Source organism: Coregonus lavaretus (genome assembly GCF_964263955.1).
Source record: "Coregonus lavaretus genome assembly, contig: HAP1_SCAFFOLD_407, whole genome shotgun sequence".
NCBI lineage: Eukaryota > Metazoa > Chordata > Actinopteri > Salmoniformes > Salmonidae > Coregonus > Coregonus lavaretus.
Genome location: NW_028159120.1, coordinates 39,300 through 111,388, shown reverse-complemented (window position 1 = coordinate 111,388; position 72,089 = coordinate 39,300). Strand labels below are relative to the sequence as shown.

At 46.6% G+C, this 72,089-nt stretch overlaps 4 protein-coding genes across 5 annotated transcripts in view; 2 read left to right on the top strand and 2 right to left on the bottom strand.

The window, feature by feature from the left end:
* The window catches only part of LOC311123265 (complement C1q subcomponent subunit C-like), a 7,827-nt gene extending 1,539 nt beyond the window's left edge, over positions 1-6,288 (top strand). For both annotated transcript variants that reach the window (XM_084197521.1, XM_084197522.1), the window contains exons 4-5: positions 2,066-2,198; positions 4,989-6,288. In XM_084197521.1, the coding sequence (XP_084053647.1) occupies positions 2,066-2,198; positions 4,989-5,123 (268 nt within the window). In that variant the 3' untranslated portion in view covers positions 5,124-6,288. The remainder of the gene's footprint in view (positions 1-2,065; positions 2,199-4,988) is intronic.
* An 11,115-nt stretch (positions 6,289-17,403) lies between these two features.
* On the top strand, positions 17,404-34,609 carry LOC311123264 (uncharacterized protein). The gene is made up of 5 exons (XM_084197520.1): positions 17,404-17,631; positions 17,907-18,093; positions 18,287-18,468; positions 21,845-22,048; positions 33,728-34,609. Exons 1-5 carry the CDS (start codon positions 17,629-17,631, stop codon positions 33,899-33,901), a joined length of 750 nt encoding a protein of 249 aa, XP_084053646.1. The 5' UTR covers positions 17,404-17,628; the 3' UTR covers positions 33,902-34,609.
* Positions 34,610-38,598: 3,989 nt separating this feature from the next.
* On the bottom strand, positions 38,599-48,260 carry LOC311123263 (uncharacterized protein). The gene is made up of 10 exons (XM_084197519.1): positions 48,115-48,260; positions 47,757-47,847; positions 47,499-47,583; positions 47,165-47,413; positions 45,876-46,186; positions 45,498-45,606; positions 43,570-43,708; positions 39,863-40,053; positions 39,508-39,589; positions 38,599-39,255 (listed from the first exon to the last, which is right to left on the bottom strand). Exons 1-10 carry the CDS (start codon positions 48,255-48,257, stop codon positions 39,162-39,164), a joined length of 1,494 nt encoding a protein of 497 aa, XP_084053645.1. The 5' UTR covers positions 48,258-48,260; the 3' UTR covers positions 38,599-39,161.
* Positions 48,261-56,448: 8,188 nt separating this feature from the next.
* Positions 56,449-60,394, bottom strand: LOC311123267 (maternal B9.15 protein-like; the record flags this gene model as incomplete). The annotated part of the gene is made up of 6 exons (XM_084197526.1): positions 56,449-56,685; positions 57,583-57,743; positions 58,381-58,502; positions 59,304-59,441; positions 59,542-59,576; positions 60,257-60,394. 6 exons carry the CDS (start codon positions 60,392-60,394, stop codon positions 56,449-56,451), a joined length of 831 nt encoding a protein of 276 aa, XP_084053652.1.
* Between the last annotated feature and the right edge of the window lie 11,695 nt (positions 60,395-72,089).

Sequence of the window (72,089 nt, the reverse complement as noted above, 5' to 3'; positions counted from 1 at the left end):
CTCCAGAGGGAATACCAGGTAGTCATGGCTCCTGCTCCAGAGGGAATACCAGGTAGTCATGGCTCCTGCTCCAGAGGGAATACCAAGGTAGTCATGGCTCCTGCTCCAGAGGGAATACCAAGGTAGTCATGGCTCCTGCTCCAGAGGGAATACCAAGGTAGTCATGGCTCCTGCTCCAGAGGGAATACCAAGGTAGTCATGGCTCCTGCTCCAGAGTCTCCACGTTCTGGGTGATGGGAAACAACGGCATCATCTCACTGGCTTCTTCTCTGAGCTCTCGTTGGCTATTGCTGGTCGCTGTTCTCAAAACTTGTCATTGCATATTTCACACTACAAAAGCATTGCAGATTTTATGCCGATAAAATCAAACGTTTGAAAAAAATCGGGACGTCTGGGACTGCTCAAAGAGAGGATTGGGAGCCTCAGATTGCGTGTCTGACCCGCTCGGTGATGTCCGCATGCCCGAGTAGGCAACAACATTGGGATTTTGTCTCTGATCTTAAAAACGTGTCTAGGAAAGCTAAATCGGGGCCAAAATCATGTGGTGTACGCCCGGCTTACCTTGTCTGTCTGTCTGAGATATCCTTACAATGCTGCGAGCCCATACTGCAGCATTTAATGTCAGCAGAATGAACCCCGATGACTCGGTGGCACGTGACGTGAACAAGGCTAGCAGGTACGAGCAAAAAGACAATAGACTCAAACTTGAATGGATGTTCGACAACTCAGACTCGCGACGCATGTAGACTACAGACTATCACAGACTACAAAGGCAAATCCAGCTGTGCGGAGCCCACTGAAGCCTCCCTCCCAGACGAGCTTAACACATTCTGTGCTCGCTTCCAGGCAGACAATACTGAGCCATCCAGGAAGACTCTTGCTGCTCCGGACGACCAGGTGCTTTCGCTCTCCGTGGCTGACGTGAGGAAAACTCTCAAAAGAGTGAATACCGACAAAGCTGCCGGCTCAGATGGCATCCCTGGCCAAGTCCTCAGATTGCTGACTAGCTGGCTGGCGTCTTCTTGGACATCTTCAACCTGTCCCTGTCCCAGGCTGTAGTCCCCATCTGCTTCAGGGAGACCACCATCATCCCAGTGCCCAAGAAAAACAAGATGACATGTCCAAATGACTATCGCCCCGTCACGCTGACCTCGTCATCATGAAGTGCTTGGAGAGACTGGTCATGGCCCACATCAAGGCCCTGTACCCGCTCCAACAGATCCATCAGATCCAACAGATCCAACAGATCCATCAGATCCATCAGATCCATCAGATCCATCAGATCCAACAGATCCATCAGATCCATCAGATCCAACAGATCCATCAGATCCATCAGATCCAACAAATCCAACAGATCCATCAGATCCATCAGTTCAATCAGATCCAACAGATCCATCAGATCCAACAGATCCATCAGATCCAACAGATCCATCAGATCCATCAGATCCATCAGATCCAACAGATCCATCAGATCCATCAGATCCATCAGATCCAACAGATCCATCAGAACCAACAGATCCATCAGATCCATCAGATCCATCAGATCCAACAGATCCATCAGATCCAACAGATCCATCAGATCCAACAGATCCATCAGATCCATCAGATCCATCAGATCCAACAGATCCAACAGATTGTTGACTTCAGGAAGCAGAGGAGGGAACATTTCTGTCAGCCAGTCAGTCAGCCAGCCAGCCAGCCAGCCAGTCAGCCAGCCAGCCAGTCAGTCAGCCAGCCAGCCAGTCAGTCAGCCAGCCAGCCAGTCAGTCAGTCAGTGTCAGCCAGCCAGCCAGCCAGCCAGTCAGTGTCAGCCAGTCAGTCAGTCAGTCTGTCAGCCAGCCAGCCAGTCAGTCAGTCAGTCAGCCAGTCAGTGTCAGCCAGCCAGCCAGCCAGCCAGTCAGTGTCAGCCAGTCAGTCAGTCAGTCAGTCAGCCAGCCAGCCAGCCAGCCAGCCAGTCAGTCAGTCAGTGTCAGCCAGCCAGCCAGCCAGCCAGCCAGCCAGCCAGTCAGTCTGTCTGTCAGTGTCAGCTAGTCAGTCTGTCCATCCATCCTCTCTTTCGCTGTAGATGCCGTGTGTCGGGGACGTACTACTTTGTGTACCACGCGTCGTCTGAGGAGAGACTCTGTCTGCTGTTCAAATTGGATGGAACCAGTCTGGCCTCCTTCTGTGACCTGATGTATGGGGTTAAAAACCGACAGGTACACACATACACATGCATAACACACCCACAAACACACATACACATGCATAACACACCCACAAACACACATACACATGCATAACACACCCACAAACACACATACACATGCATAACACACCCACAAACACACATACACATGCATAACACACGCACAAACACACATACACATGCATAACACACCCACAAACACACATACACATGCATAACACACGCACAAACACACATACACATGCATGACACACCCACAAACACACATACACATGCATAACACACGCACAAACACACATACACATGCATAACACACCCACAAACACACATACACATGCATAACACACCCACAAACACACATACACATGCATAACACACCCACAAACACACATACACATGCATAACACACCCACAAACACACATACACATGCATAACACACCCACAAACACACATACACATGCATAACACACCCACAGACACACATACACATGCATAACACACCCACAAACACACATACACATGCATAACACACCCACAAACACACATACACATGCATAACACACCCACAAACACACATACACATGCATAACACACATGGAAACACACATACACATGCATAACACACCCACAAACACACATACACATGCATAACACACATGGAAACACACATACACATGCATAACACACCCACAAACACACATACACATGCATAACACACCCACAAACACACATACACATGCATAACACACATGGAAACACACATACACATGCATAACACACCCACAAACACACATACACATGCATAACACACCCACAAACACACATACACATGCATAACACACCCACAAACACACATACACATGCATAACACACCCACAAACACACATACACATGCATAACACACCCACAAACACACATACACATGCATAACACACCCACAAACACACATACACATGCATAACACACGCACAAACACACATACACATGCATAACACACCCACAAACACACATACACATGCATAACACACGCACAAACACACATACACATGCATGACACACCCACAAACACACATACACATGCATAACACACGCACAAACACACATACACATGCATAACACACCCACAAACACACATACACATGCATAACACACCCACAAACACACATACACATGCATAACACACCCACAAACACACATACACATGCATAACACACCCACAAACACACATACACATGCATAACACACCCACAGACACACATACACATGCATAACACACCCACAAACACACATACACATGCATAACACACCCACAAACACACATACACATGCATAACACACCCACAAACACACATACACATGCATAACACACATGGAAACACACATACACATGCATAACACACCCACAAACACACATACACATGCATAACACACATGGAAACACACATACACATGCATAACACACCCACAAACACACATACACATGCATAACACACCCACAAACACACATACACATGCATAACACACCCACAAACACACATACACATGCATAACACACCCACAGACACACATACACATGCATAACACACCCACAGACACACATACACATGCATAACACACCCACAAACACACATACACATGCATAACACACCCACAGACACACATACACATGCATAACACACCCACAAACACACATACACATGCATAACACACCCACAAACACACATACACATGCATAACACACCCACAAACACACATACACATGCATAACACACCCACAAACACACATACACATGCATAACACACCCACAAACACACATACACATGCATAACACACCCACAAACACACATACACATGCATAACACACATGGAAACACACATACACATGCATAACACACCCACAAACACACATACACATGCATAACACACCCACAAACACACATACACATGCATAACACACCCACAAACACACATACACACCCACAGACACACATACACATGCATAACACACGCACAAACACACATACACATGCATAACACACCCACAGACACACATACACATGCATAACACACCCACAGACACACATACACATGCATAACACACCCACAAACACACATACACATGCATAACACACCCACAAACACACATACACATGCATAACACACCCACAGACACACATACACATGCATAACACACCCACAAACACACATACACATGCATAACACACCCACAAACACACATACACATGCATAACACACCCACAGACACACATACACATGCATAACACACCCACAAACACACATACACATGCATAACACACCCACAAACACACATACACATGCATAACACACATGGAAACACACATACACATGCATAACACACCCACAAACACACATACACATGCATAACACACCCACAGACACACATACACATGCATAACACACATGGAAACACACATACACATGCATAACACACCCACAAACACACATACACATGCATAACACACCCACAAACACACATACACATGCATAACACACCCACAAACACACATACACATGCATAACACACCCACAAACACACATACACATGCATAACACACCCACAAACACACATACACATGCATAACACACCCACAAACACACATACACATGCATAACACACCCACAGACACACATACACATGCATAACACACCCACAAACACACATACACATGCATAACACACCCACAAACACACATACACATGCATAACACACATGGAAACACACATTGTTAACCCTCCCCTCTCCTCCCCCTCTCCAGGTGAGTTCGGGGGGTCTGGCTGCGTACCTGAGGAAGGATCAGGAGGTGTGGCTGGAGACCAACGACTACAACGGCATGACGGGAAAACCTGAAGGGAACAGTGTCTTCTCTGGCTTCCTGCTCTACCCTCACTAACCTGAAGGGAACAGTGTCTTCTCTGGCTTCCTGCTCTACCCTCACTAACCTGAAGGGAACAGTGTCTTCTCTGGCTTCCTGCTCTACCCTCACTAACCTGAAGGGAACAGTGTCTTCTCTGGCTTCCTGCTCTACCCTCACTAACCTGAAGGGAACAGTGTCTTCTCTGGCTTCCTGCTCTACCCTCACTAACCTGAAGGGAACAGTGTCTTCTCTGGGTTCCTGCTCTACCCTCACTAACCTGAAGGGAACAGTGTCTTCTCTGGGTTCCTGCTCTACCCTCACTAACCTGAAGGGAACAGTGTCTTCTCTGGGTTCCTGCTCTACCCTCACTAACCTGAAGGGAACAGTGTCTTCTCTGGCTTCCTGCTCTACCCTCACTAACCTGAAGGGAACAGTGTCTTCTCTGGGTTCCTGCTCTACCCTCACTAACCTGAAGGGAACAGTGTCTTCTCTGGGTTCCTGTTCTACCCTCACTAACCTGAAGGGAACAGTGTCTTCTCTGGGTTCCTGCTCTACCCTCACTATCTCTCTCTCTCTCTCTCTCTCTCTCTCTCTCTCTCTCTCTCTCTCTCTCTCTCTATCTCTCTCTCTCCATCCATCCATCCATCCATCCATCCATCTATCCATCATCCATCAATCCATCATCCATCCATCCATCCATCATCCAGCCATCCATCACCCATCATCCATCATCCATCATCCATCCATCCATCATCCATCATACATCCATCATCCATCCATCATCCATCCTCCATCCATCCATCCTCCATCCATCCATCATCCATCATCCATCCATCCATCATCCATCAATCCATCATCCATCCATCCATCCATCCATCATCCAGCCATCCATCATCCATCATCCATCATCCATCATCCATCCATCCATCATCCATCATACATCCATCATCCATCCATCATCCATCCATCCATCCATCCATCCATCCATCCATCCATCATCCATCCATCCATCCATCCATCCATCCATCCATCCATCCATCCATCCATCCATCCATCCATCCATCCATCCATCCATCCATCATCCATCCATCCATCCTCCATCCTCCATCCATCATCCATCCATCCATCCAATTAATTAATTAATAAATAATGTTCTTCTTCTATGATTGTTGTTTTGATCAATAAAGGCGTTTTAACTTCATGAGTTTTGGTGCTGTTATTATCCATCGCTTTAAAGGCATTTTTATTAAATGAATCAAGGTCAACTGTGTTTTTATGCTGAACAGTAACCATCTCCATGGTGACTGTTGTTATCTTCACTGTAAACACCCAAGCCATGTCAATCCATCAGGGTTGGGGTCAATTCCATTTCAATTCCAGTCAATTCAGAAAGTTAACCAAATGTGAAGCTTTCCTCATTGAAAACCATTGAAGAGAATTGGTGTTGTAATTTCAGTGTACTTCCTGAATTGACTGGAATTTAAATAGAATTGACCCGAACCCTGCAATCCATGATTCTGCATTTCAAATAGCACCCTCCCTATGTAGTGCACTAATTTAGACCAGAGAATAGCACCCTCCCTATGTAGTGCACTAATTTAGACCAGAGAATAGCACCCTCCCTATGTAGTGCACTAATTTAGACCAGAGAATAGCACCCTCCCTATGTAGTGCACTAATTTAGACCAGAGAATAGCACCCTCCCTATGTAGTGCACTAATTTAGACCAGAGAATAGCACCCTCCCTATGTAGTGCACTAATTTAGACCAGAGAATAGCACCCTCCCTATGTAGTGCACTAATTTAGACCAGAGAATAGCACCCTCCCTATGTAGTGCACTAATTTAGACCAGAGAATAGCACCCTCCCTATGTAGTGCACTAATTTAGACCAGAGAATAGCACCCTCCCTATGTAGTGCACTAATTTCCTCCCTATGTAGTGCACTAATTTCCTCCCTATGTAGTGCACTAATTTCCTCCCTATGTAGTGCACTAATTTAGACCAGAGAATAGCACCCTCCCTATGTAGTGCACTAATTTCCTCCCTATGTAGTGCACTAATTTCCTCCCTATGTAGTGCACTAATTTCCTCCCTATGTAGTGCACTAATTTCCTCCCTATGTAGTGCACTAATTTCCTCCCTATGTAGTGCACTAATTTCCTCCCTATGTAGTGCACTAATTTAGACCAGAGAATAGCACCCTCCCTATGTAGTGCACTAATTTAGACCAGAGAATAGCACCCTCCCTATGTAGTGCACTAATTTAGACCAGAGAATAGCACCCTCCCTATGTAGTGCACTAATTTAGACCAGAGAATAGCACCCTCCCTATGTAGTGCACTAATTTAGACCAGAGAATAGCACCCTCCCTATGTAGTGCACTAATTTAGACCAGAGAATAGCACCCTCCCTATGTAGTGCACTAATTTAGACCAGAGAATAGCACCCTCCCTATGTAGTGCACTAATTTCCTCCCTATGTAGTGCACTAATTTCCTCCCTATGTAGTGCACTAATTTCCTCCCTATGTAGTGCACTAATTTAGACCAGAGAATAGCACCCTCCCTATGTAGTGCACTAATTTAGACCAGAGAATAGCACCCTCCCTATGTAGTGCACTAATTTCCTCCCTATGTAGTGCACTAATTTCCTCCCTATGTAGTGCACTAATTTAGACCAGAGAATAGCACCCTCCCTATGTAGTGCACTAATTTAGACCAGAGAATAGCACCCTCCCTATGTAGTGCACTAATTTCCTCCCTATGTAGTGCACTAATTTCCTCCCTATGTAGTGCACTAATTTCCTCCCTATGTAGTGCACTAATTTCCTCCCTATGTAGTGCACTAATTTCCTCCCTATGTAGTGCACTAATTTCCTCCCTATGTAGTGCACTAATTTCCTCCCTATGTAGTGCACTAATTTCGAAGTCAGCAAAACGAGAGATGCTGCTGATGGTGTGTTTAGGAGATGCCGAATAAAAATAAAATAAAATACGACTCTCAGAGAATGAGTGCACGACTGGTAAATAGTCGCTTATAGATATGTCAGTCAGTCAGGTGGCTAGCTGCCGGCAGAGACTTCTATTGCAATAACGTTGAAGGGTACATGCTATTTGGAATCCTTGGGAAGTCCCATTGAAGTAGAAATGTAAAATTGTAAGGGTTAGGTAAGGTTTATGGTTAGGGTGAAGGTGAAGGTAGGGGTTAGGTTTAGGGTAGGGACATCCCAAGGATCCCAGACAGCACTAACCAACGTTGAAGGCCTCTGGCTAGTATCACTTAACCAGCTAGAAGGATGAAGTTAGAAGCTAACGTTAAACAGAGTCTATTTTAGCAGGAGCAAAATATACGCTGCTAATTTCTCTTAATAACTTTGTTTTACAGACAGTAGACTACAGAGACAGACAGTAGACTACAGAGACGGACAGTAGACTACAGAGACAGACAGTAGGCTACAGAGACAGACAGTAGACTACAGAGACGGACAGTAGACTACAGAGACAGACAGTAGGCTACAGAGACAGACAGACAGTAGGCTACTGAGACAGACAGTAGACTACAGAGACAGACAGTAGGCTACAGAGACAGACAGTAGGCTTACAGACAGTAGACTACAGAGACAGACAAAAGACTACAGAGACAGACAGTAGGCTACAGAGACAGACAGTAGGCTACAGAGACAGACAGTAGACTACAGAGACAGACAGTAGGCTACAGAGACAGACAGTAGGCTACAGAGACAGACAGTAGGCTACAGAGACAGACAGTAGGCTACAGAGACAGACAGTAGGCTACAGAGACAGACAGTAGGCTACAGAGACAGACAGTAGGCTACAGAGACAGACAGTAGGCTACAGAGACAGACAGTAGGCTACAGAGACAGACAGTAGACTACAGAGACAGACAGTAGGCTACAGAGACAGACAGTAGGCTACAGAGACAGACAGTAGGCTACAGAGACAGACAGTAGGCTACAGAGACAGTCAGTAGGCTACGGAGACAGACAGTAGGCTACAGAGACAGACAGTAGGCTACAGAGACAGACAGTAGGCTACGGAGACAGACAGTAGGCTACGGAGACAGACAGTAGGCTACAGAGACAGACAGTAGACTACAGAGACAGACAGTAGGCTAGACAGACAGTAGACTACAGAGACAGACAGTAGGCTACAGAGACAGACAGTAGGCTACAGAGACAGACAGTAGGCTACAGAGACAGACAGTAGGCTACAGAGACAGACAGTAGGCTACAGAGACAGACAGTAGGCTACAGAGACAGACAGTAGACTACAGAGACAGACAGTAGGCTACAGAGACAGACAGTAGGCTACAGAGACAGACAGTAGGCTACTGAGACAGACAGTAGGCTACAGAGACAGACAGACAGTAGGCTACGGAGACAGACAGTAGACTACAGAGACAGACAGACAGTAGACTACAGAGACAGACAGTAGACTACAGAGACAGACAGTAGGCTACTGAGACAGACAGACAGTAGACTACAGAGACAGACAGTAGACTACAGAGACAGACAGACAGTAGACTACAGAGACAGACAGTAGACTACAGAGACAGACAGTAGGCTACTGAGACAGACAGACAGTAGGCTACAGAGACAGACAGTAGACTACAGAGACAGACAGACAGTAGGCTACAGAGACAGACAGTAGACTACAGAGACAGACAGACAGTAGGCTACAGAGACAGACAGTAGACTACAGAGACAGACAGACAGTAGACTACAGAGACAGACAGTAGACTACAGAGACAGACAGTAGACTACAGAGACAGACAGACAGTAGGCTACAGAGACAGACAGTAGACTACAGAGACAGACAGTAGACTACAGAGACAGACAGACAGTAGACTACAGAGACAGACAGTAGGCTACTGAGACAGACAGACAGTAGACTACAGAGACAGACAGTAGACTACAGAGACAGACAGACAGTAGACTACAGAGACAGACAGTAGACTACAGAGACAGACAGTAGGCTACTGAGACAGACAGACAGTAGGCTACAGAGACAGACAGTAGACTACAGAGACAGACAGACAGTAGGCTACAGAGACAGACAGTAGACTACTGAGACAGACAGTAGGCTACTGAGACAGACAGACAGTAGGCTACTGAGACAGACAGTAGACTACAGAGACAGACAGTAGGCTACAGAGACAGACAGACAGTAGGCTACAGAGACAGACAGTAGACTACAGAGACAGACAGTAGGCTACAGAGACAGACAGACAGTAGGCTACAGAGACAGACAGTAGACTACAGAGACAGACAGTAGACTACAGAGACAGACAGTAGGCTACGGAGACAGACAGTAGGCTACTGAGACAGACAGTAGACTACAGAGACAGACAGTAGGCTACGGAGACAGACAGTAGACTACAGAGACAGACAGTAGGCTACGGAGACAGACAGTAGGCTACAGAGACAGACAGTAGACTACAGAGACAGACAGTAGACTACAGAGACAGACAGTAGGCTACAGAGACAGACAGTAGGCTACAGAGACAGACAGTAGGCTACAGAGACAGACAGTAGACTACAGAGACAGACAGACAGTAGGCTACAGAGACAGACAGTAGGCTACAGAGACAGACAGTAGGCTTACAGACAGTAGACTACAGAGACAGACAGTAGACTACAGAGACAGACAGTAGGCTACAGAGACAGACAGTAGGCTACTGAGACAGACAGTAGGCTACAGAGACAGACAGTAGACTACAGAGACAGACAGTAGGCTACAGAGACAGACAGTAGGCTACGGAGACAGACAGTAGGCTACGGAGACAGACAGTAGGCTTACAGACAGTAGACTACAGAGACAGACAGTAGACTACAGAGACAGACAGTAGGCGACAGAGACAGACAGTAGGCTACTGAGACAGACAGTAGGCTACAGAGACAGACAGTAGGCTACGGAGACAGACAGTAGGCTACAGAGACAGACAGTAGACTACAGAGACAGACAGTAGACTACAGAGACAGACAGTAGACTACAGAGACAGACAGTAGACTACAGAGACAGACAGTAGACTACAGAGACAGACAGTAGGCGACAGAGACAGACAGTAGGCTACAGAGACAGACAGTAGACTACAGAGACAGACAGTAGACTACAGAGACAGACAGTAGACTACAGAGACAGACAGTAGACTACAGAGACAGACAGTAGGCGACAGAGACAGACAGTAGGCTACAGAGACAGACAGTAGACTACAGAGACAGACAGTAGGCGACAGAGACAGACAGTAGACTACAGAGACAGACAGTAGGCGACAGAGACAGACAGTAGGCTACAGAGACAGACAGTAGGCTACAGAGACAGACAGTAGACTACAGAGACAGACAGTAGACTACAGAGACAGACAGTAGACTACAGAGACAGACAGTAGACTACAGAGACAGACAGTAGGCGACAGAGACAGACAGTAGGCGACAGAGACAGACAGTAGGCTACTGAGACAGACAGTAGGCTACAGAGACAGACAGTAGACTACAGAGACAGACAGTAGGCTACAGAGACAGACAGTAGGCTACAGAGACAGACAGTAGACTACAGAGACAGACAGTAGGCTTACAGACAGTAGACTACAGAGACAGACAGACAGTAGGCTACGGAGACAGACAGTAGGCTACAGAGACAGACAGTAGGCTACAGAGACAGACAGTAGGCTACAGAGACAGACAGTAGGCTACAGAGACAGACAGTAGGCTTACAGACAGTAGACTACAGAGACGGACAGTAGGCTAGACAGACAGTAGACTACAGAGACAGACAGTAGGCTTACAGACAGTAGACTACAGAGACAGACAGACAGTAGGCTACGGAGACAGACAGTAGGCTACAGAGACAGACAGTAGGCTACAGAGACAGACAGTAGGCTACAGAGACAGACAGTAGACTACAGAGACAGACAGTAGGCTTACAGACAGTAGGCTACAGAGACAGACAGTAGGCTTACAGACAGTAGGCTACAGAGACAGACAGTAGACTACAGAGACAGACAGTAGACTACAGAGACAGACAGTAGACTACAGAGACAGACAGTAGGCTACAGAGACAGACAGTAGGCTACGGAGACAGACAGTAGGCTACAGAGACAGACAGTAGGCTACAGAGACAGACAGTAGGCTACTGAGACAGACAGTAGGCTACAGAGACAGACAGTAGACTACAGAGACAGACAGTAGACTACAGAGACAGACAGACAGTAGGCTACAGAGACAGACAGTAGACTACAGAGACAGACAGTAGGCTACAGAGACAGACAGTAGACTACAGAGACAGACAGTAGACTACAGAGACAGACAGACAGTAGGCTACAGAGACAGACAGTAGACTACAGAGACAGACAGTAGGCTACAGAGACAGACAGTAGACTACAGAGACAGACAGACAGTAGGCTACAGAGACAGACAGTAGACTACAGAGACAGACAGTAGGCTACAGAGACAGACAGTAGACTACAGAGACAGACAGACAGTAGGCTACAGAGACAGACAGTAGACTACAGAGACAGACAGTAGGCTACAGAGACAGACAGTAGACTACAGAGACAGACAGTAGACTACAGAGACAGACAGTAGGCTACAGAGACAGACAGTAGGCTACGGAGACAGACAGTAGGCTACGGAGACAGACAGTAGACTACAGAGACAGACAGTAGGCTACAGAGACAGACAGTAGACTACAGAGACAGACAGTAGACTACAGAGACAGACAGTAGGCTACAGAGACAGACAGTAGGCTACAGAGACAGACAGTAGGCTACAGAGACAGACAGTAGGCTACAGAGACAGACAGTAGGCTACAGAGACAGACAGTAGGCTACAGAGACAGACAGACAGTAGACTACAGAGACAGACAGTAGGCTACAGAGACAGACAGACAGTAGGCTACAGAGACAGACAGTAGGCTACGGAGACAGACAGTAGGCTACGGAGACAGACAGTAGGCTACAGAGACAGACAGTAGACTACAGAGACAGACAGTAGGCGACAGAGACAGACAGTAGGCTACTGAGACAGACAGTAGACTACAGAGACAGACAGTAGACTACAGAGACAGACAGTAGGCTACAGAGACAGACAGTAGGCTACAGAGACAGACAGTAGGCTACAGAGACAGACAGTAGACTACAGAGACAGACAGACAGTAGACTACAGAGACAGACAGTAGGCTACAGAGACAGACAGTAGGCTACAGAGACAGACAGTAGGCTACAGAGACAGACAGACAGTAGGCTACAGAGACAGACAGTAGGCGACAGAGACAGACAGTAGACTACAGAGACAGACAGACAGTAGACTACTGAGACAGACAGTAGGCTACTGAGACAGACAGTAGGCTACAGAGACAGACAGTAGACTACAGAGACAGACAGTAGACTACAGAGACAGACAGACAGTAGACTACAGAGACAGACAGTAGGCTACAGAGACAGACAGACAGTAGGCTACTGAGACAGACAGTAGACTACAGAGACAGACAGTAGACTACAGAGACAGACAGTAGACTACAGAGACAGACAGACAGTAGGCTACAGAGACAGACAGACAGTAGACTACAGAGACAGACAGTAGACTACAGAGACAGACAGTAGACTACAGAGACAGACAGTAGGCTACAGAGACAGACAGTAGACTACAGAGACAGACAGACAGTAGGCTACAGAGACAGACAGTAGGCTACAGAGACAGACAGTAGGCTACAGAGACAGACAGTAGGCTACAGAGACAGACAGTAGGCTACAGAGACAGACAGTAGGCTACAGAGACAGACAGTAGGCTACAGAGACAGACAGTAGACTACAGAGACAGACAGTAGGCTACAGAGACAGACAGTAGACTACAGAGACAGACAGTAGACTACTGAGACAGACAGTGATGTGGTGCTCAGTGGTGAGGCTGAGGCAGGAGGAATCAGAGGAGACACAGAGAGAGAGATGTTAGTACAGTGGTTCCCTAACTTGGTGTCGGGGCTCCAAATGGGGTCGCCTGAGAAAATCTTGAATAATCTTATCAAACAAGTTAGGAACTTAAACAAAATAAGATATGTCCGACATTAAAATGCAATCAACATGCAAAAAAAATACAATTCTAAAAATGTCCTACGTTTTCATTTATATCAGTGGTTGTTCGTCTTATCCATGACCAACCTTCTCACCACTACATCACTGATATTAATACAGAATCATAAGTAATATTCAAATAATTCATGTGAATGTGATAATACGATCATCTGTGTTCTTCATTGATGTCTGTTTGTGGTTCGGAGCTTGATTAGTAATGCCTAGGAATGCAAACGCTATGTAATTTGAGAAAATATATACACTACCAGTCAAAAGTTTGGACACCTACTCATTCAAGGGTTTTTCTTTATTTTGACTATTTTCTACATTGTAGAATAATAGTGAAGACATCAACACTATGAAATAACACATATGGAATCATGTAGTAACCCAAAAAGTGTTAAACAAATCAAAATATATTTTATATTTTAGATTCTTCAAATATACACCCTTTGCCTTGATGACAGCTTTGCACACTCTTGGCATTCTCTCAACCAGATTCACCTGGAATGATTTTCCAACAGTCTTGAAGGAGTTCCCACATATGCTGAGCACTTGTTGGCTGCTTTTCCTTCACTCTGCGGTCCAACTCATCTCAAACCATCTCAATTGGGTCGAGGTCGGGGGATTGTGGAGGCCAGGTCATCTGATGCAGCACTCCATCACTCTCCTTATTGGTCAAATAGCCCTTACACAGCCTGGAGGTGTGTTGGGTCATTGTCCTGTTGAAAAACAAATGATAGTCCCACTAAGCCCAAACCAGATGGGATGGCGTATCGCTGCAGAATGCTGTGGTAGCCATGCTGGTTAAGTATTCTCCAAATAGCATTTGAAAGTTTTTTAATTGTATAGAAATTCAGTAAATGTGCTTCAACTAAATAAATAAAAATCTGAAATCTGACCTCACTAAAACTCAAACCCTAAATCTACTTTGGTTTAGATACAATCATCATGAAACCTCTAACACAATAAATTCATTTGACTTGGTGAAAATCTGTTTTTTGGACTCCATGTGGTTTCTTCCTTCACAGACTCCATGAAATGATGACCTCTTCCTAAATATCAACACTATTATCCCAGAAACCCTAGACTTCTTCCTTCCATGAAATGATGACCTCTTCCTTAATATTTGGTCAAATTAATAATTTTGTTTATGTCCTAGAAAATAGGGGTGGCTCAACTAACCCTTAGACTCAACTAACCCTTAGGCTCAACTAACCCTTAGACTCAACTAACCCTTAGACTCAACTAACCCTTAGACTCAACTAACCCTTAGACTCAACTAACCCTTAGACTCAACTAACCCTTAGGCTCAACTAACCCTTAGGCTCAACTAACCCTTAGACTCAACTAACCCTTAGACTCAACTAACCCCACTCTCCCCTAAACTCTGCTTTTCACTTGGACTGGAACAGGAAGCCGGTTAAACTCATTTTGGGTGCCGGTATTGTTTATATTTAGGTGTTGGAACTTTTGAAAGTAATATTCTATTAAAGGTGCAGGAAGTCAAGCAGTAGAGAATTGAAGGTGTTCTCTTTCACGGTTCTCCACTGGGTTCAGAGGATCTGGAAATGTCTTGGACTCCTGGCTGAACAATAGACTTCCCTGAAGGACTATAACGTTTGAATTGAGGAGGAGGAAGAGGGTGAGGAGGAGCAGGAGGAAGAGGAGGAAGAGGAGGAGGAGGGACCAGGAGGAGGAGGAGGGTGAGGAGGAAGAGGAGGAGGATCAGGAGGAAGAGGAGGATGATCAGGAGGAAGACGAGGAAGAGGAGGATGATCAGGAGAAGAGGAGGAAGAGGAGGAGGGACCAGGAGGAAGAGGAGGGTGAGCAGGAGGAAGAGGAGGAAGAGGAGGAGGAGGGACCAGGAGGAAGAGGAGGGTGAGCAGGAGGAAGAGGAGGAAGAGGAGGACTAGGGTTAGGGTTAGGAGGACTAGGGGGGTAACTTTGAGTCTTGACGAAGGTGACTCTGATCCAAAGGGTCAGTCTGAGACAGCAGGTCAGAGTTCCTGTCTTCAGAGGGTCAGTCGGAGACGGCAGGTCAGAGTTTCTGTCTTCAGAGGGTCAGTCGGAGACGGCAGGTCAGAGTTCCTGTCTTCAGAGGGTCAGTCAGAGACGGCAGGTCAGAGTTCCTGTCTTCAGAGGGTCAGTCGGAGACGGCAGGTCAGAGTTCCTGTCTTCAGAGGGTCAGTCGGAGACGGCAGGTCAGAGTTCCTGTCTTCAGAGGGTCAGTCAGAGACGGCAGGTCAGAGTTCCTGTCTTCAGAGGGTCAGTCGGAGACGGCAGGTCAGAGTTCTTGTCTTCAGAGGGTCAGTCAGAGACGGCAGGTCAGAGTTCCTGTCTTCAGAGGGTCAATCAGAGACGGCAGGTCAGAGTTTCTGTCTTCAGAGGGTCAGTCTGAGACGGCAGGTCAGAGTTCCTGTCTTCAGAGGGTCAGTCGGAGACGGCAGGTCAGAGTTTCTGTCTTCAGAGGGTCAGTCGGAGACGGCAGGTCAGAGTTTCTGTCTTCAGAGGGTCAGTCGGAGACGGCAGGTCAGAGTTTCTGTCTTCAGAGGGTCAGTCGGAGACGGCAGGTCAGAGTTTCTGTCTTCAGAGGGTCAGTCGGAGACGGCAGGTCAGAGTTCCTGTCTTCAGAGGGTCAGTCGGAGACGACAGGTCAGAGTTTCTGTCTTCAGAGGGTCAGTCGGAGACGGCAGGTCAGAGTTCCTGTCTTCAGAGGGTCAGTCGGAGACGGCAGGTCAGAGTTCCTGTCTTCAGAGGGTCAGTCGGAGACGACAGGTCAGAGTTCCTGTCTTCAGAGGGTCAGTCGGAGACGGCAGGTCAGAGTTCCTGTCTTCAGAGGGTCAGTCGGAGACGACAGGTCAGAGGGTTCTTTGTCACAACAGCAGCAGCATTACAAGAGGAAGCAGGTAATAGTGAAACTATAAACAACATCTCCATAACAGCACAGTAGTCAGAACACAAAGTGTGTGTTCCCAATGGCACCCTATTCCCTAGAGCTCTATGGGCCCTGGTCTAAAGTAGTGCACTCAATACGGAATGGGGTGCCATTTTGGACCTATAAACACTCTGACCTCAGGAGCTCTTCCCTGTTCTCAGTCCAGTAAGAGGGAAGAGGAACCAGGAAGTCAGAGAGTGCTGAGAGAGACAGAACGACTGGGGGGAGGGGTGTTAATTATGGGAAAGCTTTGTTGTGATCATTTAGTGTTCTATGTGACTCTCCTCTTCCTCTTTCAGCTGAGCTTCTCTCAGTGTCTCTCTCTCTCTCTCCCTCCATCAGTCTATCTGTTTATCAGTCTCACCGGTCATCTCTCTCTCTCTCCGTTCATCAGTCTGTCTGTCTGTCTGTCGTTGTCTTGAGAAAGACTGACACTCTTGGAGCCTCTAAGAAGCCCACAGACATCTGAAAACTACAGACCCTCCCAGAGGCTGCCAGACGACGGCACATATCAGATGGTATGTTAATGAGAAGGATAACTATCAAGCTAACAGTAATGACTTGTATTCATGAAGCACAGGGTGGCCAACTGCACACTGTATGTAATCTGATAGCCCAGCAATTCTAACAGTAGTAGTGTTGTTCTGATCTGTTCTGGTTCCAACTGGGGCTGAGTCTGACACAACATAATGCAGTGTGTGTGTGTGTGTGTGTGTGTGTGTGTGTGTGTGTGTGTGTGTGTGTGTGTGTGTGTGTGTGTGTGTGTGTGTGTGTGTGTGTGTGTGTGTGTAAGGCCACCTGGTGGTTGAGGTGGGGTACTGCTGCTGTGATGGTGTGCAGCATCCTGACCTCCCTTGCAACCTTTGTTGCCATGGAGCCCAGCTGTAACGCACACCTTGGTTACCCCGGATTACCTGGGATACCAGGGGCTCACGGAGCCAACGGTAAAGACGGACTCAAGGGAGGGAAGGGAGACCCAGGTAACACACACTAAGCTATGCTGTTATGGCCTGTGTAACATAGTCACTAAGCTATCCTGTTATGGCCTGTAATAATTCTCTCTGAGTGATCTGTGTAACATAGACACTAAGCTATGCTGTTATGGCCTGTGTAACATAGACACTAAGCTATCCTGTTATGGCCTGTAATGAGCAGTCTGTGTTGCCTGTGCAGGTGAGTCTGTTTGGGGAGGGAAGGGCCTGAAGGGGGAGCCAGGTGAATCAGGTCCTCCAGGACGGTCAGGTCTTCAGGGGGACCCCGGTCAGCTTGGACCCAAAGGACCCGCTGGCCTCCCCGGGGAGAAAGGCAGTCCCTCTGGGGTCAACAGCGCTGTCACCTCCTTCTTCTCCTACAAGGTAAACAACACCTCTTCCTCCTATAATACTAGGTAAACAACAACACCTCTTCATCCTATAATACAAGGTAAACAACAACACCTCTTCATCCTATAATACAAGGTAAACAACAACACCTCTTCCTCCTATAATACTAGGTAAACAACACCTCTTCCTCCTATAATACTAGGTAAACAACAACACCTCTTCCTCCTATAATACTAGGTAAACAACACCTCTTCATCCTATAATACTAGGTAAACAACAACACCTCTTCCTCCTATAATACTAGGTAAACAACACCTCTTCCTCCTATAATACTAGGTAAACAACAACACCTCTTCATCCTATAATACAAGGTAAACAACAACACCTCTTCATCCTATAATACAAGGTAAACAACAACACCTCTTCCTCCTATAATACTAGGTAAACAACACCTCTTCCTCCTATAATACAAGGTAAACAACAACACCTCTTCCTCCTATAATACTAGGTAAACAACAACACCTCTTCATCCTATAATACAAGGTAAACAACAACACCTCTTCATCCTATAATACAAGGTAAACAACAACACCTCTTCATCCTATAATACAAGGTAAACAACAACACCTCTTACTCCTATAATACAAGGTAAACAACACCTCTTCCTCCTATAATACAAGGTAAACAACACCACCTCTTCCTCCTATAATACTAGGTAAACAACAACACCTCTTCCTCCTATAATACTAGGTAAACAACAACACCTCTTCATCCTATAATACAAGGTAAACAACAACACCTCTTCATCCCATAATACAAGGTAAACAACAACACCTCTTCCTCCTATAATAAAAGGTAAACAACAACACCTCTTCCTCCTATAATACTAGGTAAACAACACCTCTTCCTCCTATAATACAAGGTAAACAACAACACCTCTTCCTCCTATAATACAAGGTAAACAACAACACCTCTTCATCCCATAATACAAGGTAAACAACAACACCTCTTTATCCTATAATACAAGGTAAACAACAACACCTCTTCCTCCTATAATACAAGGTAAACAACAACACCTCTTCCTCCTATAATACTAGGTAAACAACAACACCTCTTCCTCCTATAATACTAGGTAAACAACAACACCTCTTCATCCTATAATACAAGGTAAACAACAACACCTCTTCATCCCATAATACAAGGTAAACAACAACACCTCTTCCTCCTATAATACAAGGTAAACAACAACACCTCTTCATCCTATAATACAAGGTAAACAACAACACCTCTTCCTCCTATAATACTAGGTAAACAACACCTCTTCCTCCTATAATACAAGGTAAACAACAACACCTCTTCCTCCTATAATACTAGGTAAACAACAACACCTCTTCATCCTATAATACAAGGTAAACAACAACACCTCTTCATCCTATAATACTAGGTAAACAACAACACCTCTTCCTCCTATAATACTAGGTAAACAACAACACCTCTTCCTCCTATAATACTAGGTAAACAACACCTCTTCCTCCTATAATACTAGGTAAACAACAACACCTCTTCCTCCTATAATACAAGGTAAACAACAACACCTCTTCATCCTATAATACTAGGTAAACAACAACACCTCTTCCTCCTATAATACAAGGTAAACAACAACACCTCTTCATCCTATAATACAAGGTAAACAACAACACCTCTTCATCCTATAATACAAGGTAAACAACACCTCTTCCTCCTATAATACTAGGTAAACAACACCTCTTCCTCCTATAATACAAGGTAAACAACAACACCTCTTCCTCCTATAATACTAGGTAAACAACAACACCTCTTCATCCTATAATACAAGGTAAACAACAACACCTCTTCATCCTATAATACAAGGTAAACAACAACACCTCTTCATCCTATAATACTAGGTAAACAACAACACCTCTTCCTCCTATAATACTAGGTAAACAACAACACCTCTTCCTCCTATAATACTAGGTAAACAACAACACCTCTTCATCATATAATACAAGGTAAACAACAACACCTCTTCCTCCTATAATAATAGGTAAACAACACCACTTCCTCCTATAATACTAGGTAAACAACAACACCTCTTCCTCCTATAATACTAGGTAAACAACAACACCTCTTCCTCCTATAATACAACGTAAACAACAACACCTCTTCCTCCTATAATACTAGGTAAACAACAACACCTCTTCCTCCTATAATACTAGGTAAACAACAACACCTCTTCCTCCTATAATACTAGGTAAACAACACCTCTTCCTCCTATAATACAAGGTAAACAACAACACCTCTTCCTCCTATAATACAAGGTAAACAACAACACCTCTTCATCCTATAATACAAGGTAAACAACAACACCTCTTCCTCCTATAATACAAGGTAAACAACAACACCTCTTCCTCCTATAATACAAGGTAAACAACAACACCTCTTCCTCCTATAATACAAGGTAAACAACAACACCTCTTCCTCCTATAATACAAGGTAAACAACAACACCTCTTCCTCCTATAATACAAGGTAAACAACAACACCTCTTCATCCTATAATACAAGGTAAACAACAACACCTCTTCCTCCTATAATACAAGGTAAACAACAACACCTCTTCATCCTATAATACAAGGTAAACAACAACACCTCTTCCTCCTATAATACAAGGTAAACAACAACACCTCTTCATCCAGCGGTCAAACAGGGAAATGGTTACAATCGTTTTTCCACCATTCATTTTTCCCATAAGGGATTTTAGAAACACTTCAAATAAGGGCTGTGTTTCATGTAGGTTTGCCCTGGCGTGACGTTTTGATAACCGTGTAAATCTCTTTAGGACAAGGTGACTTTTATCAATATATTCGACTCTATTTACTCTCAGATTCAAAAATGCTAATTAGCATCAAAGTAGACATCATGCAAAACTACAAATCCCTGCAAGCTCCTGCACGTCATCTCTAGCTAACACCTTTGCTAACAGGGATTGTGTCAATAAAAAATTTGCCCAAGATAGGTCACAGAATTGTCCATTTAAAGAAATATAGCCTATTTATTCATTACTACATTTAGTTAACATTAGATAGTTAATCCAGAGATTCTTGCCTCGATTCGGCAGTCTCGTCTTCTCGTCCAGATCATCATGGCATGTAGTTCTTTATTAGCAGCTAATTAGCATTTCATTTCTGGGGGGTAAATACAGGCGAATATATTGATACAAGTCACCTTGTCCGAGAGAGATTTACATGGTTATCAAAAATCCCCTATGGGAAAAAACGATTGGAACCATCTCCCTGTTTGACCGCTAGGTTTTATGGGTATTATGACTCATACTGTGGTGCTCTATGAATGTTTCTCCTCTCTCTCGCTGTCCCTCCCTCTCTCCATCAGAGGAACACCATTCAGCCGCCTCCCAAGAACACGCCCATGCGTTTCGACGGACCAATCGTGTCGGGCCTTAACCCTAGCCTGCAAGGCGTTTCGCTGAGTGAAGGGGTGTTCAAGTGTTCCATTCCTGGCATGTACTTCTTTACCTACCATGTGTCGGCTAAGAGCCTGGTCTGTCTCAGCCTGAAGAAGGGGACAGAGACTAAGGTTCGTTTGATTATTTCATCTAACAGGAGACATAAACTGTGTTCAAATACCATACTAACATACTGTAGACTACATACTTAATGAGTCTATACTACATACTATATACTATTAGTTCATTTTAGTATACTGTAAACGAACGGTATCCTTTCAGTTGAGCGTACTAGCGCTTCGCCTGTCTACCGGAAGTTGATGCTGTTGCTATGCAACCTCTTTCTATATTGTTAGCGTAACAAATGACTAGCTAGACGTTTTACGATTTTCGGGTGTGTTCGTAAAGTCAATCTGGAGTGCCAGAGTGCGCAAATTCAGAGCGTTGTCAGATTGTCTGTTCGTAAATTCAGAGCGTTGTCAGATTGTCTGTTCGTAAATTCAGAGCGTTGTCAGATTGTCTGTTCGTAAATTCAGAGCGTTGTCAGATTGTCTGTTCGTAAATTCAGAGCGTTGTCAGATTGTCTGTTCGTAAATTCAGAGCGTTGTCAGATTATCTGTTTGTAAATTCAGAGCGTTGTCAGATTGTCTGTTCGTAAATTCAGAGCGTTGTCAGATTGTCTGTTCGTAAATTCAGAGCGTTGTCAGATTGTCTGTTCGTAAATTCAGAGCGTTGTCAGATTATCTGTTTGTAAATTCAGAGCGTTGTCAGATTATCTGTTCGTAAATTCAGAGCGTTGTCAGATTATCTGTTCGTAAATTCAGAGCGTTGTCAGATTATCTGTTCGTAAATTCAGAGCGTTGTCAGATTATCTGTTCGTAAATTCAGAGCGTTTCACTCTCAGAGCGTCCACTGTGAGGTCAGAAGGCTGGTTTGATCCGGCCTTCTGACCTCACAACGGCCGTCAAGCACCCAAGCTAATTGGCTAAATTTGGCTAGCTTGCTAGCTAGCTACTTCCAGACACAAATGAGAGAACACCTCACTCTGACCATTTTACTCGCCCTAGCAGAGCTGGTTAGGCTGTTTTCATGTTATCCAGAGCGTTGGTGACTGTAACTGTGCTGCTGGAAACAATTGAATTACGCTTGTTTTTGCTGACGTTTACTGACACCGGCCACATATTCAACGGGTGTTGAGCGTTAGTAAATCCATCAGTTATACTGCGCTCTGGAACACTCAGAAGTCGGAGTAGATAGACAGAATGAACAATGTCCATTGAGAACTCACAACGATTATACCACTTAGCTAAGAATGACGTGAATAATCAAATCAATAAACGTTGGGTAGTTAGATAGATAGCATATAGTTAATATACTGCCTGGTAAATTCGATGTATTAGTAGCCAACTAACGTTAGGACGGTAACTAGCTAACATACCGGTACATACTGCTGTAATGCTATGCGGTTCGTAAGGATAGCGTAGCTAACAAATTGTCAGCCAACATAACGTGTGACCTAATTTATTTGAAAAGTCATTACTTTATTACATTGCTGCCTATATAGCTGATGTTGTCACGCCCTGGCTCTGGGGACTCTTATACGTTGAGCCAGGGTGTTAGTTTCTATGTGTAGTGTCTATGTTTTGTGTTCTATGTTCAGTCTCTAGTTCATGTGTTTTCTATGTTGGCCGGGGTGGTTCTCAATCAGAGGCAACGTGAATCAGCTGTTGCTTGTTGTCTCTGATTGGGAACCATACTTAGGCAGCCTATTGTGCACTTGTCTTTTGTGGGATCTTGTTCCGTGTTGGTTTGTGTTATTGACCGAGGACTTCACGTATCGTTTTGTTCGTTTTGTTGTATTGTGCAAAGTACACATTAAAAGAGATGTACGCATATCACTCTGCGCCTTGGTCCACTCCTTTCGACGATCGTGACAGATGTCCACTCTAGTGTTGTCCACTCTGATGTCTATGTAGCTGCTGTCCACTCTGATGTCTATGTAGCTGCTGTCCACTCTGATGTCTATGTAGCTGCTGTCCACTCTGATGTCTATGTAGCTGCTGTCCACTCTGATGTCTATGTAGCTGCTGTCCACTCTGATGTCTATGTAGCTGCTGTCCACTCTGATGTCTATGTAGCTGCTGTCCACTCTGATGTCTATGTAGCTGCTGTCCACTCTGATGTCTATGTAGCTGCTGTCCACTCTGATGATGTCTATGTAGCTGCTGTCCACTCTGATGTCTATGTAGCTGCTGTCCTCTCTGATGATGTCTATGTAGCTGCTGTCCACTCTGATGTCTATGTAGCTGCTGTCCACTCTGATGATGTCTATGTAGCTGCTGTCCACTCTGATGTCTATGTAGCTGCTGTCCACTCTGATGATGTCTATGTAGCTGCTGTCTACTCTGATGTCTATGTAGCTGCTGTCCACTCTGATGTCTATGTAGCTGCTGTCCACTCTGATGTCTATGTAGCTGCTGTCCACTCTGATGATGTCTATGTAGCTGCTGTCCACTCTGATGTCTATGTAGATGCTGTCCACTCTGATGTCTATGTAGCTGCTGTCCACTCTGATGATGTCTATGTAGCTGCTGTCCACTCTGATGTCTATGTAGCTGCTGTCCACTCTGATGTCTATGTAGCTGCTGTCCACTCTGATGTCTATGTAGCTGCTGTCCACTCTGATGTCTATGTAGCTGCTGTCCACTCTGATGTCTATGTAGCTGCTGTCCACTCTGATGATGTCTATGTAGCTGCTGTCCACTCTGATGATGTCTATGTAGCTGCTGTCCACTCTGATGATGTCTATGTAGCTGCTGTCCACTCTGATGTCTATGTAGCTGCTGTCCACTCTGATGTCTATGTAGCTGCTGTCCACTCTGATGTCTATGTAGCTGCTGTCCTCTCTGATGATGTCTATGTAGCTGCTGTCCACTCTGATGTCTATGTAGCTGCTGTCCACTCTGATGTCTATGTAGCTGCTGTCCACTCTGATGTCTATGTAGCTGCTGTCCACTCTGATGTGTATCCCTGGAAATAATCATAATTCATGTAAACATTACAGTTTTGAAAACATAGTTAGTTCCCCCCAAAAAAGTGGTCTCTTGGCACAACTTACCCCAGGTATGAGCTGAGGGACAGGGTAAGTTGAGCTGAGGGACAGGGTAAGTTGAGTTGAGGGACAGGGTAAGTTGAGCTGAGGGACAGGGTAAGTTGAGCTGTGGGACAGGGTAAGTTGAGCTGTGGGACAGGGTAAGTTGAGCTGTGGGACAGGGTAAGTTGAGCTGTGGGACAGGGTAAGTTGAGCTGAGGGACAGGGTAAGTTGAGTTGAGGGACAGGGTAAGTTGAGCTGTGGGACAGGGTAAGTTGAGCTGAGGGACAGGGTAAGTTGAGTTGAGGGACAGGGTAAGTTGAGCTGAGGGACAGGGTAAGTTGAGCTGTGGGACAGGGTAAGTTGAGCTGTGGGACAGGGTAAGTTGAGCTGTGGGACAGGGTAAGTTGAGCTGTGGGACAGGGTAAGTTGAGCTGTGGGACAGGGTAAGTTGAGCTGAGGGACAGGGTAAGTTGAGCTGTGGGACAGGGTAAGTTGAGCTGTGGGACAGGGTAAGTTGAGCTGTGGGACAGGGTAAGTTGAGCTGAGGGACAGGGTAAGTTGAGCTGAGGGACAGGGTAAGTTGAGCTGTGGGACAGGGTAAGTTGAGCTGTGGGACAGGGTAAGTTGAGCTGTGGGACAGGGTAAGTTGAGCTGTGGGACAGGGTAAGTTGAGCTGTGGGACAGGGTAAGTTGAGCTGAGGGACAGGGTAAGTTGAGCTGTGGGACAGGGTAAGTTGAGCTGTGGGACAGGGTAAGTTGAGCTGTGGGACAGGGTAAGTTGAGCTGAGGGACAGGGTAAGTTGAGCTGAGGGACAGGGTAAGTTGAGCTGTGGGACAGGGTAAGTTGAGCTGTGGGACAGGGTAAGTTGAGCTGTGGGACAGGGTAAGTTGAGTTGAGGGACAGGGTAAATTGAGCTGTGGGACAGGGTAAGTTGAGCTGAGGGACAGGGTAAGTTGAGCTGTGGGACAGGGTAAGTTGAGTTGAGGGACAGGGTAAGTTGAGTTGAGGGACAGGGTAAGTTGAGCTGTGGGACAGGGTAAGTTGAGCTGTGGGACAGGGTAAGTTGAGCTGTGGGACAGGGTAAGTTGAGCTGAGGGACAGGGTAAATTGAGCTGTGGGACAGGGTAAGTTGAGCTGTGGGACAGGGTAAGTTGAGCTGAGGGACAGGGTAAGTTGAGCTGTGGGACAGGGTAAATTGAGCTGTGGGACAGGGTAAGTTGAGCTGAGGGACAGGGTAAGTTGAGCTGTGGGACAGGGTAAGTTGAGCTGTGGGACAGGGTAAGTTGAGCTGTGGGACAGGGTAAATTGAGCTGTGGGACAGGGTAAGTTGAGCTGAGGGACAGGGTAAGTTGAGCTGTGGGACAGGGTAAGTTGAGCTGTGGGACAGGGTAAATTGAGCTGTGGGACAGGGTAAGTTGAGCTGTGGGACAGGGTAAGTTGAGCTGTGGGACAGGGTAAATTGAGCTGTGGGACAGGGTAAGTTGAGCTGTGGGACAGGGTAAATTGAGCTGAGGGACAGGGTAAGTTGAGCTGAGGGACAGGGTAAGTTGAGCTGAGGGACAGGGTAAGTTGAGCTGTGGGACAGGGTAAGTTGAGCTGTGGGACAGGGTAAGTTGAGCTGAGGGACAGGGTAAGTTGAGTTGAGGGACAGGGTAAGTTGAGCTGTGGGACAGGGTAAGTTGAGCTGTGGGACAGGGTAAGTTGAGCTGTGGGACAGGGTAAATTGAGCTGTGGGACAGGGTAAGTTGAGCTGTGGGACAGGGTAAGTTGAGCTGTGGGACAGGGTAAGTTGAGCTGTGGGACAGGGTAAGTTGAGCTGTGGGACAGGGTAAGTTGAGCTGTGGGACAGGGTAAGTTAAGCTGTGGGACAGGGTAAATTGAGCTGAGGGACAGGGTAAGTTGAGCTGTGGGACAGGGTAAGTTGAGCTGTGGGACAGGGTAAGTTGAGCTGTGGGACAGGGTAAGTTGAGCTGTGGGACAGGGTAAGTTGAGCTGAGGGACAGGGTAAGTTGAGCTGTGGGACAGGGTAAGTTGAGCTGTGGGACAGGGTAAGTTGAGCTGTGGGACAGGGTAAGTTAAGCTGTGGGACAGGGTAAATTGAGCTGAGGGACAGGGTAAGTTGAGCTGAGGGACAGGGTAAGTTGAGCTGAGGGACAGGGTAAGTTGAGCTGTGGGACAGGGTAAGTTGAGCTGTGGGACAGGGTAAGTTGAGCTGAGGGACAGGGTAAGTTGAGTTGAGGGACAGGGTAAGTTGAGCTGTGGGACAGGGTAAGTTGAGCTGTGGGACAGGGTAAGTTGAGCTGTGGGACAGGGTAAGTTGAGCTGAGGGACAGGGTAAGTTGAGCTGAGGGACAGGGTAAGTTGAGCTGAGGGACAGGGTAAGTTGAGCTGAGGGACAGGGTAAGTTGAGCTGTGGGACAGGGTAAGTTGAGCTGAGGGACAGGGTAAGTTGAGCTGTGGGACAGGGTAAGTTGAGCTGAGGGACAGGGTAAGTTGAGCTGAGGGACAGGGTAAGTTGAGCTGTGGGACAGGGTAAGTTGAGCTGTGGGACAGGGTAAGTTGAGCTGTGGGACAGGGTAAGTTGAGCTGTGGGACAGGGTAAGTTGAGCTGAGGGACAGGGTAAGTTGAGCTGTGGGACAGGGTAAGTTGAGCTGAGGGACAGGGTAAGTTGAGCTGTGGGACAGGGTAAGTTGAGCTGTGGGACAGGGTAAGTTGAGCTGAGGGACAGGGTAAGTTGAGCTGTGGGACAGGGTAAATTGAGCTGTGGGACAGGGTAAGTTGAGCTGTGGGACAGGGTAAGTTGAGCTGAGGGACAGGGTAAGTTGAGCTGAGGGACAGGGTAAGTTGAGTTGAGGGACAGGGTAAGTTGAGCTGTGGGACAGGGTAAGTTGAGCTGTGGGACAGGGTAAGTTGAGCTGTGGGACAGGGTAAGTTGAGCTGAGGGACAGGGTAAGTTGAGCTGAGGGACAGGGTAAGTTGAGCTGAGGGACAGGGTAAGTTGAGCTGAGGGACAGGGTAAGTTGAGCTGTGGGACAGGGTAAGTTGAGCTGAGGGACAGGGTAAGTTGAGCTGTGGGACAGGGTAAGTTGAGCTGAGGGACAGGGTAAGTTGAGCTGAGGGACAGGGTAAGTTGAGCTGTGGGACAGGGTAAGTTGAGCTGTGGGACAGGGTAAGTTGAGCTGTGGGACAGGGTAAGTTGAGCTGTGGGACAGGGTAAGTTGAGCTGAGGGACAGGGTAAGTTGAGCTGTGGGACAGGGTAAGTTGAGCTGAGGGACAGGGTAAGTTGAGCTGTGGGACAGGGTAAGTTGAGCTGTGGGACAGGGTAAGTTGAGCTGAGGGACAGGGTAAGTTGAGCTGTGGGACAGGGTAAATTGAGCTGTGGGACAGGGTAAGTTGAGCTGTGGGACAGGGTAAGTTGAGCTGAGGGACAGGGTAAGTTGAGCTGTGGGACAGGGTAAGTTGAGCTGAGGGACAGGGTAAGTTGAGCTGAGGGACAGGGTAAGTTGAGCTGAGGGACAGGGTAAGTTGAGCTGAGGGACAGGGTAAATTGAGCTGAGGGACAGGGTAAGTTGAGCTGTGGGACAGGGTAAATTGAGCTGTGGGACAGGGTAAATTGAGCTGAGGGACAGGGTAAGTTGAGCTGAGGGACAGGGTAAATTGAGCTGAGGAACAGGGTAAGTTAAGCCGCCTACAAAATTCTGTACTGAATGAAATATTACCACTACCTTTTAAAACCATGTCTATCTTTATTTCCCAAACACAATCACAATCACTTTTTGTCTTTTCATCATTTTTAACACAGGCTTAACACCTAACAAACACTTTTAACATAGTCCCTGGTGTTACCTCATAGCAACGCTTTGCATTACACCTGGTAAGAAAACACTTCAATTTGCTCAACTTGCCATTGGCTCAACCATTGGCTCAACCATTGGCTCAATTTACCCCAAGGGAAACATTTAGACTATATTAGCCCACACAGCTAAAAGGATGCACTTTCATGCTAGGTTTACAACATCATATTGACGCTTATAGAGACCCCAACTGATGTATAGAACAAGCATCATGAAATCTCCAACATAATAAAGTCATTTGACTTTGGTGAAAATCTTTTTTTTGGACCTAACGTGCTTACCACTTTTTCCATGTGGTTTCTTCCTTCACAGACTCCATGAAGTCTCCTAAATATTTGGTCAAATTATTATTTTTGTGTTTTGCTTCCTAGAAACAAGGTTGGCTCAACTTACCCCAGGCTCCTCTAAGCGCCATTTCCTACAAATGTCATGTTTTATACAAAACTGCTCAAACTTTTGCATTTCATGCCTCAGCATTTCGCTACACCCGCAATAACATCTGCTAAACATGTTCTTCTTAACTGCCGAGTTACATGCAGCTATTTCCTCTCTCCACGATATAGCAGCATAACTATGGCGTCACTATGGCACTCTTTTTACCGGTCCAGATACAAGCTCGGCTGCATATGCGAAATGTTACGTGAAGTGTTCCAAAAACACATTTTCACATGATTTCACATGTGAAATTTCACATTACACATGTGAAATCATGTGGTTCAACATGTGATAACATGAAAACTACACTGTTAGCCATTGCTGTTCATTTTGTGGTTAATTTTAGTCATTATACGGTACATTTCTAATAATAGGATACTGTATTAGTGTTTCGCTATATATCTAATGTTGAACTCTGAAGTTTACATACACTTAGGTTGGAGTCATTAAAACTCGTTTTTCAACCACTCCACAAATTTCTTGTTAACAAACTATCGTTTTGGCAAGTCGGTTAGGACATCTACTTTGTGCATGACACAAGTAATTTTTCCAACAATTGTTTACAGACAGATTATTTCACTTATAATTCACTGTATCACAATTCCAGTGGGTCAGAAGTTTACATACACTAAGTTGACTGTGCCTTTGACGCTTGGAAAATTCCAGAAAACAGCTTGGAAAATTCCAGAAAACAGCTTGGAAAACAGCTTGGAAAATTCCAGAAAATGATGTCATGGCTTTAGAAGCTTCTGATAGGCTAATTGACATCATTTGAGTCAATTTGAGGTGTACCTGTGGATTTATTTCAAGGCCTCCCTTCAAACTCAGTGCCTCTTTGCTTGACATCATGGGAAAATCAAAAGAAATCAGCCAAGACCTCAGAAAAGAAATTGTAGACCTCCACAAGTCTGGTTCATCCTTGGGAGCAATTTCCAAACGCCTGAGTTTCACATTCATCTGTACAAACAATAGTACGCAAGTATAAACACCATTGGACCACGCAGCCATCATACCGCTCAGGAAGGAGACGCGTTCTGTCTCCTAGAAATGAACATACTTTGGTGCGAAAAGTGCAAATCAATCCCAGAACAACAGCAAAGGACCTTGTGAAGATGCTGGAGGAAAAGGGTACAAAAGTATCTATATCCACAGTAAAACAAGTCCTATATCGACATAACCTGAAAGGCCGCTCAGCAAGGAAGAAGCCACTGCTCCAAAACCGCCATAAAACCGCCAGACTACGGTTTGCAACTGGTACAATCATTACTGCACTTTGAAATGTAGGTGGGGGCAATGTGCTGGTGGAGTATTTGTGCCAACCGTCAGTGGAAATGTTGTACCAGTTTAAGTGGTTTTTATTGTTATGTGGATGAAGGTTGAGCACCCATTTTGACATTTGTCAGTTCTGCAATCTTTGTCAGAACATGTGACAATCAAGAGCTGCACTGTTAAGAGGTTACTGTGCATCTTCCATTAGCTTAATGGCAGCTGGTTCACAGGAAGTTGGTTTAATTTTAAATAATTTACTGTCAACTAGTTACAAATGGGTTATTGTAAAATTTTGCAACTAATCCATCACAAGTACTGACATGATGGACTGGTAGGAAAGTTAGTATTACAAATACATGGTGACTAGATATAAATGAAAGACTTTATGGTTCTTTGGTATCACATGTATACATGTCAGCCTTCAACAAGGCTGCCAAACTGACCCTGTGAATAGTTGATGTTCATGAACAGACCAGATTAACTGGGATGACATTCCCTCTTATGGGACACCAAAAAGAGCTAGCTGAAAGCCACACCTCCAATAAGCCACACCTCCAATAAGCCACACCTCCAATAAGCCACACCTGCAATCTTCTGATATGCCGCTGCTTTTACAGTATGCTGCCAATCAGCAAGTGACGTGCATGTCAACAGAAGAATCATTGAAGGCACAGTAGGTTACTGGTAGTGACGGGGAAACAGAGGTTACTGGTAGTGACGGGGAAACAGTGGTTACTGGTAGTGACGGGGAAACAGAGGTTACTGGTAGTGACGGGGAAACAGAGGTTACTGGTAGTGACGGGGAAACAGAGGTTACTGGTAGTGACGGGGAAACAGAGGTTACTGGTAGTGACGGGGAAACAGTGGTTACTGGTAGTGACGGGGAAACAGAGGTTACTGGTAGTGACGGGGAAACAGAGGTTACTGGTAGTGACGGGGAAACAGAGGTTACTGGTAGTGACGGGGAAACAGAGGTTACTGGTAGTGACGGGGAAACAGAGGTTACTGGTAGTGACGGGGAAACAGAGGTTACTGGTAGTGACGGGGAAACAGAGGTTACTGGTAGTGACCTGTAGGTTACTTACTGACAAGTAGTTTCCAGTTAACAAATTACAAATTCACAGCAACAAGTTGCCATTCAGTTTCTGTAAAACGCACAACAATCTCTTCACAGTGCAGCTCATTACTGACTCATTATCTTACAAAGTTCGCAGAACAGACCGTGTCGAAAGAGGTTGTCTATTTTTCCATTGGCATAACCATCAAACACTTAAACTGGTACAACACTTACACTGACTGACCACACCTCAGAATGTGCTAATGAGTCCCCCCAGTACATTGCCCCCAGTACATCAGTGATGATCGTACCTTATATTCAAAACATTGGACAAATGTCCCATTATACCTACAAGGCACCGAACTGTACCACGTGAGTTCATTTGTGTAACTGTGAATTGTACCCTTTGACCTTTTTGAACTGTACCCTAACCATACCCTTACTGTTAGAGTGTGTTAATACACGTTCCAAGCAATAAGTCTGAACCTGGTGGCACTGCAGGAACATTGATGCACACAACCAAGAGGTTGCAAGTTCAAATCTCAGAAGAACGCATGTATACTCTGCATCAAGTGTCTTTGAGCACTGCTAGTTTGAAGTTGTTGGTGATAATTGGACAATTGTTTACTTGATTCTGGGCAGCTTTTATCGAAATGCATTCTTGCCAATAGGTCTGTGGCCATATCTGTTTCACGTTCACAGACCTGGTGATTTAGCTGTACTGTAGCAGGACATTTCAGGTTGCTGGTGCCCAAGAGGTTCTGAGTTCAAATCCCATTCAAAGTCCCAAGGTTGGTCATAGTACAAAGTTATGATTAAGATTTTTTTTTTTTTTATATACAGTGAGGGAAAAAAGTATTTGATCCCCTGCTGATTTTGTACGTTTGCCCACTGACAAAGAAATGATCAGTCTATAATTTTAATGGTAGGTTTATTTGAATAGTGAGAGACAGAATAACAACAACAAAAATCCAGATAAACGCATGTCAAAAATGTTATAAATTGATTTGCATTTTAATGAGGGAAATAAGTATTTGACCCCTCTGCAAAACATGACTAAGTACTTGGTGGCAAAACCCTTGTTGGCAATCACAGAGGTCAGACGTTTCTTGTAGTTGGCCACCAGGTTTGCACACATCTCAGGAGGGATTTTGTCCCACTCCTCTTTGCAGATCTTCTCCAAGTCATTAAGGTTTCGAGGCTGACATTTGGCAACTCAAACCTTCAGCTCCCTCCACAGATTTTCTATGGGATTAAGGTCTGGAGACTGGCTAGGCCACTCCAGGACCTTAATGTGCTTCTTCTTGAGCCACTCCTTTGTTGCCTTGGCCGTGTGTTTTGGGTCATTGTCATGCTGGAATAACCATCCACGACCCATTTTCAATGCCCTGGCTGAGGGAAGTAGGTTCTCACCCAAGATCTGACGGTACATGGCCCCGTCCATCGTCCCTTTGATGCGGTGAAGTTGTCCTGTCCCCTTAGCAGAAAAACACCCCCAAAGCATAATGTTTCCACCTCCATGTTTGACAGTGGGGGTGGTGTTCTTGGGGTCATAGGCAGCATTCCTCCTCCTCCAAACACGGCGAGTTGAGTTGATGCCAAAGAGCTCCATTTTGGTCTCATCCTACCGATGATATCGTTTACCAAGATTATACATTTTTTAAACATTTTTTGTTATTTTGTATGTTTTTTAAATAATAATAATATGCCATTTAGCAGACGCTTTTATCCAAAGCGACTTACATTCATGTGTGCATACATTTTTGTGTATAGGTGGTCCCGGGGATCGAACCCACTACCCTAGCGTTACAAGCGCCATGCTCTACCAGCTGAGCTACAGAGGACCACAAATCAATTTTTGATTCATTTATCAATGAGTATATTTGAGTTTAACCCCAATATTTTTTGCATTATTTGTTCTGTCATTTCTGGAGGATTAAATTGAAATTGCAACCAACTTTCTATGGCTTGTTTTAGAAAAAGTGATATTTGGGAGATTATTTCCTTTTCAAATAACTGAAAGTGAGAGGTTGTGATCTGAATAAAGGGAAAAAGGCCATTCTTGTGATAAAGATTGTTGTTCTTGTTGTTGTGAAGGTGGAGTTCTGTGATTCGTCGAGTGGTTTCCTGGTGACGTCTGGGTCAGTGGTGCTGGAGCTGAAGGAGGGGGAGGAGGTGTCTCTACAGCCCACTGAAAACAATGCTGTCATCACTAAAGACGATCGAGCTGACAACACCTTCACCGGCCTTCTGCTCTTCCCAACTCATTGAACCACATGAAACCACACAGAACCACATTGAATCTGCTCAAAACAGATTTAACCAGATCTAATCTCGGTTACCCAGAAGTAACATTTTCGCCAAAGTTTGTCACTTCCTGTTTTACTTCAATTTTAACTTTGTAGGTGTGGTATCTAGCGGAAACCATTTATCATCCGCACACAGGTTTGAAATCTCAGCCCCAGTTTAAACACCGCTTTCGAACAATCCTGATTATTTCAAATAATGAATGATGAAAACCCCAAACCAGAAACTACTGCTGCTCCTAATCACATAATTCTACGTGAGCCTGGACAGATTGTCGCCATTTACACGCAGAATCTGTCCACGAGAGATTAAACCAGATCACACCTGCTGAAACCAGCTTCCTGCTCTTCCACACCACATAAAATACATATCATAGCCACATCATTCTGTTCTAGAAGCATCTGCAGAACAACCAACCATCTCTTTATCTGTTTCTGCCTCCCTGTCTATACTGCTGCTGCTTGCTGAGGCAGTTAATCAATCAATCAATCAATTCATTTTCCCAGGTCGTTGTTGTAAATGAGAATGTATTCTCAGTCAACTCACCAGGTAAAATAAGCAATAAATATCAAATAATCAATCATGTATTGTATCTGCTGAGCTGCTTACCAAAACTAAAATATACCATTTTGGAAATGAGTTTTCAATCAATAAAGTGATTTGTTAACAGTTTTTTTTAATCAACAGTATACATTGTTTGTGGAAGACGTTGAGGCTGTCTACACTGTAAACTTACATGTGACTTCTGCTATCAGAATACGAGGATCGCTTTGAAAAGACGGGTCTAGACGCACAGAGGGGTCATTATGGTCAGATTGTGTTCAGATCTGTCTGACCACCACAGATGGCCGGGGGGGGATGGGCTCATAGTAACAGAAAGAATGGTTTCCATGTGTTTGATACCATTCCATTCAGTCCGTTCCAGCCATTATTATGAGCCGTCCTCCCCTCAGCAGCCTCCTGTGCTGGCCACATCAGGTGGTGGTCAGGGATGCATTGTGTGCGGATTTCTCCTCAGTCTGGATGCAATCAGGCTACCGAAAGCACATACAGTGGGCGACGCCATCAGCACTCCTCCCACAAGTCTTCAGAAAACGTGTGTTTTGGGAGCGAGAGGCACCTTTTCATTATAACGTTGTAGGAAATGCGTTCCTAGCGTGTGAGGAACGTGTTTGCTGGCTTCATAAATGCTAGCTAGCTAGCTAGCTTATTTAGAAAACTATTTTTTGTTTGGCTAGAGTTATGCTAACCCGTTTGTAATCCCTTTAGCGTTGCTAGCTACACTACATGACCAAAAGTATGTGGACATCTGCTAGTCGAACATCTCATTCCAAAATCATGGGCATTAATATGGTGTTGGTCCCCCTTTGCTGCTATAACAGCCTCCACTCTTCTGGGAAGGCTTTCCACTAGATGTTGGAACATTGCTGCGGGGACTTGCTTCCATTCAGTCACAAGAGCATTAGTGAGGTCGGGCGCTGATGTTGGGCGATTAGGCCTGGCTCGCAGTCGGCGTTCCAATTCATCCCAAAGGTGTTCGATGGGGTTGAGGTCAGGGCTCTGTGCAGGCCAGTCAAGTTCTTCCCCACCGATCTCGACAAACCATTTCTGTATGGACCTCGCTTTGTGCACGGGGGCATAGTCATGCTGAAACAGGAAACTGTTGCCACAAAGTTGGAAGCACAGAATCGTCTAGAATTTCATTGTATGCTGTAGCGTTAAGATTCTCCTGGCATCCGCCAAACCCAGATTTGTCCGTTGGACTGCCAGATGGTGAAGCGTGATTCATCACTCCAGAGAACATGTTTCCACTGCTCCAGAGTGCAATGGCGGTGAGCTTTACACCACTCCAGCCGACGCTTGGCATTGCTCATGGTGATCTTAGGCTTGTGTGCGGCTGCTTGGCCATGGAAACCCATTTCATGAAGCTCCCGACGAACAGTTCTTGTGCTGACATTGCTTCCAGAGGCAGTTTGGAACTCGGTAGTGAGTGTTGAATCCACTAATATGAAGGGGTGTCCACATACTTCTGTATATATAGTGTATCTCTATTAGAATCCACTAATATGAAGGGGTGTCCACATACTGCTGTATATATAGTGCATCTCTATTAGAATCCACTAATATGAAGGGGTGTCCACATACTGCTGTATATATAGTGTAGCTTTCTGGTTAGCTACAGAGGTTAGCTGGTTAGTTAGCTACAGTAGTAAGCTGCTGTCATCAGGTTGTTGTTGCGTAATCATATTTAGCCTATTCCACCATTAATGCATACTGGCATTTTAATATATCGCTGGAAAAGGGGATTCAGCACGGTAAACACATTTAAATGTAGGTGTAGATGCATGATGTGTTCAGAATTTGCATGATCAGAATACTAAAGCTGTATGAACTGTCAAGTCTAGACAGGGCCTTAGATGAAAAGCTGTCATACTGAACACCAGACCACAAACAGAACCCAGTGGTGACACCAACAGAACCCTGTGGTGACAACTGACACACAAACAGAACCCAACAGAACCATCTGGTGACAACTGACACACATTGGTAATGCTACAGAGCATCAATACCGTGATGTATCGTGGCTAAATTCTGACCGATCTTCAAATAATATTGAGTAGTTAATAGGGCTGTCAATCAATTACAATATTTAAAGAGTTTAAAGGCATTAGTTAATCATGATTAATCACAATCTTTGAATTAGCTCAGATTTGGCCCTAAATAAAGAATTGATCTGTTTTGGTACCATGCTGTAGCAGCTGGTTGAGATGCCCAGGTACAGTTGAAGTCGGAAGTTTACATACACTTAGGTTGGAGTCATTAAAAACTTGTTTTTCAACCACTCCAAAAACTATAGTTTGGGCAAGTCGGTTAGGACATCTACTTTGTGCATGACACAAGTAATTTTTCCAACAATTGTTTACAGACAGATTCTTTCACTTATAATTCACTGTATCACAATTCCAGTGGGTCAGAAGTTTACATACACTAAGTTGACTGTGCCTTTAAACAGCATGGAAAATTCCAGAAAATGATATCATGGCTTTGAAAGCTTCTGATAGGCTAATTGACATAATTTGAGTCAATTGGAGGAGTACCTGTGGATGTATTTCAAGGCCTACCTTCAAACTCAGTGCCTCTTTACTTGACATCATGGGAAAATCAAAAGAAATCAGCCAAGACTTCAGGAAAAAAATTGTAGACCTCCACAAGTCTGGTTGAGCCTTAGGAGCAATTTCCAAACGCCTGAAGGTACCACGTTCATCTGTACAAACAATAGTACGCAAGTATAAACACCATGGGACCACGCAGCTCTCATACCGCTCAGGAAGGAGACGCGTTCTGTCTCCTAGAGATGAACGTACTTTGGTGCGAAAAGTGCAAATCAATCCCAGAACAACAGCAAAGGACCTTGTGAAGATGCTGGAGGAAACAGGTCCAAAAGTATCTATATCCACAGTAAAACGAGTCCTATATCGACATAACTTGAAAGGCCGCTCAGCAAGGAAGAAGCCACTGCTCCAAAACCGCCATAAAAAAGCCAGACTATGGTTTGCAGTAATTTTTGGAGAAATGTCTTCTGGTCTGATGAAACAAAAATAGAACTGTTTAGCCATAATGACCATCGTTATGTTTGGAGGAAAAAGGGGGTGGCTTGCAAGCCGAAGAACACCATCCCAACCGTGAAGCACGGGGGTGGCAGCATCATGCCCCCCTGTAGCGCACTTGCAACGCCAGGGTTGTGGGTTCGTTTCCCAGGGGGCCAGTATGAAAAATGTATGCCCTCACTAACTGTAAGTCGCTCTGTATAAGTTAAGATAAATGTAAATCATGCTGTGGGGGTGCTTTGCTGCAGGAGGGACTGGTGCACTTCTCAAAATAGATGGCATCATGAGGAAGGAAAATTATGTGGATATATTGAAGCAACATCTCAAGACATCAGTCAGGAAGTTAAAGCTTGGTCGCAAATGGGTCTTTCGTTTGCATACTTCCAAAGTTGTAGCAAAATGGCTTAAGGACAACAAAGTCAAGGTATTGGAGTGGCCATCACAAAGCCCTGACCTCAATCCTATAGAAAATGTGTGGGCAGAACTGAAAAAGCGTGTGCGAGCAAGGAGGCCTACAAACCTGACTCAGTTACATCAGCTCTGTCAGGAGGAATGGGCCAAAATTCACCCAACTTATTGTGGGAAGCTTGTGGAAGGCTACCCGAAACGTTTGACCCAAGTTAAACAATTTAAAGGCAATGCTACCAAATACTAATTGAGTGTATGTAAACTTCTGACCCACTGGGAATGTGATTAAATAAATAAAAGCTGAAATAAATCATTCTCTCTACTATTATTCTGACATTTCACATTCTTAAAATAAAGTGGTGATCCTAACTGACCTAAGACAGGGAATTTTTACTAGGATGAAATGTCAGGAATTGTGAAAAACTGAGTTTAAATGTATTTGGCTAAGGTGTATGTAAACTTCCGGCTTCAACTGTACTCTGTGTGACTGTGTAAGGGCCTTTATCTGCGGTGCCGCTGGCTGTCATCTCACAGTCTGCTTTTAACATTCAGTTATATAATGAGGAACCAGAGTTCTGCGGTGCCGCTGGCTGTCATCTCACAGTCTGCTATTAACATTCAGTTATATAATGAGGAACCAGAGTTACAAAACCCAGTGTTTAATAAAGCAGAGAAAACAGGACACATCGTTGACTTCCTTTATACAGGACAGGACAGTCCCCTGTAGCTCAGTGGGTAGAGCATGGCGCTTGCAACGCCAGGGTTGTGGGTTCGTTTCCCATGGGGGGCCAGTATGAAAATGTATGCACTCACTAACTGTAAGTCGCTCTGGATAAGAGCTTCTGGTAAATGACTAAAATGTAAATGTACAGTGTGTGTAGAGTACAGTAGAGCCTGTTGGTTGAAGCAGTCTTATGTTGTAGATGTTCTCTTAACAGCCAGTCAGTCAGCCAGCCAGCCACCCAGCCAGTCAGCCAGCCAGTCACCCAGCCAGCCAGTCAGTCAGCCACCCAGTCAGTCAGTCACCCAGCCAGCCACCCAGCCAGCCAGCCAGCCAGTCAGCCAGCCACCCAGTCAGCCAGCCAGTCACCCAGCCAGCCAGTCAGTCAGCCACCCAGTCAGTCAGTCACCCACCCAGCCAGTCACCCAGCCAGCCAGTCAGTCAGCCAGCCAGCCAGTCAGCCAGCCATCTCTCTCTCTCCTCATCTCTACATATCTTCCACGCTCCACTTGTAGGCCATCTCCTGCACAGCCTTCTTATCAGACATCCTGGTGTAGCGTTTCTGTTCAAAACCATTAGACCTGAAACACGATACAAGCAAAACAACTACAAATTATAGTCATTATATATTATAATGTGCATTCTAATTGTATATTATAATGATAATGTTCACTCTAATTATATATTATAATGATAATGTTGATTCTAATGATATATTATGCTAATTCTAATTCTATATTATAATGATAAAGCTAATTATATATTATAATGATGATGTTAATTATAATGATAATGATATATCAATGTGGTGCTCTACACACAGCGAGATGTACCTGTCCACTCCGTCCCAACGGTAGCCTGGTGGAATGTTGAAGCGGTTTGGGGGCGGAGCCGGGCCTTTGTAGCGAGGCTTCTCTGTAAACAACAACAGGAAGTGTTAAGAGAGATTCATTGTGATTGGAGGGTTGGAACATGTGGTACATCACAAGTACAACCTTAGCATTTGTTTAGAAAACATAACGGATCTACTGTTTACATTTTCAAATAACTGCAGTTCTTCTGGTCTACAAATTGCTTTTGTCTGAAAAAATCTGTCCCCAAAATAAATAAATCTGTGAACTTTGCTGAACGTTGAAATCCCGATGTGACCAACAATATCCCCCCCCCCCCCAAAAGACAGAGACAGACCTTTGACTCCTCGTAGTTTGTTGTCTCGGTCCTTTTTGCGTCTCATCATGGCCAACATGGGGTCTCCCTCTCTCTCCTTCTCTCTCAACATCCTGTCTAGGTCCTGGTCATCACAGGAACGCGCTAGGGGCTTCTGGGATTCCCTCAACGCATCCTCAACGTTCTGCTGCTGCATCTGGCCCTGGGCCACACTACACACACAAACACGATCATGATAGACTGACTGACCAGCTGGCCCTGGGCCACACTACAAACACAAACACGAACACAAACACCACCATGACAGACTGACTGACCAGCTGGAAGGCTATGATCCCTTATTGATGTCACTTGGTTAAATCCACTTCAAATCAGTGTAGATGGAAGGGGAGGAGACCGGTTAAAGAAGGACTTTTAAGCCTTGAGACAATTGAGACATGGATTGTGTATGTGTGCCATTCAGAGGGTGAATGGGCAAGACTAAAGATTTAAAGTGCCTTTGAACGGGGTATGGTAGTAGGTGCCAAAGCGCACCGATTTGTGTCAAGAACTGCAACGCTGCTGGGTTTTTCCCACGCTCAACAGTTTACCGTGTGCATCAAGAATGGTCAAGAATGGTCCCCATCCAACCTGACAGAGCTTGAGAGGATCTGCAGAGAAGAATGGGAGAAACTCCCCAAATGCAGGTGTGCCAAGCTTGTAGCGTCATACCCAAGAAGACTCGAGGCTGTAATCGCTGCCAAAGGTGGTTCAACAAAGTACTGAGTAAAGGGTCTGAATACTTATGTAAATGTGATATTTCCTTATTTTTTTATTTATATAAATTAGCTAACATTTCTAAAAACCAGTTTTTGCTTTGTTATTATGGGCTATAAAAAAAAAAAACGACTTAATTATTTTTAGAATAAGGCTGTAACCTAACAAAATGTGGAAAAGGTCAAGGGGTCTGAATACTTTCCAAAAGCATTGTATGTATACACACACAAACATCCATGTATATACTGTGGGGAGAACAAGTAAATTGATAAATTGCAATGTCCATACTGTGAGACGCCCAAGACAGCGCTACAGGGAGACAGGACGGACAGCTGATCGTCCTCGCAGTGGCAGACCACGTGTAACTACACCTGCACAGGATCGGTACATCTGAACATCACACCTGCGGGACAGGTACAGGATGGCAACAACAACTGCATCTGGAGCGGGATCGATTTGGAGGTGGAGGGTCCATCATGGTCTGTGGTGGTGTGTCACAGCATCATCGGACTGAGCTTGTTGTCATTGCAGGCAATCTCAACGCTGTGCGATACAGGGAAGACATCCTCCTCCCTCATGTGGTACCCTTCCTGCAGGCTCATCCTGACATGACCCTCCAGCATGACAATGCCACCAGCCATACAGCTCGTTCTGTGCGTGATTTCCTGCAAGACAGGAATGTCAGTGTTCTGCCATGGCCAGCGAAGAGCCCGGATCTCAATTGAGCACGTCTGGGACACGTCTGGGACCCGCCCGGATCTCCATTGAGCACGTCTGGGACCCGTTGGATCGGAGGGTGAGGGCTATGGCCATTCCCCCCAGAAATGTCCAGGAACTTGCAGGTGCCTTGGTGGAAGTGTGGAGTAACATCTCACAGCAAGAACTGGCAAATCTGGTGCAGTCCATGAGGAGGAGATGCACTGCAGTACTTAATGCAGCTGGTGGCCACACCAGATACTGACTGTTACTTTTGATTTTGACCCCCCCTTTGTTCAGGGACACATTATTCAATTTCTGTTAGTCACATGTCTGTGGAACTTGTTCAGTTAATGTCTCAGTTGTTGAATCTTATGTTCATACAAATATTTACACATGTTCAGTTTGCTGAAAATAAATGCAGTTGACAGTGAGAGGATGTTTCTTTTTTTGCTGAGTTTACATATCTATCTACAGTGGGGGAAAAGTATTTAGTCAGCCACCAATTGTGCAAGTTCTCCCACTTAAAAAGATAAGAGAGGCCTGTAATTTTCATCATAGGTACACGTCAACTATGACAGACAAATTGAGATTTTTCCCCCCAGAAAATCACATTGTAGGATTTTTAATGAATTTATTTGCAAATTATGGTGGAAAATAAGTATTTGGTCACCTACAAACAAGCAAGATTTCTGGCTCTCACAGACCTGTAACTTATTCTTTAATAGGCTCCTCTGTCCTCCACTCGTTATCTGTATTAATGGCACCTGTTTGAACTCGTTATCAGTATAAAAGACACCTGTCCACAACCTCAAACAGTCACACTCCAAACTCCACTATGGCCAAGACCAAAGAGCTGTCAAAGGACACCAGAAACAAAATTGTAGACCTGCACCAGGCTGGGAAGACTGAATCTTCAATAGATAAGCAGCTTGGTTTGAAGAAATCAACTGTGGGAGCAATTATTAGGAAATGGAAGACATACAAGACCACTGATAATCTCCCTCGATCTGGGGCTCCACGCAAGATCTCACCCAGTGGGGTCAAAATGATCACAAGAACGGTGAGCAGAAATCCCAGAACCACACGGGGGGACCTAGTGAATGACCTGCAGAGAGCTGGGACCAAAGTAACAAAGCCTACCATCAGTAACACACTACGCCGCCATGGACTCAAATCCTGCAGTGCAAGACGTGTCCCCCTGCTTAAGCCAGTACATGTCCAGGCCCGTCTGAAGTTTGCTAGAGTGCATTTGGATGATCCAGAAGAGGATTGGGAGAATGTCATATGGTCAGATGAAACCAAAATAGAACTTTTTGGTAAAAACTCAACTCGTCGTGTTTGGAGGACAAAGAATGCTGAGTTGCATCCAAAGAACACCATACCTACTGTGAAGCATGGGGGTGGAAACATCATGCTTTGGGGCTGTTTTTCTGCAAAGGGACCAGGACGACTGATCTGTGTAAAGGAAAGAATGAATGGGGCCATGTATCGTGAGATTTTGAGTGAAAACTTCCTTCCATCAGCAAGGGCATTGAAGATGAAACGTGGCTGGGTCTTTCAGCATGACAATGATCCCAAACACACCGCCCGGGCAACGAAGGAGTGGCTTCGTAAGAAGCATTTCAAGGTCCTGGAGTGGCCTAGCCAGTCTCCAGATCTCAACCCAATAGAAAATCTTTGGAGGGAGTTGAAAGTCCGTGTTGCCCAGCGACAGCCCCAAAACATCACTGCTCTAGAGGAGATCTGCATGGAGGAATGGGCCAAAATACCAGCAACAGTGTGTGAAAACCTTGTGAAGACTTACAGAAAAAGTTTGACCTGTGTCATTGCCAACAAAGGGTATATAACAAAGTATTGAGAAACTTTTGTTATTGACCAAATACTTATTTTCCACCATAATTTGCAAATAAATTCATTAAAAGTCCTACAATGTGATTTTCTGGATTTTTTCCCCTCATTTTGTCTGTCATAGTTGACGTGTACCTATGATGAAAATGACAGGCCTCTCTCATATTTTTAAGTGGGAGAACTTACACAATTGGTGGCTGACTAAATACTTTTCCCCCCCACTGTATATATATCCACAGTGTCTCTCACCCTTTCCCCCACTGTATCTATCTATCTATATATACACTCATACTATACACACACACACAGAGAGACATGCCATCCACAGTGTCTCTCACCCTTTCCCCCACTGTATCTATCTATCTATATATACACTCATACTATACACATACACACAGAGAGAAATGCCATCCAGTGTCTCTCACCCTTTCCCCCACTGAGCATATTTCAGGTCTTTCTCTGCTTTCTCTCCTGCCTTCCTCCTCTGCTCCTCTCGCTCGGTCTCGATATCTCTCCGTTTCCCACTCTTATCTCTGAACACCGTCTCCGCATTACGAGACGCATCTGGAGGAGAGAGACAGACCAGATATACCATTTAGTATTACATCTAGTGAGTGGAGCAGGTACATCAGACTAGCGCTAGCTAACATTACCTAGTGAGTGGTGCAGGTACATCAGACTAGCGCTAGCTAACACTACCTAGTGAGTGGAGCAGGTACATCAGACTAGCGCTAGCTAACATTACCTAGTGAGTGGTGCAGGTACATCAGACTAGCGCTAGCTAACATTACCTAGTGAGTGGAGCAGGTACATCAGACTAGCGCTAGCTAACAATACCTAGTGAGTGGAGCAGGTACATCAGACTAGCGCTAGCTAACACTACCTAGTGAGTGGAGCAGGTACATCAGACTAGCGCTAGCTAACACTACCTAGTGAGTGGAGCAGGTACATCAGACTAGCGCTAGCTAACACTACCTAGTGAGTGGAGCAGGTACATCAGACTAGCGCTAGCTAACACTACCTAGTGAGTGGTGCAGGTACATCAGACTAGCGCTAGCTAACACTACCTAGTGAGTGGAGCAGGTACATCAGACTAGCGCTAGCTAACATTACCTAGTGAGTGGTGCAGGTACATCAGACTAGCGCTAGCTAACACTACCTAGTGAGTGGTGCAGGTACATCAGACTAGCGCTAGCTAACATTACCTAGTGAGTGGAGCAGGTACATCAGACTAGCGCTAGCTAACACTACCTAGTGAGTGGAGCAGGTACATCAGACTAGCGCTAGCTAACACTACCTAGTGAGTGGTGCAGGTACATCAGACTAGCGCTAGCTAACATTACCTAGTGAGTGGAGCAGGTACATCAGACTAGCGCTAGCTAACACTACCTAGTGAGTGGTGCAGGTACATCAGACTAGCGCTAGCTAACATTACCTAGTGAGTGGAGCAGGTACATCAGACTAGCGCTAGCTAACACTACCTAGTGAGTGGAGCAGGTACATCAGACTAGCGCTAGCTAACACTACCTAGTGAGTGGAGCAGGTACATCAGACTAGCGCTAGCTAACACTACCTAGTGAGTGGAGCAGGTACATCAGACTAGCGCTAGCTAACACTACCTAGTGAGTGGAGCAGGTACATCAGACTAGCGCTAGCTAACATTACCTAGTGAGTGGAGCAGGTACATCAGACTAGCGCTAGCTAACATTACCTAGTGAGTGGAGCAGGTACATCAGACTAGCGCTAGCTAACACTACCTAGTGAGTGGTGCAGGTACATCAGACTAGCGCTAGCTAACACTATCTAGTGAGTGGTGCAGGTACATCAGACTAGCGCTAGCTAACACTACCTAGTGAGTGGAGCAGGTACATCAGACTAGCGCTAGCTAACAATACCTAGTGAGTGTGTGTATACATTTCGATACTTGGGAGTCAAACATTGATATAATGTCGTCCAAAAATAATATCACGATATGTAACTGTATGGATTTTTCCCCCATCACTACTATATACAGTATTATAAACTGGATAGTTAGAACCCTGAATGCTGATTGGCTGAAGTCTGTGGTATATCAGACAATATACCACAATATGAAGCAAAATGACTTGTTTACTGTCCTAATTACGTTGGTAACTAGTTTATAACAGCAATAATGCACCTCAAGGGGTTTGTGGTACATGGTGTTGGGTTGTGCCTAACAGCCCTTCATTCTAGTAGCATAGAGGGAGCATTCCTAAAGGAAAGGACATGGAGGGGGCATTACTAAAGGAAAGGACATGGAGGGGGCATTACTAAAGGAAAGGACATGGAGGGGGCATTACTAAAGGAAAGGAGGAGGGGGGGTGTGTTGCACCTTCTAGCGGCTCGTTGATCTTGTCTCTGCGTCGGTTCTCCTGCTGTTCTCTTCTTAGAACCTCCACTGATACCAGTCCTGCTGCGGCCCCGGTCAGCATGCTCCGAGACTAACACACACAGAGAGGTTAGAGGTCAAGCTTCCACTAACCTTCTCTACCTAGCTACAGGGGCGTGTTCAGCAGGATTCAATGTTTCGGAACGTTCAGAAATAAATATGCTATGTAGAACAAACATGCCTCTCTGACATGTAGAATAAGGCTTTCACGTTGGCTCTATTCATGACATTTCTATCTGCAACATTCCACAACGTTTGTCAACTGAACGCAGCCCAATTCTTGAATCTCTGTGCCCCGCCCCTTCAGCTCCCCATGCTCACCTGTGATTGGTCAGGCCTGCGGGGGGGGGAGAGGTCAGCGTCTGAGCCCCTCCCACCTTGGGGTTGCCTCCTGGGCGGCGATTGGTCAGAATCAGAGTTCTGCCCTCCCCGTCGCCTTCTCCTGGGTGGTGATTGGTCAGAATCAGAGGCCCCTCCCATTTGTGGCCTTTTTCTTGGAGGTGATTGATCTGAGTCTGAGCCGGGCCCGTTCTGAGCCCGCCTCCTGGGTGGGGATTGGTCAGACCCTGGAGAGCGCTGGCCAATACGAGCAGACGACGAAGACTTGGCTTTTTTCCTGGACGGAGACGAATCTGAAAAAAAAATTGAAAAAAATTACTTCAGAACTTAACAACACCAGGAGCTTCATCAAATAACTACAGCCCACCCTGTATAGTAGGGATGTATTGATTAGGAACCAAAAGAACCAAACAGAATGAAACGGGGAGGGACCCACCAGAATTTGTCCAATAGGAACTTGTTTCATCAGAAAACAATTTCCATTTGGAGTAAACGGTTTCCGTTGCAAAACTGTTTGCTACTAAATGAATACACCCCAGGGTTATAGAGTTTTTTTGGGGAATGGATGGAAACCTGGACTGTATTCAATAGTCGCACACTGTAGCAAAACTTTTTGCAACAGAAACCGTTTACTCCAAACGGAGAAAAAAAATTTCAGCTAAAATGTGTTTCTATTGGACAAATTCAGGTAGGTCCCTCCCAGTTTCGTTTCGCTTCAGTTTGGTTCCAAGTGAACGAACTGCAAAAATCTCTGAAGCTGGAGACTCTTATCTCCCTCACTAACTTTAAGCATCAGTTGTCAGAGCACCTTACCGATCACTGCACCTGTACACAGCCCATCTGAAATTAGCCCGCCCAACTACCTCATCCCCATATTGTTATTTATTTTTCTCTTTTGCACCCCAGTAGCTCTATTTGCACATCATCTTCTGCACATCTATCACTCCAGTGTTAATACTAAATTGTAATTATTTTGCACTATAGCATATTTATTGCCTTACCTCCATAACTTGCTACATTTGCACACACTGTATATATATATTTTCTGTTGTATTTTTGACTTTATGTTTTGTTTACCCCATATGTAACTCTGTGTTGTTGTTTTTATCGCACTGCTTTGCTTTATCTTGGCCAGGTCGCAGTTGTAAATGAGAACTTGTTCTCAACTGGCTTACCTGGTTAAATAAAGGTCAAATAAAATAAAATACACCTCTGAACTTGTCCAATAAGAACACCGATTTCAGGGTCAGAGGTTAGGGGTCAGGTCTCACCACTGCTGTGTGTCCTGTGGGGGGGTTGGGATGAGGAGGAGGGAGGAACGCTAGGCTTCAGTCTTCGAAGAGACGCATCGGGGGATTCCTGACCAATCCTCCTTGGCGGAGAGACGTCCGGCGAATCATGACGCTGCTTTCTGAGTGACAGGGGCTCTGGCGAATCACGTTGCGTCTTTTTGAACGACAGGGGCTCTGGTGAATCGTGTCGAACTCTCTGTTCCTCCTCCTCTGGGACTTCTTCATCAGCTGAGCAGAGAATCAATATTAGCACACACACCATGCAGCTGACAACACCTGAACGCACACACCCTTCCGCTGCTGTCTGTCTCACCTCCCATCACTCTCCATTTGTTGCTGGTCCTGAAGGCTTCCAGGCGTTTGATCTCATCTGGACGCTCGTCTATCACCTCAGCAACCTGACACACACAGCCACACAATACAGAGCGAGCGAGACAGGTGAGTAGATCAGAGCACTAGCTAGCCACTCTAAAGTGATGTTTTTGGTAAAGGTCACCCCAACTGAAAGTGACGGTAAAGTCAGCTAGTTATGTAGCTACTTAGCCAGTTAGCGTGTTGTAGCATTATTTACCACTGGCGCCTCCTCCTCTTCCTCCTCTTCGTTCTCCTTCTCCTCGCCGGTCAGCTGTTTCCAATCCACGTCGTCATCTACTATCTTCATCCTGCTCAGAGCGAGTAACAGAGGGGTTAGAAACTACTGCCAAATAACAAGTTAACACGTATATGCTAGCCAGCTAGTTAACTAGCTACTGGAGTTCGCCAACAGAGAGGTCAGAAACTACAGCGAAACAACGACCAGTTAACAGTTTGTTATGCTAACTAGCTAGCCAGCTAACGTTATCACAGTGTGGTAGGGCTAGCAGGCTAACGTTAGCTATCTGCCTGACTGTTTAACTCCATATTCCCCCGGTGTTTTCACCCCTACTCACCCCTTTCCTGTAGCTTTAATGCATCTCTTTTTAGCCTTCTTCTCCCTTGACTTATTGGCGTCTCCATCTGCAGATAAATAACGTTTCAGATACTCGGCTTTGGAGAGAGACGCTGCTTTACTGTCGTTCGTGGACGCGGCCATTTTGAAAACAATCCACCTGCGGTTCGGAACCGAGAGCACCGAGGGACAAACAGTGCAATGAACGTCACGAAATGCCGCGTTTTCTATTTTGTTTTGTCAATGAAGAGTAGACTTCATAAATGTATACTATTTATCTCTTTCTCTCACATCAAAGGTCGGTCCCAGAAATACTATCAGATATGATTTAACTTTATGAAAGTCGATCTGTAATAAATAGCCTATTTTATCTCTACAGTCAAGTGTTCATCATAAAGAAATCAGATAAGCCTAATTTACAAAGATAATACACAGGAAAAGCAAGTAAGAACCTAGGAAAGTAAATGAAGGAATAGGCCTGCCTAACAAATATTATTGTCATCAGTGTTATAAGTATTGAATTATTTAAATTGGTTTCCTCCCATCAGATGCCTGTGCTGTGAGCTCACACTGCCCAAACAAACACAGCACACAGACTCCTCTCTGTCTGACGATAACAGAAAGGTGGCACAGGTGAGAGAGAAGCAGTGTGTGTCCAGTCTGTTGTTATCATTATAAATAAACTAAGTCATGTGAGGATGCCAGGGTGGTATCAACCATGCTATCTGGACAAACCTGGTTCAACCAGAGAACAACAATGTCATGAAAATATGTTTCATCATGAAACAATGCTATCTGGGTTCAAATTGTATTTTTTTCTTTGTTTTTTTTCCTTTAAAATACTTTGAATACTGAGCAATTATTGAGTTAGCCTGGATGCATAAAATCCAGTACTATTTTATGCTCTAACATTCCACTATTTGTACTCTGTGTCATATGCCAATCATAACACATTACAAGGAATGGCAAGGAGTGGAATGATAACACAAACAGACTGATACCCAGGCTAGGGGAGGGGAGGAAGGAAAACAGACTGGTACCCAGGCTAGGGGAGGGGAGGAAGGAGTGCACAAACAGACTGGTACCCAGGCTAGGGGAGGGGAGGAAGGAGAACAGACTGGTACCCAGGCTAGGGGAGGGGAGGAAGGAGAACAGACTGGTACCCAGGCTAGGGGAGGGGAGGAAGGAGTGCACCAACAGACTGGTACCCAGGCTAGGGGAGGGGAGGAAGGAGAACAGACTGGTACCCAGGCTAGGGGAGGGGAGGAAGGAGAACAGACTGGTACCCAGGCTAGGGGAGGGGAGGAAGGAGTGCACCAACAGACTGGTACCCAGGCTAGGGGAGGGGAGGAAGGAGAACAGACTGGTACCCAGGCTAGGGGAGGGGAGGAAGGAGAACAGACTTGTACCCAGGCTAGGGGAGGGGAGGAAGGAGAACAGACTTGTACCCAGGCTAGGGGAGGGGAGGAAGGAGAACAGACTGGTACCCAGGCTAGGGGAGGGGAGGAAGGAGAACAGACTGGTACCCAGGCTAGGGGAGGGGAGGAAGGAGAACAGACTTGTACCCAGGCTAGGGGAGGGGAGGAAGGAGAACAGACTGGTACCCAGGCTAGGGGAGGGGAGGAAGGAGAACAGACTGGTACCCAGGCTAGGGGAGGGGAGGAAGGAGTGCACCAACAGACTGGTACCCAGGCTAGGGGAGGGGAGGAAGGAGAACAGACTGGTACCCAGGCTAGGGGAGGGGAGGAAGGAGAACAGACTGGTACCCAGGCTAGGGGAGGGGAGGAAGGAGTGCACCAACAGACTGGTACCCAGGCTAGGGGAGGGGAGGAAGGAGAACAGACTTGTACCCAGGCTAGGGGAGGGGAGGAAGGAAAACAGACTGGTACCCAGGCTAGGGGAGGGGAGGAAGGATTTTAGAGATTACATTTGGCTGAATTTTTAATCTCAGCAACTCAGAACCAAATCTTGTGAGCACACTGGCAGCCCAGCCCCCTCAGTCACTTTAAGTTTTTGGAAAAAAATCTGAAAAACACTGAATTTTCACTTATTTGAATCATTATGCATGTTTTCTCTGTGCAGGCTACTAACATGAGAGAGAGAAGGGGACCACTGCCTTTAAAATGAGTCTCTCTGGAGAGAGAGAGGACCGGACCACTGCCTTTAAAATGAGTCTCTCTGGGGAGAGAGGAGGGGACCACTGCCTCTAAAATGAGTCTCTCTGGGGAGAGAGCGGAGGGGGGGTGAGGGGTGTAGTAAAGGCCCGGTGCAATATTTTTCTTCCATTAATTAATATATTTATTTTATTGTGATTTTTCAGCTGCAGCACACTTAGCCCCTTTACTTCCCATGGTGATGCCTCCAGCAGTGTGACATGTTTAAAGAAAATAGGTTTTACATTAGTACTGTGTTTGCCAATGATTGTTTACCATTGTACATTGAATCAAGTTATTCAGCTCTTCATTGCTATTGATACTACGTAATGCCACAAATTGTAAATAAACGAATTAGACAGAAGTTACACTTCCTGTGTTTGTCAGGCTCCATCAGGAGAGACCAGCCTCCCCTGTACCCAGCTGCCTGTCCATGTGTTTATCTAACAGGTCCCATCAGGAGAGACCAGCCTCCCCTGTACCCAGCTGTCTGTCCATGTGTTTATCTAACAGGTCCCATCAGGAGAGACCAGCCTCCCCTGTACCCAGCTGCCTGTCCATGTGTTTATCTAACAGGTCCCATCAGGAGAGACCAGCCTCCCCTGTACCCAGCTGCCTGTCCATGTGTTTATCTAACAGGTCCCATCAGGAGAGACCAGCCTCCCCTGTACCCAGCTGTCTGTCCATGTGTTTATCTAACAGGTCCCATCAGGAGAGACCAGCCTCCCCTGTACCCAGCTGTCTGTCCATGTGTTTATCTAACAGGTCCCATCAGGAGAGACCAGCCTCCCCTGTACCCAGCTGCCTGTCCATGTGTTTATCTAACAGGTCCCATCAGGAGAGACCAGCCTCCCCTGTACCCAGCTGCCTGTCCATGTGTTTATCTAACAGGTCCCATCAGGAGAGACCAGCCTCCCCTGTACCCAGCTGTCTGTCCATGTGTTTATCTAACAGGTCCCATCAGGAGAGACCAGCCTCCCCTGTACCCAGCTGTCTGTCCATGTGTTTATCTAACAGGTCCCATCAGGAGAGACCAGCCTCCCCTGTACCCAGCTGCCTGTCCATGTGTTTATCTAAGGATAACTTGCTCATTCTGTTAACATCTGACTACAGAGTGATATGTTATTGCAATTTGTATTCTATGATATTTCAGATTTTAGATATGATAGTTGTTTGGATGTAGTGGACTACTTTAGTGTAGCTTAACTTCTTCCAGAGTGAAGTAATTGGTAGCTTGGTAAACTCTTTTCAGAGTAGCTTCCCCAACACTGGGGAATACATAAGTATTCAGACCCTTTACTCAGTACTTTTTTGAAGCACCTTTGGCAGCAATTACAGCCTCGGGTCTTCTTGGGTATGACGCTACAAGCTTGGCACACCTGTATTTGGGGAGTTTCTCCCATTCTTCTCTGCAGATCCTCTCAAGCTCTGTCAGGTTGGATGGGGAACGTCACTGCACAGCTATTTTCAGGTCTCTCCAGAGATGTTCGATCGGGCTGGCTCTGGCTGGGCCACTCAAGGACATTCAAAGACTTGTCCCGAAGCCACACCTGCGTTGTCTTGGCTGTGTGCTTAGGGTCGTTGTCCTGTTGGAAGGTGAACCTTCACCCCAGTCTGAGGTCTTGAGCGCTCTGGAGCAGGTTTTCATCAAGGATCTCTCTGTACTTTGCTCCGTTCATCTTTCCCTCGATCTTTACTAGTCTCCCTGCCGCTGAAAAACATCCCCACAGCATGATGCTGCCACCACCATGCTTCACCGTAGGGATGGTGCCAGGTTTCCTCCAGACGTGATGCTTGGCATTCAGGCCAAAGAGTTCAATCTTATTTTCATCAGACCAGAGAATCTTCTTTCTCATGGTCTGAGAGTCCTTTAGGTGCCTTTTGGCAAACTCCAAGTGGGCTGTCATGTGCCTTTTAATGAGGAGTGGCTTCCGTCTGTCCACTCTACCATAAAGGCCTGATTGGTGGAGTGCTGCAGAGATGGTTGTCCTTCTGGAAGTTTCTCCCATCTCCACAGAGGAACTCTGGAGCTCTGTCAGAGTGACCATCGGGTTCTTGGTCACCTCTCTGACCAAGGCCCTTCCCCGCCGATTGCTCAGTTTGGCCGGGTGGCCAGCTCTAGGAAGAGTCTTGGTGGTCCCAAACTTCTTCTATTTAAGAATGATGGAGGCCACTGTGTTCTTGGGGACCTTCAATGCTGCAGACATTTTTTGGTACCCTACTCCAGATCTGTGCCGACACAATCCTGTCTCGGAGCTCTACAGACAATTCCTTCGACCTCATAGCTTGGTTTTTGCTGACATGCACTGTCAACTGTGGGACCTTATATAGACGTGTGTGCCTTTCCAAATCATGTCCAATCAATTGAATTGTAGACTCCAATACTAAATGGCATGTTTGTCCTAAACTGCAGACATCATTCACAAGTGATAATACATCATTCACAAGTGATAATAGATCATTCACAAGTGATAATACATCATTCACAAGTAATATTGTCACCCATCAGACTATTCTTATTTTAATGTTGTTTTTATATATACTAAATAACATACAGTACCAGTCAAAAGTTTGGACACACCTACTCATTCAAGGGTTTTTCTTTATTTTCATTGTAGAATAATAGTGAAGACAAAAAAACTATGAAATAACACATATGGAATCATGTAGTAACCAGAAAAGTGTTAAACAAATCAAAATATATTTTATATTTGAGATTCTTCAAAGTAGCCACTTTTTGCCTTGATGATAGCTTTGCACACTCTTGGCATTCTGTCAACCAGCTTCATGAGGTAGTCACCTGGAATGCATTTCAATTAACAGGTGTGCCTTGTTAGGGATAGGGGTGGTATACAGAAGATAGCCCTATTTGGTAAAAGACCAAGTCCATATTATGGCAAGAACATCTCAAATAAGCAAAGAGAAACAACAGTCCATCATTACTTTAAGACATGAAGGTCAGTCAATCCGGAACATTTCAATAACTTTGAACGTTTCTTCAAGTGCAGTCGCAAAAACTATCAAGCGCTGTGATGAAAACTGGCTCTCATGAGGACCGCCACAGGAAAGGAAGACCCAGAGTTACCTCTGCTGAAGAGGATAAGTTCATTAGAGTTAACTGCACCTCAGATTGCAGCCCAAATAAATGCTTCACAGAGTTCAAGTAACAGACACATCTCAACATCAACTGTTCAGAGGAGACTGCGTGAATCAGGCCTTCATGGTCAAATTGCTGCAAAGAAACTACTACTAAAGGACACCAATAATAAGAAGACTTGCTTGGGCCAAGAAACACGAGCAATGGACATTAGACCGGTGGAAATCTGTCCTCTGGTCTGATGAGTCCAAATTTGAGATTTTTGGTTCCAACCACAGTGTCTTTGTGAGACGAAGAGTAGGTGAACGGATGATCTCCACATGTGTGGTTCCCACCGTGAAGCATGGAGGAGGAGGTGTGATGGTGCTTTGCTGGTGACACTGTCTGTGATTTATTTAGAATTCAAGGCCCACTTAACCAGCATGGCTACCACAGCATTCTGCAGCGATACGCCATCCCATCTGGTTTGGGCTTAGTGGGACTATCATTTGTTTTTCAACAGGACAATGACCCAACACACCTCCAGGCTGTGTAAGGGCTATTTGACCAAGAAGGAGAGTGATGGAGTGCTGCATCAGATGACCTGGCCTCCACAATCACCCGACCTCAACCCAATTGAAATGGTTTGGGATGAGTTGGACTGCAGAGTGAAGGAAAAGCAGCCAACAAGTGCTCAGCATATGTGGGAACTCCTTCAAGACTGTTGGAAAATCATTCCAGGTGAAGCTGGTTGAGAGAATGCCAAGAGTGTGCAAAGCTGTCATCAAGGCAAAGGGTGGCTACTTTGAAGAATCTAAAATATATTTAGATTTGTTTAACACTTTTTTGGTTACTACATGATTCCATATGTGTTATTTCATAGTTTTGATGTCTTCACTATTATTCTACAATGTAGAAAATAGTCAAAATAAAGAAAAACCCTAGAATTTTATTTTTATTTGACCTTTATTTAACCAGGTAAGCCAGTTGAGAACAAGTTCTCATTTACAACTGCGACCTGGCCAAGATAAAGCAAAACAGTGCGATAAAAACAACAGAGTTACATATGGGGTAAACAAAACGTACAGTCAATAACACAATAGAAAATATATATACAGTGTGTGCAAATGTAGTAAGTTATGGAGGTAAGGCAATAAATAGGCCATAGTGCACAATAATTACAATTTATTATTAACACTGGAGTGATAGATGTGCAGAAGATGATGTGCAAATAGAGATACTGGGGTGCAAATGAGCAAAATAAATAACAATATGGGGATGAGGTAGTTGGGTGGGCTAATTACAGATGGGCTGTGTACAGGTGCAGTGATCGGTAAGATGCTCTGACAACTGATGCTTAAAGTTAGTGAGGGAGATAAGAGTCTCCAGCTTCAGAGATTTTTGCAATTCGTTCCAGTCATTGGCAGCAGAGAACTGGAAGGAATGGCGGCCAAAGGAGGTGTTGGCTTTGGGGATGACCAGTGAGATATACCTGCTAGAGCGCATACTACGGGTGGGTGTTGCTATGGTGACCAATGAGCTAAGATAAGGCGGGGATTTGCCTAGCAGTGATTTATGATTTATAGATGACCTGGAGCCAGTGGGTTTGGCAACAAATATGTAGTGAGGGCCAGCCAACGAGAGCGTACAGGTCACAATGGTGGGTAGTATATGGGGCTTTGGTGACAAAATGGAAGGCACTGTGATAGACTACATCCAATTTGCTGAGTAGTGTTGGAGGCTATTTTGTAAATGACATCGCCAAAGTCAAGGATCGGTAGGATAGTCAGTTTTACGAGGGCATGTGTGAAGGAGGCTTTGTTGCGAAATAGGAAGCAGATTCTAGATTTAATTTTGGATTGAGATGCTTAACGTGAGTCTGGAAGGAGAGTTTACGGTCTAACCAGACACCTAGGTATTTGTAGTTGTCCACATACTCTAGGTCAGACCCGCCGAGAGTAGTGATTCTAGTCGGGTGGGCGGGTGCCAGCAGCGTTCGATTGAAGAGCATGCATTTAGTTTTACTAGTGTTTAAGAGCAGTTGGAGGCTACGGAAGGAGTGTTGTATGGTGTTGAAGCTCATTTGGAGGTTTGTTAACACAGTGTCCAATGAAGGGCCAGATGTATACAAAATGGTGTCGTCTGCGTAGAGGTGGATCTGAGAGTCACCAGCAGCAAGAGCGACATCATTGAAGTGTGTCCAAAATGTTGACTTGTGCTGTGAAATTAGTTTTGATTTAGAATGGACCATTATCATGCACCTGTCTCAGAACAGGGGCAGGGTAAAAAAGAAATACATGTCATCTATGCACTTAAATAGCGAATGGAGGACGCTTTTCCCGTGGTTCATTTTCATGCCAGCCAGGTAGACTTAAAAAGGTGTGTGACCAACATCTGTATTCCCAGTCATGTGAAATCCATAGATTAGGGTCTAATTCATTTTTCAATTGACTGATTTCCATATTAACTGTAACTCAGTAAAATTGTTAAGTTCTTGTTTAGCGTATCAAAAAAATAAAAATGTATTTACAAAATGCATTCTATTTGGCAATACTGACTCCAACCCTATTCGATGCACAGAACGGATGTGGGTGGAGCGATGTCTACTACCAGGTGAAAAATATAAATGCCCAAAAGCTCTGACGAAGGTGAAGAGGTCGACGCGCACATTTGAATAAATAGTGATAGGCGCAAGAGCAGCGTGAGACGCTCTGAAGCTAATTGTTCCCACAAACCTGTGGGTTTATGAGTATTGAAGCTCAGTCACCAACCAAATTAACCCCACTGAATAATATGGACCAATGTAAATCTCCCAGCCATGTGTTCGTTCCTCTGAAAAGGTCCCAGACAACCCCCCACTACAAACAGACAACCAGTTTAATAAAAATAAATCGATAATTTTATTTCAGACAATATTTTCCAGTTTAACAATCACAATAGTTAAGACATAAAATATTTTTTAAAATAAAAATACTGCAACTTTAAAAATGCTTAAACAGCATTGCTTTAACCGTTTCATAATTCATACTTTGACCTTTATTTTTAAGTGTTCTGGGCTCCGGGCAGCCAGTGGGGTCTAGCTTCCAGTAGGTTCTAGGTTGACGTTCTAGGAGCGGTTCTTGCTGACCCAGTGGTACTTGTCCTGTCTGGGCCCAGTGAAGGAGGAGGCGGCTCTGTAGGGTCTGAATCCTTTAGGAGGCCGGAACTGGCTGCTGCACTGCTGCTGGGCAAACAGAGCTCCAGAGGGGGGGCCGTGAGGGGGGTAGCCGTCCCCAGGGAAGGCCTTCCTGTTGGGGTAAGCTGACCAGGCCGGAGGGGGTGGCACTGGAGCAAACTCACTGAACTGGAACAGAAAGAGTTACAGTATCTAAACCACATGATTGACGCCTGCAGCTCGTACGACGCCTGGACCACATCTGGTGCCCGACTGCAGTCGATGACGTGGCATGCAATGTCTGAGCAGGGGAACGCAACCATTATCTAAACCCCATCACCCCCACACATTATCTAAACCCCATCACCCCCACACATTATCTAAACCCCATCACCACACACATTATCTAAACCCCATCACCACACACATTATCTAAACCCCATCACACGTCCCTAGAGCCCTCCAACTCAACTCTGGACCTTGAAGCCTGAAAACAGACCCAGAACTATAATGATGGTCAGATGATCCTCCCTCCAACTCAACTCTGGACCTTGAAGCCAGTTCCACTGCATTTCTCATTGTTCCCCTCTAATCAGGGACTGGTTTAGCCCTGGGACACCAGGTGGGTGATATTAATGATCAGGTAGAACAGAAAACCAGCGGGCTCCGGACCTCAGAGGGTCAGAGTTGACAACCAGCCGGCTCCGGACCTCGGAGGGTCAGAGTTGACAACCAGCCGGCTCCGGACCTCGGAGGGTCAGAGTTGAAAACCAGCGGGCTCCGGACCTCAGAGGGTCAGAGTTGACAACCAGCCGGCTCCGGACCTCGGAGGGTCAGAGTTGACAACCAGCCGGCTCCGGACCTCGGAGGGTCAGAGTTGACAACCAGCCGGCTCCGGACCTCGGAGGGTCAGAGTTGACAACCAGCCGGCTCCGGACCTCGGAGGGTCAGAGTTGACAACCAGCCGGCTCCGGACCTCGGAGGGTCAGAGTTGACAACCCTCAACTACAACTGTAGAGCTTCTTCCAGTGCTGGTTCGTTACGTCAGAGCGCTTAACATTAGTTGGTTAGTTACCTGGTAGACACGTCTAGAGCTCCATTTACCTGGTAGACACTGTTGGGGTTGCTGACTGTTGGGATGGTTTTGGGTTTTGGGTTGGGGGCAGGGCCCAGGGCAGGGCAGGGAGCTGATAGGCTGCTGCAGCTGCTACTCATGCTGGTGTCCCCGCCCTCATCAGAGGAAGATCCTGATTGGATCAAATCAAAGCTTTAAAACACTTTTCACAGTGAATGGATCCGATTATCTGGCCTGGGTTACCCCGGTGGGAGGAGTTTGCGCCGGGTGAAAAGTGGTTGTATTCGTTTTGGAACAGGGTTGCCTCCCAGGCGTGAGCCAGGTGCCCCGTTCAAAGCCCACGGCGAAGTCAGCTCAAAACAAAAGTGACGTAGCCGAGGCTAAATGAAGCATGTGGATAAGGAGTAGGATTCTGTGTTTAAGGGCAAAAGTGATTGATTTTGATAAAAACGCCAGTTGATGATCCCTGTCCTACAGTAAGACATACAAGAACAGTTAATTGGGAACTGCCTTCCAGTGAAAACTAGTTAGAAAACTAGTTGATGGAAAATAGATGTTTCTGAACGATGCACCATGCTGCCTTGACGACAACATGACCAAGCGGCACAGATTACTGTTCAATTTTGAGAAGGGCGCTCCTCCCTCAGCGCATTTAACCATTTACGTCACGCGCCATTGACCGGTTTCCCGCAGCTCAGCATAATTGAATCCGCCCATACATGTTGCAACACATTTGATAAATCAGGGTAAGAAATACAAATAGTTGTCTGAGAAACAGAAAACATGAGTAAAACAGAAAACCAGAGCACCTGATTGGATGTCGGAGGCGGCTCGCTCCACTGCATTATGTATGCGGCGGGAAAACTCCCCATCACCGTGGTGACAGCCCTGCAGCTGCATCACACAGAAGGGAACGCTGCGCTCTCCGTACCTACACAGGAAACTCATCACAACCACTTCCTGCCACAACTGGACCCCCTCCCCCTGGGCCCAGGTTAACAAGCAGAGGGAGGTTCTAGCTGATCTGGACCCCCTCCCCCTGGGCCCAGGTTAACAAGCAGAGGGAGGTTCTAGCTGATCTGGACCCCCTCCCCCTGGGCCCAGGTTAACAGGGAGGTTCTAGCTGATCTGGACCCCCTCCCCCTGGGCCCAGGTTAAGAAGCAGAGGGAGGTTCTAGCTGAACTGGACCAATACGTTTTTCAAACTTCTCCTTGGGGACCCCCAGACTTTTCACAATTATGTTGTAGCCCTGAACCAGCTGATCGGATTGAAGTAGTCAAAGGCTTGATATTAGTTTTATCAGGTGTGATAGCTGTAGAATAAATTAAATAGGGGGTCCCCGTGGAGAGGTTTAAAAAACCCTGGTCTAATAACCAAATGTCGGGCCGAGTTTCTAAGGCTGATGGTCGGGGGTCCGGAACATCATTATAAATAATTTGTACTCTGCAAATTGATCCAAGAAGCCCAAACAGATATTGTATTTGACAATCTCAAACCTCAGTTACATTTGTACATGATCACATAAGTATATTTATGAGTGGAAATAGATTTCCTAAACAAGATCATTTTTTAGGTGAATTCCTAGTGATTTTACAGTCTTCTGTCTAAAAACAAAAACTATTGGGGCTCCCCCCAAAAAAATTTACATGCCAGTGGGCCGAATTTGGCAGGCCAGTTGACGATCTCTGCCCGAGAGGCTACAGTAAGACATACCAGGACAGCAGCGCTCACCTGCAGGACACCTCTCCCGGGTCGACCCAGATGGTAATCTCCCTTGGCAACCCCAGGTCCTCGTAACAGACAACGCTCCGTACACACGCCCTCTCCAACACAGGGTCCCTCAGCTGGGCTCGGTTCATACGCAGGCACCTAACGCACGAACAGTGGGTTACACACACACCTGAACACAAAGCCATTGAGACAAAACCATAGAGGAAATGTGTAGTGTGTGAAGGTACTGGGTACTGACCGGTAGGCCTGTCCCTTGACAGGTGTGTGTGGGTACTGACCGGTAGGCCTGTCCCTTGACAGGTGTGTGTGGGTACTGACCGGTAGGCCTGTCCCTTACAGGTGTGTGTGGGTACTGACCGGTAGGCCTGTCCCTTGACAGGTGTGTGTGGGTACTGACCGGTAGGCCTGTCCCTTGACAGGTGTGTGTGGGTACTGACCGGTAGGCCTGTCCCTTGACAGGTGTGTGTGGGTACTGACCGGTAGGCCTGTCCCTTGACAGGTGTGTGTGGGTACTGACCGGTAGGCCTGTCCCTTGACAGGTGTGTGTGGGTACTGACCGGTAGGCCTGTCCCTTGACAGGTGTGTGTGGGTACTGACCGGTAGGCCTGTCCCTTGACAGGTGTGTGTGGGTACTGACCGGTAGGTCTGTCCCTTGACAGGTGTGTGTGGGTACTGACCGGTAGGTCTGTCCCTTGACAGGTGTGTGTGGGTACTGACCGGGTAGGTCTGTCCCTTGACAGGTGTGTGTGGGTACTGACCGGTAGGCCTGTCCCTTGACAGGTGTGTGTGGGTACTGACCGGTAGGTCTGTCCCTTGACAGGTGTGTGTGGGTACTGACCGGTAGGTCTGTCCCTTGACAGGTGTGTGTGGGTACTGACCGGGTAGGTCTGTCCCTTACAGGTGTGTGTGGGTACTGACCGGTAGGCCTGTCCCTTGACAGGTGTGTGTGGGTACCAGTGGGTCTTGTAGGTCTCAAACAGAGCCGAGGTGAGGGCAGCAGCAAACCTCTCTCTGCTCTCAGCATCTAAACTACCATGGCGCTTCGCCAGCCGAGCCACGAAGAACACAGCTGCTGCAATCTCCTCCTTCATTGTTAGAACGTCAAACAACCTAACCTTAACACAACCTTCAGCCAACTACCTTAACAACACAGACACTCCTTAGAGGGCTTAACTAAACTGACCTGCAGCTTTAGAAACCAACTGCCAATAAAATGTCTCAATAATAATAGGACTCTTCCCCAGCAAACAAATCTGCTTTTAAATGTTACCGTTCCTTTCTGAACTCTTCTAGATAACAGCCAGTCAGGTTAGGTCAGGTCGGGTCGGTTGGCAGCAGCAGTAGAACCTGCTGGGACACACACACCTCGTTTAAATCAGCTGTGTGTGAGGGAAGAGCACAGGTGATGTGAGTTCCAATGTGATTGCAGGTCCTGATTGATTGCCAGCAGCCTGTGGTTGTGCCTCTGAAAGAAGGGATCTGGTAACAAGACTCAGTACTATCTCATTCATTTATTTTTGTGTGATCTTAGGTTCAATGTATAACACACACACACACACAGGCAGATGGACAGATCGGCAGACAGACAGACAGACAGGCAGGCAGGCAGGCAGGCAGAGACAGACAGACAGACAGACAGACAGACAGACAGACAGACAGGCAGGCAGGCAGACAGATCGGCAGGCAGGCAGACAGATCGGCAGGCAGGCACACAGAGAGAGAGAGAAGGCAGACAGACAGAGACAGACAGATATGACAGGCAAGCAGGTAGGCAGACAGAAAGACAGACAGACAGGCAGACAGACAGAAAGACAGGCAGGCAGACAGACAGACAGACAGACAGACAGGCAGGCAGACAGACAGACAGACAGACAGACAGACAGACAGACAGACAGACAGACAGACAGACAGACAGACAGAGAGAGACAAACAAGAAGGAAAGCAGACAGACAGACAGACAGACAGGCAGATAGACAGAGAGAGAGACAGACAGGCAGGCAGACAGAGAGACAGACAGAGAGAGAGACAGACAGACAGAGACAAACAAGAAGGAAAGCAGACAGACAGACGGACAGACAGATCGGCAGGCAGGCACACAGAGAGAGAGAGAAGACAGGCAGACAGGCAGACAGGCAGACAGACAGAGAGAGAGACAGACAGGCAGACAGAGACAGACAAGAAGGAAAGCAGACAGGCAGACAGAGAGAGAGGCAGATAGTGTGTGTGTGTGTGTTTTAGTCACAGCATCTGATGATATTATGGGCTGTTTGCCGGCAAGTCTAGACATGACCAGGACACACACACAAACAGACAGTCACCATGGAAACACCAGTGTAACAGACCTGAGGTCCATCGATCAGAGACATCAGCAGGACACACATCTGACCCCTGACCCCTGAGATATGACATGACTGGTACCTGACCCCTGACCCCTGAGATATGACATGACTGGTACCTGACCCCTGACCCCTGAGATATGACATGACTGGTACCTGACCCCTGCACCTGGAGATATGACATGACTGGTACCTGACCCCTGCACCTGGAGATATGACATGACTGGTACCTGACCCCTGCACCTGGAGATATGACATGACTGGTACCTGACCCCTGACCCCTGAGATATGACATGACTGGTACCTGACCCCTGCACCTGGAGATATGACATGACTGGTACCTGACCCCTGACCCCTGAGATATGACATGACTGGTACCTGACCCCTGCACCTGGAGATATGACATGACTGGTACCTGACCCCTGCACCTGGAGATATGACATGACTGGTACCTGACCCCTGACCCCTGAGATATGACATGACTGGTACCTGACCTCTGCACCTGGAGATATGACATGACTGGTACCTGACCCCTGACCCCTGAGATATGACATGACTGGTACCTGACCCCTGCACCTGGAGATATGACATGACTGGTACCTGACCCCTCCACCTGGAGATATGACATGACTGGTACCTGACCCCTGACCCCTGAGATATGACATGACTGGTACCTGACCCCTGCACCTGGAGATATGACATGACTGGTACCTGACCCCTGCACCTGGAGATATGACATGACTGGTACCTGACCCCTGCACCTGGAGATATGACATGACTGGTACCTGACCCCTGCACCTGGAGATATGACATGACTGGTACCTGACCCCTGCACCTGGAGATATGACATGACTGGTACCTGACCCCTGACCCCTGAGATATGACATGATTGGTACCTGACCCCTGCACCTGGAGATATGACATGACTGGTACCTGACCCCTGCACCTGGAGATATGACATGACTGGTACCTGACCCCTGCACCTGGAGATATGACATGACTGGTACCTGACCCCTGCACCTGGAGATATGACATGACTGGTACCTGACCCCTGACCCCTGAGATATGACATGACTGGTACCTGACCCCTGCACCTGGAGATATGACATGACTGGTACCTGACCCCTGCACCTGGAGATATGACATGACTGGTACCTGACCCCTGCACCTGGAGATATGACATGACTGGTACCTGACCCCTGCACCTGGAGATATGACATGACTGGTACCTGACCCCTGCACCTGGAGATATGACATGACTGGTACCTGACCCCTGCACCTGGAGATATGACATGACTGGTACCTGACCCCTGACCCCTGAGATATGACATGACTGGTACCTGACCCCTGCACCTGGAGATATGACATGACTGGTACCTGACCCCTGCACCTGGAGATATGACATGACTGGTACCTGACCCCTGCACCTGGAGATATGACATGACTGGTACCTGACCCCTGCACCTGGAGATATGACATGACTGGTACCTGACCCCTGCACCTGGAGATATGACATGACTGGTACCTGACCCCTGCACCTGGAGATATGACATGACTGGTACCTGACCCCTGCACCTGGAGATATGACATGACTGGTACCTGACCCCTGCACCTGGAGATATGACATGACTGGTACCTGACCCCTGCACCTGGAGATATGACATGACTGGTACCTGACCCCTGCACCTAGAGATATGACATGACTGGTACCTGACCCCTGCACCTGGAGATATGACATGACTGGTACCTGACCCCTGACCCCTGAGATATGACATGACTGGTACCTGACCCCTGCACCTGGAGATATGACATGACTGGTACCTGACCCCTGCACCTGGAGATATGACATGACTGGTACCTGACCCCTGCACCTGGAGATATGACATGACTGGTACCTGACTACTTCACCTTCAGGTCCACATTACATAGTTAGAGGACAGATATACCTTGACATGGACCGCTCTGTCTATCAGAACCTTCACATGGACCACTCTGTCTATCAGAACCTTCACATGGACCACTCTGTCTATCAGAACCTTCACATGGACCGCTCTGTCTGTCAGAACCTTCACATAGACCACTCTGTCTGTCAGAACCTTCACATGGACCACTCTGTCTGTCAGAACCTTCACATGGACCACTCTGTCTGTCAGAACCTTCACATGGACCACTCTGTCTGTCAGAACCTTCAAATGGACCACTCTGTCTGTCAGAACCTTCACATGGACCACTCTGTCTGTCAGAACCTTCAAATGGACCACTCTGTCTGTCAGAACCTTCAGATGGACCGCTCTGTCTGTCATAATAGCCTGCAGAGCTCTATTGTACTATCCAGGTCTGTGCCCAAACAGTTTGAGCTTTGTTATGGATGGGGCATGCTTATTTAAGATTGAGAGGAAAGCACTTTTAAAGAACAACCAGGCATCCTCTACTGAAGGAATGAATTCAATATCCATCCAGGATACCCGGGCCAGGTCAATTAGAAAAGCCTGCTCGCTGAAGTGTTTTAGGGAGCGTTTGACAGTGATGAGGGGTGGTCGTTTGACCACGGACCCATTACGGACGCAGGCAATAAGGCAGTGATCGCTGAGATCCTGGTTGAAGACAGCGGAGGTGTATTTAGAGGGTAAATTAGTCAGGATGATATCTATGAGGGTGCCTATGTTTACAGATTTAGGGTTGTACCTGGTAGGTTCGTTGATAATTTGTGTGAGATTGAGGGCATCTAGTTTAGATTGTAGGTTGGCTGGGGTGTTAAGCATATCCCAGTTTAGGTCACCAAGCAGTACGAACTCTGAGGATAGATGGGGGGCAATCAGTTCACATATGGTGTCCAGGGCACAGCTGGGGGCTGAGGGGGGTCTGTAGCAAGCGGCAACAGTGAGAGACTTATTTCTGGGGAGGTGGATTCTTAGAAGTAGAAGCTCAAACTAAAAGAAAGGAGGACCAAGGCTCTCTTCATATAATTTTTATTACCTTTATTAGTATGTCATGTTCAATATAAATAATATATTTTTTTAATCCGACGTGTTTCGGCTGCATGGCTTTCGTCAGGGAGTACAAATAAATAATACAATGTCCTCTTTTGAACAGCTTTTCCAATTAGCCCTAATTTGAATAGGGAGTGGTTACAAAGTTGATTGGACACACCCAGCAAGCAATACTATACACATTAAAAAGTGAAATACCGTAACTGCCATCATACAAATACAACTCCAAGTTAGAAGTATCAGAACACCCAGAAAGGCAGTTCTAACCTTAAATATGACTGGGGAAAAGTGTCAATAATAAGAAGGCAATATATTGCATAGCACACTAGAAACCAGCAAAACATCAACAACAACAGTCTAAACACAGCTGAGGGCAAATGAGCACAATGTCCACTAGATGGCAGCAAATGGACCTATCACAACCCTACAGGAAGGGGGAGAAATCCAGATCTTCCATAATCTCCACATGGACCTCTCTGTCTGTCAGAACCTTCACATAGACCACTCTGTCTGTCAGAACCTTCACATGGACCACTCTGTCTGTCAGAACCTTCACATGGACCACTCTGTCTGTCAGAACCTCCACATGGACCACTCTGTCTGTCAGAACCTTCACATGGACCTCTCTGTCTGTCAGAACCTTCACATGGACCACTCTGTCTGTCAGAACCTTCACATGGACCACTCTGTCTGTCAGAACCTTCACATAGACCTCTCTGTCTGTCAGAACCTTCACATAGACCACTCTGTCTGTCAGAACCTTCACATGGACCACTCTGTCTGTCAGAACCTTTATAGAGCATCTGTCAGAACTATAGTACTATAATGACCATTCATTACTACTACTACAGCAGGTAGTATTCATTACTACTACTACTACAGCAGGTAGTATTCATTACTACTACTACTACAGCAGGTAGTATTCATTACTACTAGGTGGGTACTTTAACTACTACTACTACTGATAGTAACTTGTTAAGCACTAGAGTCTGTCCCAGGCTAGTCAAGGACAGCGTTATGGCCGGCCTTAGGGGGCCTGGCCCTCCCTACCGCACCTCCTTGCCCATCCAAATAAAGGGACGTGCGCTGACAGAAAGACGCATCAATCTCAGATAAAGCCTCCAAGCGAGTGAAACAGCGCCCCTCTGTCTCAGTATGTGTGGACCATGTATCTGATGCTGTCTGGACAAAAAGATTATGGCATGTCATACTCTTTTTGTCCAGACAGTATCAGATACATGGGCTACATATAGTAAGACAGAGAGGCACTGTTTTCCTCGCTTTCTCCGGTCGGTGAGATAGTTTCAGCCACTTGCAAATAGAGTACCACAGTATTACATTTACATTTACGTCATTTAGCAGACGCTCTTATCCAGAGCGACTTACAGTTAGTGAGTGCATACTTATTATAGTGTAGTGTCAGCTTCCTGCCTCCTGTTTGTCTCCGGGCCTCTAGAGGTCATCTGTGTTCCCCTCTGCCTTAGTTCTTCCTCGTGTGTCCTTATTAGCTTGATCCAGGTCACCTGTGCCTTGTTTCCCCTAGAGTATTTTAGCTGTGTTTTTTCCCCTTGTTCCTCACTTGGTTTTTGAGTCCTGGCTATGTGTCTCCTGCGTTATCCCACAGAGTCTTTCCAAGTAAGCTTTTCTAAGTTATCTTTAGTTTGTTTTTCTCCCCTCGTGGAGTTATTTTGTTTTGCCTCCTGTTTTGTTTACTGTACCTCTGTTAGTACACCTCTTTCTGAGAAGAACTTTTGTTGGATTATTTTTGAAGTGCAAAGAACCTTTTTTTTACATTAAATCTACTTGTCTGGAGTATTGCCTTGGGTGTTTCATTTGGGTCCAACTATACCTCCTCTGTGGCTAAGGGGTTGAACACCCAACTCTCCACATCTGAGACCTGAGTTCTAGCCCAGCTTGTGACAGAAAAACCAAGTCAATCATGGACCCAGAAACACTCAGTTCCCAGGACCTGTTGGCGGTGATCACTCGACATGAGGCATCTTTCCAGCACCATGAAGCCGTTCTCAGCCGACAAGAAGAGCTGATGGCTAGTCATTCTCAACTCCTGGCCGAAGTGATGAGTCCCCTCCGCCAGCTCTTTGAACGCCTCCCTGGTCCTTTCCCTTCCTCCAGGTCACCCCCCAGTGACGACAGGCCTTCTCCAGTGGCGGAGCCCCGACTACCACCTCCCAAGCCCTTTTCTGGGGATCCAAGCTCTTGCCAGGGTTTCCTCACCCAATGCTCCCTCACCTTCGAGCTCCAACCCTCAAGTTTTCCCACAGACCGTTCCAAGATTGCCTACATCATTACCCTTCTTTCCGACAAGGCGCTCTCCTGGGCCTCTGCGGTGTGGCAGTCCCAGGAGGCCTGTTGTGACTCCTACGCTGCATTTGTAGAAGAGTTCAAGCGGGTGTTCGATCATCCTGTCAGTGGGCGGGAAGCTTCCAAGCGCCTACTGTCTCTCCGTCAGGGTCCCCGAAGCACGGCAGATTTTGCCATTGAATTCCGGACCATAGCAGCAAGGAGCGGATGGAATGATGAAGCGCTGAGGGTCTGTTTTCAGGGAGGGTTATCTGAGGCCCTTCAAGATGAGTTAGCCACCCGAGAACCAGCTGGAGATCTCGAGTCCCTCATAGCCTTGGCCATCCGCCTGGACAATCGTCTAAGAGAGCGGAGAACGGCTCGCCGCCAGGTGTCTCAGTCCCAAGTTCCTCTGAGCAGATCTGTTTCTCCTGTTTGGGCTCCGTCATTCAGAGCTTCCCCGGCTCCTGAACTGCTCCAGGATTCCCCGGAGAGCATGCAGTTAGGCCGTTCCAGGCTTTCTCCCAACGAAAGGGAACGTCGCATGAGGGAGCGTCGGTGCCTCTACTGCGGGGTTTCCGGCCACTTCCGCTCCACTTGCCCCGAGCTTTCGGGAAACGCCTGTCCCCGCCCAGCTACAGGAGGGCTGTGATGGGGAAAATTAGAGCTCCTCCTACTAACGCTGTCCTAGCTATTCCAGCCACTCTGTCCTGGGAGGGCCACCAGCATCGGGTCCAGGCTATGATCGATTCCGGTGCCGCAGGTGATTTCCTGGATTTAACCTTGGCTAAGGAACTTAAGATCCCTACCCAACTACTTCCTCAACCCCAGGCAGTTACAGCCTTAGATGGCAGACCTCTGGAACCAGGAAAGGTTACAGAGGCGACTCAGTCCCTGCGACTTACCATCTCTCAACACCAGCAGGAGGAGACCTTCTATCTCATTGACTCTCCCGAGTATCCTATTATCCTGGGTCACCCTTGGCTATGCAAACATAATCCCCAGATCGACTGGCCTACTGGCACCATTCTAAGCTGGGGTCCCACTTGCCAACTCACCTGCATGCTTCAGAGTCCCTCAGCCCCTAGTACCCAGTGTCAAGAGTCTGTTGACGTCTCCCGAGTCCCCAGTGTTTACCATCGGTTCAAGGCAGTGTTCAGCAAGGCCCGGGCTACTTCCTTACCGCCTCACCGCACGTATGACTGTGCCATTGATCTACTCCCTGGTTGCTGCCCTCCTAGAGGTCGGATCTTTTCCTTATCCGCCCCCGAGCACGCAGCTATGGACACCTACATTAAGGAGTCCTTGGCAGCCGGCCTCATCTGTGCCTCTAATTCCCCGGCTGGGGCGGGCTTCTTTTTTGTTGAAAAGAAAGACGGGGGTCTTAGGCCTTGTATTGATTACTGGGGACTCAACAAGATCACGGTTCGGAATCGATACCCCCTTCCTCTCATGGCCACTGCTTTTGAGCTGCTTCAAGGGGCGTCCATTTTTACTAAACTGGATCTCCGCAATGCTTACCATCTCGTGCGGATCCGGCAAGGAGACGAATGGAAGACGGCGTTCAACACGCCCACGGGGCACTATGAATATCGGGTGATGCCGTTCGGGCTCACCAATGCCCCCGCAGTATTCCAAGCCCTGATTAATGATGTTCTCCGGGATATGCTTAATCTGTTCGTCTTCGTGTACCTGGACGATATCCTAATCTTCTCGAGGTCACTGAAGGAGCATGAGGGGCATGTTAGCAGGGTTCTCCAGAGGCTCCTTGACAATCACCTCTACGTTAAACCTGAGAAGTGTGAATTTCATGTTTCCCAGACTCAGTTTCTCGGGTTTATTGTCACTCCCGGCCACCTAGAGATGGACCCCAAGAAGGTCAAGGCGGTCCACAGCTGGCCCACACCTGCCACGGTCAAGGAGGTTCAACGGTTCATTGGCTTTTCTAACTTCTATCGGAAGTTCATTAAGAATTTCAGCTCTGTGGTAGCCCCCTTGACGACGCTTACCAAGGGAGGAGGGACCAAGATTCACTGGGGTCCGGAAGCAGCAGGGGCCTTCGAGGATCTCAAGCGCCGCTTCACTTCTGCTCCTATTCTGGTGATCCCTGACCCAGAAAGACGCCTCAGAGGTGGGGGTGGGAGCCGTCCTGTCACAGAGGGGTGAGGATGGGAGATTACACCCTTGTGCCTTCATGTCTCGCCGCCTGTCTGAGGCCGAGCGCAAATACCACGTGGGGGATCGAGAGTTGCTTGCGGTAAAACTGGCCTTGGAAGAGTGGCGCCATTGGCTTGAGGGGGCTCAGCATCCTTTCCAGGTTCTCACAGACCACAAGAACCTGGAATATCTCCAACAGGCTAAGCGGATGAACCCTCGGCAAGCACGATGGTCCCTTTTCTTTAATCGATTCCAGTTCCTCCTGTCTTACAGACCTGGCACCAAGAACGTCAAGCCGGATGCCCTGTCTCGAGCCTATTCTCCCGAGATACAAGAGAAGCCCTTGGCATCGATTATTCCGAGGTCTAGGATCGTCGCACCTCTTCAGTTGGAACTAGAAAGAGGGGTACGAGAGGCCCTTGTCCATGAGCCCGATCCAGGCGGTGGTCCTGCCGGTCGCCTGTACGTTCCTCTCTCTGTTCGGGCCCGCGTCTTGCAGTGGGGTCATGAGTCGCCCTTGACATGCCATCCAGGCAGTGCTCGCACACTGGAATTCCTCCGACGGCGGTTTTGGTGGCCGTCCATCAAGAAGGACGTGCAGGTCTATGTTGAGGCCTGCCCTGTGTGCAACCAGGGAAAGTCGACACGACAGCGACCCCAGGGACTGCTCCATCCCTCACCTGTTCCTCGAAGGCCATGGTCACACCTTTCTCTGGACTTTGTTACGGGACTTCCTCCATCCCAGGGCAACACAGTCATCCTAGTGGTGGTAGACCGGTTCTCTAAGGCTGCCCGGTTTATTCCCCTGCCCAAGCTGCCCTCGGCTAAGGAGACTGCTGAGCTCCTCATGAACCATGTCTTCCGGATATTTGGAATTCCCCTGGACGTGGTCTCCGACCGAGGTCCCCAATTCTCGTCCCGGTTTTGGGGGGCCTTCTGCAGGCTTATTGGGGCCACAGCCAGCCTATCGTCGGGGTTCCATCCAGAGTCTAATGGCCAAACGGAACGGATTAATCAGGATCTGGAGACCACCCTGCGGTGTATGGCGGCCAGTAATCCCACGTCTTGGGCCACCTATATCATTTGGGCTGAATATGCCCACAACACCCTCCAGTCCTCAGCCACCGGATTGTCCCGCTTCGAATGCCAGTTCGGTTACACCCCTCCATTATTTCCAGAGGAAGAGGCGCAAGTTGGTGTTCCCTCGGCCCAGCGCTTTGTCCAACGCTGTAGGCGGATCTGGAAGAAGGCCAGGCGTACCCTCCTTCGGACCTCCCAGAGATACCAAAGTCAGGCTAATCGCCGCCGCCGGACGGCCCCTAGTTTCCGAGCTGGTCAGAGAGTTTGGTTGGCCACTAAGAACCTGCCCCTCCGGGTCGAATCCAAGAAGCTTTCCCAGAAATACATCGGCCCTTTCCGCATAGCAAGTAAAGTTAACCCTGTTTCTTATCGTTTGGTTCTCCCTCGCTCCCTTAGAATTAACCCCACTTTTCATGTTTCACTACTAAAACCTGTCTTGTCTTCTCCCTTTGCCCCCCCACGCAGACCCCCGCCACCTCCCAGGATCATTGATGGCCAGCCAGCCTACACAGTCCGCCGGATACTGGACTCCCGGAGGGTCCAGAACTCTCTGCAGTATCTGGTGGACTGGGAGGGCTACGGGCCAGAGGAGCGCTCCTGGGTTCCAGCCAAGGACATCCTGGACCCAGGTTTGATCCGAGAGTTTCGCACCCTGAGGCCAGGGTGTTCTGGAAGGAACGTCAGGAGTCGTTCCTAGAGGAGGGGGTCCTGTCAGCTTCCTGCCTCCTGTTTGTCTCCGGGCCTCTAGAGGTCATCTGTGTTCCCCTCTGCCTTAGTTCTTCCTCGTGTGTCCTTATTAGCTTGATCCAGGTCACCTGTGCCTTGTTTCCCCTAGAGTATTTTAGCTGTGTTTTTTTCCCCTTGTTCCTCACTTGGTTTTTGAGTCCTGGCTATGTGTCTCCTGCGTTGTCCCACAGAGTCTTTCCAAGTAAGCTTTTCTAAGTTATCTTTAGTTTGTTTTTCTCCCCTCGTGGAGTTATTTTGTTTTGCCTCCTGTTTTGTTTACTGTACCTCTGTTAGTACACCTCTTTCTGAGAAGAACTTTTGTTGGATTATTTTTGAAGTGCAAAGAACCTTTTTTTTACATTAAATCTACTTGCCTGGAGTATTGCCTTGGGTGTTTCATTTGGGTCCAACTATACCTCCTCTGTGGCTAAGGGGTTGAACACCCAACTCTCCACATCTGAGACCTGAGTTCTAGCCCAGCTTGTGACATGTAGTACTCCTGAGTGGCGCAGTGGTCTAACTGTGCCACTAGAGATCCTGGTTCGAATGCAGGCTCTGTCGCCGCCGGCCGCGACCGGGAGACTCATGGGCGGCGCACAATTGGCCCAGCGTCGTCCAGGGTAGGGGAGGGAATGGCCGGCAGGGATGTAGCTCAGTTGATAGAGCATGGCGTTTGCAAAGCCAGGGTTGTGGGTTCGATTCCCACGGGGGGCCAGTATAAAAAAAATATGTATTCACTAACTGTAAGTCGCTCTGGATAAGAGCGTCTGCTAAATGACTAAAATGTAATTATTATTTTTTTTTTTTTTTTTTTATGTCACTGTTGTTGAGAATATAGACTTAACACCTAGTCACTGTTGTTGAGAATATAGACTTAACACCTAGGCACTGTTATTGAGAATATAGACTTAACGCCTAGTCAATGTTGTTGAGAATATAGACTTAACACCTAGTCACTGTTGTTGAGAAAACAGACTTAACACCTAGTCACTGTTGTTGAGAATATAGACTTAACACTTAGTCAATGTTGTTGAGAATATAGACTTAACACCTAGTCACTGTTGTTGAGAAAACAGACTTAACACCTAGTCACTGTTGTTGAGAATATAGACTTAACACCTAGTCACTGTTGTTGAGAATATAGACTTAACACCTAGTCACTGTTGTTGAGAATATAGACTTAACACCTAGTCACT

What these genes read in the sequence shown, in the direction of transcription:
- LOC311123264 (XM_084197520.1), top strand. An exon ending in GGGAGGGAAGGGAGACCCAG is followed by an intron (nt 18,094 to 18,286) that starts GTAACACACACT and finishes TTGCCTGTGCAG; the next exon opens with GTGAGTCTGTTTGGGGAGGG. An exon ending in CCTCCTTCTTCTCCTACAAG is followed by an intron (nt 18,469 to 21,844) that starts GTAAACAACACC and finishes TCTCTCCATCAG; the next exon opens with AGGAACACCATTCAGCCGCC.
- LOC311123263 (XM_084197519.1), bottom strand. Translation starts at nt 48,257, where the DNA reads ATGGCCGCGTCCACGAACGACAGTAAAGCAGCGTCTCTCTCCAAAGCC. An exon ending in GCAGGCCTGACCAATCACAG is followed by an intron (nt 45,607 to 45,875) that starts GTGAGCATGGGG and finishes TGTGTGTGTTAG; the next exon opens with TCTCGGAGCATGCTGACCGG. An exon ending in GATCAACGAGCCGCTAGAAG is followed by an intron (nt 43,709 to 45,497) that starts GTGCAACACACC and finishes TCTCTCCTCCAG; the next exon opens with ATGCGTCTCGTAATGCGGAG.